Source organism: Mesocricetus auratus, unplaced genomic scaffold (genome assembly GCF_017639785.1).
Source record: "Mesocricetus auratus isolate SY011 unplaced genomic scaffold, BCM_Maur_2.0 Super-Scaffold_100003, whole genome shotgun sequence".
Lineage (NCBI taxonomy): Eukaryota > Metazoa > Chordata > Mammalia > Rodentia > Cricetidae > Mesocricetus > Mesocricetus auratus.
In genome coordinates, this window is record NW_024429188.1 from 82,621,427 (window position 1) to 82,693,515 (window position 72,089).

The 72,089-nt window shown below is 36.4% G+C and overlaps 2 pseudogenes; one reads left to right on the top strand and one right to left on the bottom strand.

Moving 5' to 3' along the window:
* Positions 1–12,677: 12,677 nt before the first annotated feature.
* Positions 12,678–22,465, bottom strand: LOC101828051 (annotated as a pseudogene).
* A 36,117-nt stretch (positions 22,466–58,582) lies between these two features.
* LOC101824993 lies at positions 58,583–59,990 on the top strand (annotated as a pseudogene).
* Positions 59,991–72,089: the final 12,099 nt, after the last annotated feature.

A 72,089-nucleotide genomic window follows, 5' to 3' on the forward strand; every position in this document is an offset into this window, starting at 1 on the left:
GCATATAAACATTGTGAACCTCTAAGATCATAATAAAAAGCACCAAGTTTATAATTTAATAATAATAACAAAAGGAATTTTAATCAATTAAAAAACTTTAGAGAAAGAAATCAGGTCTGAGCATGAGCAGAAATGACTCCACACAAACATAACTTGCTTTTACATATATTCTGTTTGTCATAATTTAAGTCTATTAATGTTTTGTGCTCAAAATTTCATTGCACTGCAGTGGGAAAATGAAGAAAATACTTAACACTACATTTTACTCTGTGTCATGGTTATTTTCTTCCCTAGCTACTGAAAATCTTATTGCTTCTTGAATTGTCCATGTAGCAAGCTGTTTCCTTCAGGGGAACAGAAGTAAGACACTGACTTACAGATGCAATAGAAATGCCTTAAATTCTCATCACATTCAGTTGTTAAACTGTTTTATCATTGCAGTCACTACCACATAAAGTTATTTTTCCAGTTAGTAGCGTCTATGCTCTTTAATCTTCAGCTTTCATGTAAAAGAATTAAGTGGGGGAATAAATTAACTTTGATAACTCAGTATTTGCTATTCCAATTTATAAGATGAATTATTTCTATTTCTTCCATAAGCTTTCTCTAAAAATAATGTCTTATGATCTTTTAAAGGTTCCCATAACATTCTGTTTTATTTTTATAGCACCTATCATAATGCATTTTGGTACTTGTTTGTTTAACACCAGTTTCCTTATCAGGCTATAAGAATTCAAATTGTATAGTTTTTATCCTTCTAGAAACTATGGGAAATATTTATTAAAATATGTTTGTATCTTAAGATGTTTGAAGTAATCTTGAAACATTTTTTGGAAAGTAAAAGCATATGAGATCTTGAGGATAATATCTAAAATGGAATGCAATATGTTTCCATATAATAACAAAGTGGTACTCATACTATGTATATTTAAATTTACATTAAATACACTAGTGTCAGTATGTGGTATATAAATGTGTAAAAACTTTATTCTGTATCTTAATAGTATCCTAATTAGGAAGCAACATGAAAAATGGTTGTTATTTCAAATATCATAATTGAAGTGTACATGATCTTATTAATTAAGCTTCGATGATATTAAAATATTTTCCCACCAAAATGTCAGTGTTTCTAATATGCAACTTGTAAGCTGACCTATAGATATATATCATAAGAAGGCTGTGTTAGGCCACTTTTGCAATGCTCAAGGTCTATAACCCTGTTCTTGATCAGACCACAGCTATACCTACCCTTTAGTGACTCTATAATACAAGGCATTAGTCAGAAAGTCTATAGCAGTAAATGGTGCTTCTGAAAAATTGTAGGGAAGGGATGTAGAGTTCATTTTCTTGTAACTAAAAGGTATAATATACTCAAAAGTAACTTGTCATTCACTGAATATCGAAACTATCTTAAGTTCAAGAGTTGAACCATAACTATTCAAATAAAACTTTTAAAAAATTTCCATATGGACCTACAGAGTTAGAGCACATATGACAACCCTATAATCACTGAAAAGCATTAGTAACAATGGGATTTGAGATGATAATTGAAAGAGTAGATGCTATTTTATACTGTTTTTTCTTTCACAGTATTTAAGCATTTGTTTTCTGCTTTTAGACAACAAACTTAGAAAATAAATACAACACTTTCTTATTCTCATTTTTTAATAGTTAAGTGAGGTGATATCATTATTTAGCAACTAAAATTCACATAGGATTCCTAATCTAATGCAGTGGGGGGTTTTGTTTTGTTTTGTTTTTCTGCGAAAAGTGGTCTTCGCATAAACTTGTCCAAACAGCCTGAAGACCTCAGACAGTCTCAGATATATACTATACTCCTGTAGGAATCAGGAGAACTGAAAAAGGTCAAACTATATGTTCCTGAAAATATTTGAATTAGAACCACTAGTGACATTCAGAGATTCCAGGTGGTTTCTGGGAAACTAAATAAGACTTCTAGTTCCATCGAATGCTTTATCTATTCTTCCTATATATGGTTCAAAACATTTTCCAGTGACTGGAAATACTAAAGCACAAGATAAAAACTAAAGTAGAAAATAAGAGGACATCATCAGTCTAGGTGGGAGATGGGTGGGAATACATATGAGTTTAAAAATGACTGCTAGGTTCTTTTAATAAAATGCACTATTTGTATAGCTATTCATTACAAAAGATTCAGTAAAACTTTCCCATAAGCTAATTTTATTGTAAAACGGTATCATAGATTTCATGAAATATTAATCAAGTCCATGTATCTGAATTTCTTTGCAAATCTCCCAGTAAGCAGCTGAAACACTTCCAATGGGTTTATGCAGAGCATAAATATGCCACTCATTTTGTGAATGAAGTACACATTAATGTAGGTTATGATAGTTTTCCTGAGATTGTTAGTAGTAAACTTTAATTATGCACTTCTCTTTACCTTAATTGTAATTCTGGCAGGTCTATTATTTAAAGTTCAGAATTTCCTCAACAGAAATATACCCGTAGGAATCATTTTAAATGTCATTTCCTTCCGTTAAAAGCTAAAAAGGCTTTGACTCAATTTAGCTATGGAGTAAGCATAGTGTAACCTATCAGGGAAAAATATGTTGTGTTCAACTCGGTTGTTTAAAAAGATTTAGTTAGGAAAAGGAAAGAATGAAAGTATAGAACTTTAAACCAAAATCAGTTGAGCCCAGACATCTGAGATGTTCTATCAGAACTGCTTAGAACAGAGCTTCTACAGGAAACACATGTAAAGATTCTTAAGTGAATAGGTGAAATTTTGGGGAATGAGAAAGTAATTTCTGAGGTATGGGAAAAATGTAAACGAATAGACCAAAGAAACATCTTCCTAAATAATGCTGCAAACTTAAGGGAATCCAGCTACTGCATATAGGCAAATAGCCAGACAGACTCTTTCTATTTGTTTCCAAGGGAAGGAGAAAGATGATGAGAACTTGGAGGTTGAGGGCTAGAATGGTTAATCCCCAGAACACGTGCTTTGTAATGTACTACTAGAAGAAACTCTGTTACCAAGGAGTTGGCCACCATGTCATTCTTTCTTCTATAAAGGGTACCAGCTGAGGACCAGGCTCTTTAGTTGGGAAACTGCTAAAAATGTAAAGTAAGGGCAAGATGAAGCAATAATGAAACAAATTAAACAATGATGTAAGTGGAGCCGCAATTAGAGAATTCAGACAGACCTTAGAGGCTTACAGTAAAATACGAAACACTCTAATTAATGATCATATTATGAACAGAAGGTGCTAAAAGACACACCTATGTTGAAGATTTTATGAGACTGATTAATTAGAATATTATGAGTATAAAGAGTTGAAATGTGGTAGATTCAGAACAAATTAATCTTGTATAGCTTTATTTCCCTAAGAGCTATTGCCCACCCGTGTGTCTGGCTTAATTACTTTCTTTGAATTGTCAACTAAAAATTTGGGAATGTATTAACAGATCACTTCTAACACGTCAAAAAGGTGAGAATGTTATCCAATAATCTCTAACACCTATAACACACTTTACAATGCTTCGCTGAAATTGTCTATCTGATGTGCTCACCAATATAAATAAAAAAGTATCTTCTTTTATTTTTTCAAATTTATTTATTTATTTATATATTTTACATACTAGTCACATGTTCCCCATTCACCCTTCCACCGTTTCTGTTCAAGAAAGGGCGTGTCTTCCATGAATATCAACAAAATATGATATATCAAGTTGCCATAAGGATAAGCACTTCGCCAGGTATTTCCAACTTCCCTTTGTTCTGTAACTGTAAATGAAGTAAGATTGGATTACAGAAGGTAAAGAACTGGAATGCCTAAGGTGGAAACAAGAAAAAAGAATAACAATTTAAGGCAATGGTGCATACAGGACCAGGCTGGTATGAGCCACAGAAGTCAATTCCACAAATGTTGTTGAACACTGCCCAAAGACAAAGGGAAAAAACTGTGAGATTTTGAGGAGGGGGGCTAGTTGTGAAGAACTTTGATCCAAAAAGTAAAGAACCAAGATGGGAAAGCAACCCAGGTGATGAAGAATAGGGTTTTTTTTTGTTTTTTGTTTTGTTTTGTTTTGTTTTTTTGTTTGGTTTTTCGAGACAAGGTTCTTCTGTATTGTTTTGGAGGCTGTCCTGAAACTCACTCTGTAGAGAAATAGTTTTATACATAGCAGAAACAAAACAAAAGTGGTCACAGGATGTCTGCTTTCTCTAAAAAGTTTCCACTGAGATGAATTTAAAGTATGCTTTTTCTTTGTAAGAATGAACACAAATTCATAAAGAGAAAAGATAGCTGTTAACCAGCTACTGGAAACAGGTCTCATGAGCATTTTAGTTCCCTGAAAGTATCACTTTTATATGATGAGTTTAAAAATAATTTATGTTGCTCTTTGAAAGAAAATATCTGGAGAAAGATAAACAGCTTGCCAGTATAAGCAATATTTTGGAGTAAAGAAACCTTTAAGCATACTGAGGTAAAACTCACTCCTCCACCTTCTCCTGGAAGGCAACTTGAAGCCTAAGTGTCAGACTAGAAGCAGTGATATTTTGCTAATTTTGAACATCAAAACTAACCATTGATGGCAAAGTGATGTGGAGACAGAAGCTCCATTTTTTGATCCATTTATGTCGAAGTAGTTTCTAGAAAGCTATGCATTTTTAAGCTAATTATCTACTTCTCAAAATTAGACTAATCTTTGACCAAAAATCCAGTTACCAGAACATATATGTCCTCTTAGTCTTGCATCATATCAAATCATGCTCCCCCCTTGTCAGTTGTGCTTTCCTCATCCCTGTCATGGTATCCTAGGATTGTGATGCAAGCTACCTGGGCTTTCAATTCAATTAAGCATGTAGGAAAATTTCTTATCAACTATTCTACAGGGAAAAATTTAGAAGCTGACAATAGACATGCAAATAACTCTTTTTTCTCTTTTTGCAAGTAGTTATAGTCTATTAGGGATATTAGAGGCAAAAATAAAACAATTACAGCAGTAATGTTTTTAGAAGACAACTTTAGAAGTAACATGAGTATTTGTTCTCTGAAGTCACAGGAGTAAAATGAGATCAGGACCCACATAATGCAAATCTTCATTTCTCTTCTATTTCCCCTCAAAACTATCAGAACATATATTCCATTCTGACAGATTCTTTCTCATGGAGGGTTAACTTGATCAATTGTTTGAAAGGATATTCTAATACTTGCAATACTTCATTCCTCTCTGATATGAGCACACTGTACCAGAAACAAAAATAAACTCATATTCCTTCCACAACTTAACAAATTATTGAATAACAATAAATTCACAAGATCCAGTGGTTTTAGCACCAATAATTTGTCATATAATTACATCCACCTCAGTACAATGTCTGTTGTAGACCCTGTGTCTTTCATTCTAATCTTAATTACAATTATTAACACATATAAAACAGCACAGTACAGCTTTCTATATATCTGCACGCATATATGTGAATGTTAATGAGGCCTCTGAAATGTTCCAAAGCTTTCAGAAACCTATATGTTCATCTGGTAACTTGTAAGAACTATATGGAATCTCTTTCCTAGAAAGAAGCTACCCCTCAGGCTGGAGACTCTGTATAAGAACCAGTTTGAAGCAGACCAGTGCCAGGAGGGGAGCTGAAGTTGGAGCTGCTGGATCAGGATTTAATATTGGGGGGTGAACTAGGAGGGGAGGGAGAGGGAACTGAAAGTGACATGGGTAAAAATTTAAATTAAAAAATATGGAAAATAATAGTAATGCTGCAGAGTCCAGCAAGGAGGTGAAAAGCAAACTATGCTCTGAGGTCATGGATACAGGTACAGGTCTGGTTTCAGGTGAGTAATTAGGTAAACAGGGAAGCAATTGAATAGACTGAATCAACAATTAGCAACTGAGTGGAGCTGAAGCTTCAGGGACAGTTGAGCTGGCTTCTGCTTTTTAGTCCTTGAGATACATACTACAAATCAGATGTATAGGGTCATGCAACTGTAGTGTTGGGAATCCATCAATTTATGAGGATCAGGGGGAGGAGTTACATCCTTTCCTTGGTGTGTTAAGTTTGATAAGCTCTTGGGAGTAGTTTCTATGGTTTTAACGTAACCATATGCCAATACAATCTCAATTAGCCCCCATAAATTTATAAGGTGGCTTCTTTTCTCATTTTAAGAATAAGTAATTTATTGCCGGGCAGGGGTGGTGCACGCCTTTAATCCCAGCACTCGGGAGGCAGAGGCAGGCAGGTCTCTGTGAGTTCGAGGCCGGGCTGGACTGATAGCCTCAAAAACAATACAGAGAAACCCTGTCTCGTAAAAACCAAAAAAGTAAAAAATAAAAATAAAAAGAATAAGTAACTTATTAATCTGTGCCTGATGGGTGTTGCCTGATGGACTGGTACATTATGTGGGGCCACTCATAAGATACAGCCATCAAAAGGAGTCAAAGTCTGTTTGCAAAATGTAGTCTCTGAAGGCAAGGCACAACCTAAAAGAAAATCACTGTTTTCTGCATTATGGAGTAGCATGAATAGGGCATTAGCCTGATCTCAGTAATCTCATCATCTTCATTTTGATTCATAAGAAGCCATGATAATGACTGATTAGTCATAAGAGTTACACAGCTAAAATGACAGTCTCTTATTTTCATTGCTCTCAAAGGCTGACCTCAATAGATAAACATGTTCAAGAAGAACTTACATCTCAGCTATTGGGAACCAACCCAATTCTTGTCTGCCCAATTTAAATTCTGATTTAGAATAAGAATTTGTATGTGGAAAGAATAAATCAGAGATCATTAGTTATTAATTTTATAATGTATATGAAGTTGGCTTATAGATGACAATTAAAGTGATTTAAGTGGAGTATAGAAAGCTTGATAAGGGAATGGGAGGAAGAGAGAGTCAAAGAGAAAAAATTATCAAGAAATTAGGTTTCACTTTTGGGTTCTTGGTCTCATTGATGAAATAATTTACAAACAGACTTAGAATAACTCACGAAAGCAACTAGACTAGAATTTGATAAACAAGAAGGCAGGCCTAGAGTTATAGTTCTTGAAGAAGACAAAAATTCAATTCCTAGCACCCAATTTGAAAAACTCACAAGTATCTGTGACTCTGGTTCCAGAGAATCTAACATTCTCCTAGACTACACACGCACTGACACACACATACATACAAACACACACACACACACACACACACACACACACACACACGTATATATAAAACAAACCATGGTAGATGAACCGAAAGTCTGGGCTTGGAGGAAGGTGATGGAAAGTAAAGGAAAAGAGCCATATCTTTTGCAACAGAGGTCATCAAGTATCCATAAACCAGAGTTGAAAGAAGACTATAACCAAATAAAAGCATATAAATACTACTAAAGAGCCTATTATATGTTCGTCAACTACTCCTAAACCATGGGGTATGTCCTGGAAGAAGAAGTATGAAGGGAATAACTACTATTTCTTCAAGTGCATGGAATCATGTGGTAGCTCCTACTTAGAAATTAGACTATATTCATCTATGCTTAAATTTAGGGGCATAACGAAATGAATTCTTAAAACATATGATAAATGAGATTACCTTAATATCCCATGGGCCACCTTTGAACAGATACAAAAATGGAGATCAGCAGATTTAGAGAAGTTATGCAAAGGATAAACAATTGGAAAAAGTAAATGAATATTTTAAACTATTCTCTTTTCTAACAATACACCCACTCTTTTATATATACACATAATTAAAATTTATATAAAGTCCACACAGAGCCCCCTCAAAGGAAACCTATTCAATATTGTGTGTATCTATGGATAACACAACTAAATCTATCATTCTGAAGTTCCATACTATGCTTGCTATCAAATTCAGAAATACCTCATAATGTGGGTGATACCTAATAATGGTCAGTTAATCCATTTCTATTGATCATTGTGTATAATGGTAGGGAATGACTAAGACAACTAAAAACTTCCCACTTAGAAAAAAAAGGAGTTAAGTGAACAATATATTGCTGTGGGGAGTTTATCTTTTGCCAGTGGATAGAATACTGCAGGCTTAATAGTCTGAAAATGTAATGAATCCATTCACTAGACGAGATTGTGCTTCTTCCTTTAGATTTCCACATGTTTGTTGACCTTTATGTCTCTTATACTAGCTATGTGTCAAAAGCTCCTTTGCTCATTTTCCTGAACAGAAATGTCTACAATAACCATTGGAAAGAATTCCAATTATCAGGGAAAGGAGAGAGGAATGTGTGTTTATCCTGTTGTATTACAGTTACTCTCTGTTTCAGGAGTAGAAGAGATAAAGATTTTATTAGTGGATAGAAGACTGATAATTAGAGTCCAAGCTTTTCATTTCAATTTGAAATTTAGTTGTGTTTCTTAAAATTCTGTACCCTTCTTGTCCTCCAGTCAACTTACAGACTTAGATTTGAGTTAGATTTAATGTTTGTTTCCATTGAACCCTCTCATCTCAATTATATTAGGCTCCAACAACTGGAAAAATTCCTCCTAGTATTTACAGAAGTTTTATTGCTATTAGTAGATTTTCATATCCTGTCTCAAAAATAGGAAGAATAACCACATGAAACTCTGCAAATATATACATGATAAATAACATTACCGACCACGTCAGTTCAACTGACTTTTGTGTATTACAACACACACTAATTGCATAATGTACATCATATTAAGGGCACATAATATATACAATAAGATAGACCATATTCTGATCCACAGGACAACTCTCAATACAATTAAAGATGTTAAAACCCCTTGAATGTGTTCTCTAATAACAAAGGAATTAAATAGAGTATAATAGTAATACAATATCGGGAGAGATTTTGATATTAAGTACCACTAATGTGTAGGTTGAAGAAAAATAGATACAAATATTTTGAACTGAACAATTCATATTGAGAGTACCATTACAGTGAAATTCAAACACAATGAAGCTATTATCAAATAAAATTACATGCCAATATTTCTCATGATTATGGATATAAGTATTGATAAATTGAATGTAGTAATTTATAAAAAGGATGGTATACTGTAGCTGAATATTTCATTCAGAAATTGATCACTACTTAAATATTTTCAAATAAAACAGCATGGGATATTATGGGATAAAATGAGAAAAAATTCTTCCACAAGATGAAAAAATTGACAAAATTCAACATGCATATTAGGATAATGTCTTTCAGAAAATTATAATGTATTTTATAAAGAACATCTATAAATCTAATGATCACACTTAATGGCGAGTTTATAACTATTACACCAGAAGATTGAGAAGAAAAGAATGTCACCTTCAATGACCACTGTGTAGTGATTTCCTAAAGAATCTGATCTTTGTTGTAAAGTGAGATAAAATAAGTAAATAGAAAATGGAAAGGAAAAGGTATGATGGTCTCCAATGATAAATTGTATGTCATAAAATATAAATTATGTCAATATTATTCAGTCTCTATGCATAGATAATCCTAAGGTACTTATCATCATGATAAGAATGTTGTGAGGATATAAGGCCAAAGTGAATATAAAATAAAATATGAAAATTCATACCATCTAAAATTAAGAGGAAGATATCTAAGAATTTATTTTAAGATTTTCTGTAATTGTTTAATCTCAAAACTGACAAAATATTAATAATATGTATCATAGATTATCTTAATAAGTGGAATTATATACCATACATACCAGTGACAAGACAAGACTATTGGCAAGTTCTTACTGTGTAATCTGTAACCACTATTCCATCCCAAATATTAATTTTAGAAGACATGTTTGAAGAAATAATTGTTCTATTTTAAAGACACAGAACATCCAGATGAACTTTGAAAAGTTCCCTATTATATTTTTATACATAAATCTGTGCATAATAAGCAAGTACAAGCTTTATACAAAGACATTTAACTACTGTGATTGATTCAGTAGACACAGAAAATTCTGAACCCACGGTATACAAAATTATAATTACACCCTTGGTATTTTACTTTCTCTTCTCTTTTGTATCCACTTTTATCCTAAGAAACAGAATGTAGCAAACTCAGCACTATAGTTAATAAAGACTTTTATTGTTTTTTAAATGAAGAGTATTGTGTCTCAGTGATGCATTGTGGAAGAGAGAATAATGCAAGGATTGGGCATTGCAGCACAAAAGGCAAAGAAGGCACTGAATGACTACACAACAGAGATGGGGAAAATGCAGAAAAGTACTACTGATAATGCTGAAGATAATATTCCCTACTCCAAAATTTTATTTAAGTCAAACGTCTGACATCCAGGAAGAGAAATTTTGAATCTCTCTATCCAAAGAGAAATTTTTCCAGAAAATCTTCCTTAAACATCAGTCTTCCTAAAATCCAACATAGATCAGTGTTTATCATGGTTTATGAATGAGCTTTGGGAGCTCATTCCAAATAGAGGGATGCTCTCTCAGCCTGGACACGGGGAAGGGCCTAGGTCCTGCTCTGGATGAAATGACAGACTTTAGAGATCCCCCCAAGGAGGGCCTCACCCTCCCTGGGGAATGATGTGGGGATTGGGTGGGGGGCTGGGGGACTGGTGTACAGACAAGGGAGGAGGGGTGGGAGAGGGAGCTGGGATTGACATGTGAAACATTCATGTTTCTAAGTTAAATAAAAACATTACAAAAAAGAAAGCAGCGTTAGGAGAAAAGCTACCTCTATTTATACATTTATTTTTCTCCATTATTATTGAATCTTTCCAAAGACCAGAAAAATGCACACAGGTAGCAAAGTAAAAGGCTATCTAATGATCCTTTTCTATTTATAAATGTGATCTTAAGAAACAATTAATTTTGAATGAGCACATTGTTATCTTCTGACATTTACGTAATGACTTTTAGGTGTCAAGTTTTAGAAGACAAAACCCACTCTGTTATCCTACTACCTAAATCTGACAGAGATGAATGCATACTGTGAAATAAAACACAAGAAAATAAATATTTAATAGCATTGCATTTATATTAACCTTTCCAAATCTTTCATTTAGGATGGGCTGAAACTTCACTGTTTTAATGTACCAAATGCACTCTTCGTTTCATTTTAATTGTATTGATATGACTAGGTGTTACATAAAGCATATTATAATAATATAAACAGTTAAGTTAATGGGTTTCAAAATTTCAGGAATAGAGATGATCGTCTGTAAGAATTTTCTGATGCTTTACTATAACAGTCTCTGGTCAATAATAGTTTCCCAGGTTTTAATAAAGAAAAAAAATCCTATGATGCAAGATTTTGTTGTTATATATAACCATAGCACAGTATATATATATATATGTATATATGTATGTATGCATGTATGTATATATATTGTTATTGCTTTCTAGAAAAACTCTCTTTATATATTTATATGTCAAATTCCAATTTATTTATGTAAGGTTAGTGTTTGTAATACAAACATGTGTGCACCATATATATTGCCCTAGTGGGCCAAAATTAATGTTCCAAAGAAATTTTAACAATAAATTTTAAATTAGTCAGCAGTAGTGGCCCATATGTATAGTCCTAGATATAGTAGAGGTTGACACAGGACAATGACACAATCTTGTCATTGAACCCAAGATTTTCCACCTTACCTGAATGATATACTGAGAAGGAAGTGAGAACAGTGAGAGAGAGAAATTTAAGGGGTTAAGAAGGGGGAGGGAGATAAAAGAGAGACAGTCAAAGTGAGATAGAACATGGCTTTGTCTCTAGCACACAGAGACATTTATTTTTTCTTTTCAGAAAAAATAATATAGATTTTTTATTTTTATATCAAGATAAATGCAAGCTCAATGAAAAAGATGGAAAAGAGAAGTAGGCACAAAGTCCCACACTTAGCCAAGGAGATATGAGCAATTGATAGCTACTGGCAGTGGGGCAGTCCATTTTCTTTAAGAGAGGATCCCTGGAAACTCTACTAAGTTTTGATAGAAGGTCACACAGCCAAAGATATGCAAGCATCACACTTTAAACTAGAGAGATTGAAAAAAGAAAATACAAAGTTCTATGTTCAGTTGGTAGGAAGTGTGTATGGATCTGACAGGAGTTTGGGGAGAGGGTGAATGTGATCAAAACACATTGTGTAAAGTTTTCAGTGAACTAATAAAAGAGGATGGAGAGTTTGCTCAGTGGTTAAACACACATATGCTTCTTGCAGAAGAAATAGGTTCAGCTCCCAGAACCCACATGGCTTTCCAAAAGCATCTGAAACTCTGTTTCCAGGGAGATTCAGTGACTTCTCCCAGCCTTGGCAAGCATCATGCAAGTAGGTAGTGCACTGTCATACATGCAGGTAAAGTGTGTGTGTGTGTGTGTGTGTGTGTGTTTAAAATTTTTACTTTAAACTGATAAGAACAGATACTAAACTTGAACTGACTTGTGAAGCAACATTGTTTCTAACTTAAATTTAAATTTAAAAATAAATAATAAAAAAAGAAAAAAAAGAATGCTTAGAAACAACTTCTCAAAGCTACAAATGTAAAATGAACTAAGTTCTGTCACACACTGATGGCCGGTGGTGAAATGAGAATAATCATTCTGAAATAAATGTCATTATACATAAAAAACTTTTGCTTTAAAAGAATAACAAACCTTTGAAAGACAAAGAAAATATGATATTCAGTACCAGGTCTGACTGCTCTTCACTCAGGAAGACAGAAGTGATCCTGATTAAAAGGTTTCACCATGGAAGATGATACATGAAATTTTATATTTACTGTCATACGAGAAAATAAGCTTTACCAACTTGTCATTGAGAGAATTGCCAGTTCCAGCATCAAAGGTGGAAAAGAGGGAGTCACCATTAAAGTCACAGGAGACAAGCTGGTGATTAGTGTAGCCTATGATGCCCTTTATTTGTCCCATGGATACCTGCTCCACCACCTTCTTGATGTCATTATATTGGCATCTTTTTCCAGGTGGTATGTCAGATTCACAGTGGATACACTGTGGGTAGGAACATGCACAGCTACACCAGAGCTTTCTCTTCTGCTCTAAGATGACCTTGCCCACAGCTTTGAAAGCACCAGTGGATGCAGGTTTGATGTTCTGGACAGCCTCATAGCCATCACACCACAGCTTTCCAGAGGAGCCATCCACAGTCTTCTGGATGGAAGTAAAGGCTTGGACTATGGTCATGAGTCCTTTCGCAATGGCAAAGTTGTCATCGATGACCTTAGCCTGGAGGCAAAGCAACTGGTGGTGTAGAAAGCATTGTTGACAATCTTGAGTGAATTGTCATACTTTTCTTTGTTCACACCCATAATAAATATTGGGGGCATCGGCAGAAGAGGTGTAGATGATGACCTTTTTGACCTCACTCTTCAAGTAGGTCCCAGCCTTCTTCATTTTAGTGCTGACACCAGTAGATACCACAACATACTTGGCATCACCGCACTTCATGTTGGCAGGTTCTCGTTCCTAGTACATAGTGATGGCCTTCCAGTTGTTGACAAGCTCCACATTCTCAGCCTTGACTATGCCTTTGAACTTGCCTTGGGAATAGTCATATTGGTACATGTAGTTGAGGCCAATGAAGGGGTCATTGATGGCAACAATGCTCACTTTGCCAACACACTTGAAGGAAATCCTGGTAACCAAGTGCCCAACATGGCCAAATCAGTTCACTCTGACATTCACCATCATGTCTCAATAATGAGGCTGGTGCTTCATGAAAATATGTGGCTGTTTCTGGAAAAGGGAGGAGCACAGAGCTTAAAATGTGTAGCCCAGGCTGGCCTCAAACTCATGATCCTCCTGCCTCTGCCTCCTCCTATCAGCATGTGCCACTACAACAGGCAGTAATTTTTATATGTTTTGGTATTTCTCTTTTTTGAATTGTAGTGTCTTTTGACTTTTCTGGTGTGCTATCTTTTCTTCATTGATATTAAAGATATTCTGTGTAGTATTAGACATTTAATATTAGTATTATAAGCCAATGTTCTTTTTTAGAATAGCACATAATATCAACCCATAATTTCTGTTAAATAAATAAATCTGATCAAAACTACTTTGTAAATTTGGATTAAAAGTATGCAAATTTTGATAAAACGCAGCTAGCCATGAAACTAGATACTGTCATCAGCTGGAAATAAAGCTGATAGTCAGTGAATATCTGTTTAGTATGAAAACAGATACATTTCCTGTATCAGTCCTTGCAGAAATAAAATGAGGTGATTATTTTTTTGTCATTTCATTTTTCTTTTTACACTTTTTATTATATATTTAAACTAGAAACAAGCTTGCTTCCCATGTCAGTCCCAGTGCCCTCTCCCTCCCCTCCACGTCCACTCCCTCCCTCAGTCCTCCCAGCCCCCCACCCAATCCCCACTTCATTCCCCAGGGAGGGTAAAGCCTCCCATGGGGGATCTCTAGAGTCTGTCATTTCCTTTCAGGGAGGGCCCAGGCCCTCTCCAAAGTGTCCAGAATGAGAAAGTATCCCTCATTGTGGGATGGGTCCCCAAAGTCCATTTGTGTGCCAGGGATAAATACTGATCTACGACCCAAAAACCCCATAGACTGTCTGAGTCTCCACACTGATACCCACAGTCAGGGGGTCTGGATCAGTCCCATGTTTGCCTCTCAGCCATCAGTCTGGAGTCTAAGATCTCCCCCTTGTTCAGATCAGCCATTTGTCTGGGTTTCACCAGCCCAGTCTTGACCCCTTTGCTCATAACTCCTCCCTCTCTGTCACTGGGTTCTAGGAGTTCAGTTCAGTGTTTAGCTGTGGGTGTCTGCCTCTGCTTCCATCTGTCACTGGATGGAGGTTCTAGGGTGGTATGTAAGATAGTCATCAAGATCATTATTGGGGAAGGGCATTTAAAGTAGTCTCTCCACTATTGCTTAGTTTGCCAATTGGTGTCATCCTTGTATATCTCTGGAGTTCTCCCTAGTGCCAAATATCCCCTCAAACCTAGAATGGCTCCCTCTATTATGGTATCTCTCCTCTATTCTTCCCCCAACTCAACTTTCCTGTTCCCCCAATATCCTACTCTCCCTTCCTCTTTTCTCCCTCTCTTTTTCCTGGCTCTCTTTCCCCTTCCCCCACCCTGTGCTCTCAATCTGCTGAAGAGATGTTGCCTCATTCCACCTTCTCTGGGGTACCATGTGTATCTCTCTTAGGGTCCTTCCTGTTTCCCTGCCTCTCTGGCAGTGGCATTATAGACTGGTACTCCCCTGATTCATGTCTAAAATCCATATATGAGTAAGTACATACCATGTTTGTCTTTTTGTGACTTGGTTACCTCACTCAGGAGGTGTTCATTTTTATTCACCAATTTTATAGATGATAAAACAGCCCAATAATTAGAGCAATTTTCTTAGTAAGCAAATAGCAGAAAAGTTGAGAATTTATCCCATCTTTTTTGTTGTTGTTATTCAAAACTCCATACATTTACACATCACCTGTGATTTATTACCTCAACTTTGTCTTGCTCATACAATGCAATCAATATACATTGATGAAAACTTGACACATAGAGGGGTTTGGCTGAAAGGGTCCAAATACTTGGAAGGGAGTCAGGGCCAATTAAAAGAACTATTTTATGATAGAATAGAACTGTTCCACTGTTAAGAATCTCCATGCAACGAGAAATGCTCTTTCAGCCTGGACTCTTGAGGGAGGGCCTAGGCCATGCCCTGGATGAAATGACATACTATGGATACCCCTGGGGAAAGGAGTGGGGATTGGGGGAGGGGGGGACTGGGTGAGGGGGGATGGAGGATTGGTGGAGAGAGTGGGAGGATGGGAGGGAGCTGGGATTAACATGTGAAGCAACCTTGTTTCTAATTTAAATTTAAAATAAAAAATTTAAAAAAAAAGAATCTTCACATACTTCATTTAGTATTATGAGAGGACAGTAAAGACAACTAGTAAATATCAAGGGGAAAAGAATCACCACTGAGGTTGCCTAATGATGCTTGCTTGATTTACATACTCATGGTGAAATGATGTCCAAATAGCTCATTTATCCACCAGTTAGTAGATAAGAAAATTTGAGATCTACTCTCAGTAAATTTCAAGCATAGTAATCATGCTATTCATTAATTTTCCAGAACTTAAAAATACTGTTATCTTAAGCATTATATCACCTGATAAACATTGTTCCATTTCCCCCAATCATGAGACCTAGTAACTGCCATTCCACTATCTCATTCTATGGGTAAGTGTTTAAAGTTCTACCTACAAGTTGGTTCATGCATTATTCACCTTTCTGTGTCTTATTTTAGTTATAACAGGATTTTCTTTTATTACCTAAATAATACTTCAATGAATTCTTTGCCCATTTATCTACTTACTAACACTTCAGCTGACTCTATATCTTAACTAATGTAACTAATGCTGCAGTCAACATGGCAATCCTACTTGTCTCCAAGATAATGATTTCATCTGGGCCTGGTGGTACATACCGGTAATCTCAGCACTTGGGAGGTTATGGCAGGAGTATTTGACATTCTAGGATAACATGGGTGATATGGGAGACCTAGTCTCATAAAAGATACAAGTTTTTTTCTTCCTAAGTATGTAGAAATTAGATGATATCCTACTTTCATTTCTGTTGCTGTAATAAAGTATCTGATTTAAAATAACTTAGGGGTAATGGGGTTTATTTTAGTTTGTAGTTCCAGGCCATAACACCAGAGAAGTCACAGAGGCTAGACCTTGAAGCATTTAGTCAGATCTATATGTACATCCACAGGCAATAACAGAGATAAATGAATGCAAACATGTTTACTTTCTTAATCTCAGTTTGATCTCTCCAGTACTGAACAATTTAGGACCTGCTATCTAGGGAATATTGCTACCCACATTGAACTAAGTACTTTCATATCAATTAACTTAATAAAGATAATCTTATACACACATACTCATGAAACAAACCAATACAGGTAATCACTCATTGAGATTCCCATCACAGATGATACTCAGTTTCATCTAGGTGACAATTAAAGATAAACATCACAGATGGATAACAAATATGATCATTCTATCATAATTTAGAAGACATTAGAGACAGTTCAATTTTGCAATTCCACAAAATTTAAGAGTTCCCTTTACTCTATGTAGTCATCGACACTCCTTCTATTTGTTCGTCTGATAATAACCATTCAAACGAATATAAGAAAATAACTCACTATGATTCAGATTTGAATTTTCCTAAATGTTGTCATGTTTAAAATTTTTCATATATCTGTGAGTTACTTGTGTATCTTTTTAAATAAACAGTCTATTCAACTCTCCTATCTGATTTTAACTAGATTGTTTTCTCATTATTGAGTTATTCAAAGTCCATACTTTCTTGTTAATACAGGTGGGTTGGGTGATATCTTCTCCATGCTTATGCTTGCTTTATCTTCATTAAAATATTTACTTGGCTATTCAGGGTTTTTCTTTTACTTAATATTTGGTACATTTGAAATCAGACATAAGCAAACACATTACCACCAAGACACCCCCTAATCACTAGAAAGTTTTAAATTTGATATAATCATTTTACTTTGCCTTTGTCACTTATGCTTTGAACATCATGTTCAAAAACATCATTTCCCAGACCAATGCTGAGAAGCCTGGTATCTGTTTTATTTAAGTGTCTTAAGAATGCCATTGATTTTCTTCACTCATTCTCACTTATTTTCTTTCTATTTATCCTACTGGGTAACTTCAAATCACTTGTCTCAGTGCTCATTGATTCCTTCTGCTTGACCAAGTCTTGTTCAGACTCTCTTTTGATTCCTTTTAAAAAGCTCAGTAATTCATTGTTCACTACTGTTTTAGAATTTTCCTGATTCTCAATGTTTGATCTCTCTACATTGAATTTCTATCTTTGTTCATGCATTATTTCCCGATGCTGTTTAAATATCTCTACTGTCTTGTACTTCACTGAGCTTTAAAGAATTCTTGATGGCAATGAGGTTGTCTGTTGGTAAAGTTATTAGCATGCAAGTCTAATCATCTTGATTTTGATTCCTGGTGGTAGGAGGGAACCAACTCCTAAAAATTGTCCTCTTATTATCACTTGTGTTCACCTGTGTCCACACACACACACACACACACACACACACACACACACACACACACACACTATATATACACAATAATAATAAATTTTAAATTTAAAAAAGAGTCATTCTCTTCAGTATTAGTGTAGTGGTATATATCCTGTCCTGTCATATAGAAAACCAGAATTTGATTTCCTGACCCAGAGCCATGGCATCCTTAAATGAAGCCCATGCTGTCCACCATGGATTTGCCTGCTACCACATGGATGACTTCATGTAGTTAAATCAAACGGGATGACATTTTGCCTCTCTATTTCACTCACTTCCTCAGAGAAGCTGCTGAGGTTTACAGCCTGCTTGCCCTGCAGTATTTTTCTTTTCAAAACTCAAATACAATTGTCATTGAGCTTCGCACGGAAATACACATTCACACACACACAAAACACACACATACACACACACACATGAGAAAGGAAATTGTTATGAATTGTTTGTTAGACATACCTCTTTACTTATAAAGAATCCATTAATGATATACTGTTTTACTCCATTGGTTGTGTTTCCCCCCCACATCTGATCATACATGATCCTTGTCCCTATAGGCATATAAATGGGTTAGAAGATTCCATTTATAACCTTTATAGACTTTCCTTGATCAGAAAAGTCCTTCACTTGTCAGGTTTTAACTAGGGGCATTATTGCTGGATTTTCTTTTATTCTAGTCCCACGTTGAAATGCCAAAACATTGTTGCCAACTGTTTTGTGACTCTTTACACTTTTGGCTTTTTTACTCTTTTGGGGGTCCATCAACCAGCTTCCAAGTAAATCATAGACAGGTAACTTACTCTTTTTTATAAATACCATGTCTTAGCTTAGCTTGTTTCCATCCAGTTTTACTCAAATTAAATTATCCCATCTATCTTTTGCCTCTGATCGTTTGCCTTTCTCTATTTCTGTATACATTTCATTATTTCTTACTCCATGGCTAGCTGTGTAACTGGGTGACTGGCCCCTAGTGTCCTTCTCTCCCTGTTTTCTCCCTCTTCCCAGATTTCTCATCCTACCTATTTTCTATGCCTACCAGTCTCACCTATCCTTTCAGCTTCACAGAGTTAAACAAATGCAACATAAACAAAAGCAACACATCTATACATCATTAAACAATGTTCCACTGCATAAACAAATGCAATACACCTTAAAATAATATTCTACAAGAGGGCATTAAGAAAAGTCTTTTTGCTAGAATCCTTAGATAGTCCGAGTGTTTATTGCTGGAGAAATCTGATACAAAGAGTCACAGAAATATCCTTGGAATATGAGTCTGTGGTTGTCAGCATGAATCTAAATTTATCAAGACTCTACCATAGCTAATAGATACCAAGATCTATCGAGTTGCATTTGTCAACTGGATCTATTGGGAAAATTATAGACCTTGGATCTTCAGTTAGATATCAGAAGCATGTTTTCATAGGTTCCAAATTGTGCCTGGGTCTACTGGTGACATATGGTCATAGCAATGACGCAAACTGTTTGAAGGTGGCCACATGTATTGGGCAGCCAGAGGAAAAACTTTAGTGGACAATCTAATATAGGGTTTGGCCTAGAGTCTTGGGCTACTAGACCAGCAGAGCTTGGGGCTGTAGGGGATGTCCTAGTGCTGATCTGCAGCAGTGTTAGGCATGCACTTTGCTCCCTATCCCTTGACAAATGATAGAAGATAAACCAAAGTGGTTGTAAGAGTTGGCACTCCCACCAGCAGTGGAGGAGTGTTCCCCTTTCTCTACATCCTCTCCAGCATAACTTATCATTGGAGTTTTTGATTTTAGCCTTTCTGACAGGAGGGTAATGACAATTCCCTAATGGCTAAGGTGGTTGAACACTTTCTCAAGTGTCTCTCAGGCATTTTAGACTCCTCTATTGAGAATTAACTATTTAGTTCTGTATACCACTTTTTAATGGGATCCTTTGGTGTTTTGGAGACTTTCTTCTTAAGTTCTTTGTAAATTTTTGGATATCAGTCCTCTGTCAGATATGGGGTTTGTGAATATCTTTTCCCATTCTCTGGGCTGCCTTTTTGTCGTGGTGACTGTGTCCTTTGCCTTACAGAAGCTTCTCAATTTCAGGAGGTCCCATTTGTTAAGTGTTTTCTCAGTGTCTGTGCTACTGGAATTTTGTTCAGGAATCCGTTTCCTGTACAAATTCATTCAAGGGTACCTCCCTTTTTCTCTTCTAAGAGGTTCAGTGTGACTGGATTTATGTTGAGGTCTCTGATCCATTTGGACCTAAGTTTTGTACATGGTGATAGACATGGATTTATCTGCAGTCTTCAACATGTCAATATCCAGTTACTCGAGCACCATTTGTTGAAGATACTTTCTTTTTCCATTGTATAATTTTAGCTTCTTTGTCAAAAATCAAGTGTTCATAGGTGTACGGGTTGATATCAGGTTCTTCATTTCAATCCCATTTGTCTACCTGTCTAAATTTGTGCCAATACCAAGGTGTTTTCAGGACTATACTCTATAGTAGAGCTTGAAGTCAGGGAAGTCAGTATGGAGATTCCTCAGGAGAATGGGAATCAATGTACCACAAGACCCAGTGATTCCACTCTTAGGCATATAACCAAAAAATACATTCATACAACAAGGACATCTGTCCCACTATGTTCATAGCAGCATTATTTGTAATAGTCAGAGCCTGGAAGCAACCTAGATGCCCCTCAACTGAAGAGTGGATAGAGAAAATGTGGTACATTTACACAATGGAGTATTACTCAGCAGAAAAAAAAACAATGGAATCATGAAATTTGCTGGCAAATTGATGGCACTAGAAGAAACCATCATGAATGAGATAACCCAGTCACAAAAAGACAAACATGGTGTGTACTCACTCATACATGGATGTTATATATGGATCAGGGGAGTACAAGTCTACAATGCTGCCTTCAGAGAATCTGGGAATCACATAGGACCATAAGAAAGATATGCATGGTACCCCAGACAAGGGGAATGAGCCAAGATCTCCTGAGCAGACTGGGATTATGGGGGAAGGAGGAGCCAGGAAGAGGAGTGGGGGAGAGGAGGATATGGGGGAGCAGGAAGATTAAGGAGGGGGAAGAATAGATAAGAACAAGATGAAAGGTACCATAATAGAGGGAGTTATTATAGGTTTGGGAAGAGACCTGGCACTAGTGAGATTTCCAGAGACCTACAAGGAAGACACCAACTGGCAAACAAAGCAATATTGGAGAGACTACCTTAAATATCCATCCCTGATAATGAGTTTGACGACTTCCTTATATGCCATTCTAGAACTTTCATCCAGTGACTGATGGAAGCAGAGGCAGACACCCACAGTTAAACATTGAACTGAACTCCTGGAACCCAGTGAGAGAGAGGAAGGAATGATGAGCAAAGAGGTCAAGACCAGACTGGTGAAACCCACTGAAACAGCTGACCTGAACAAAGGTAGTTCTTGGACCACTGTATGATGGCTGGGAGACCAGCATGGGATTGAACCAGACCCCTGAATGTTGGTGTCAATGAAGAGGCCTGGACAATTTGTGGGGCCTTGGGCAGTGGATTGGTGTTTGTCCCAGGCATACAGATGGACTTTGGTTGCCCCTCCCACAGTGAGGAATGCTCTCTCAGCCTGATCTCTTGGTGCAGGAGCTGGGCCCTGCCCTGGAAGAAATGGTAGACTCTGGAGATCCCACACGGATGATCTCACCCTCCCTGGGGAATGGAATGGGATCGGGTGGGGGCCTGGGAGAGTTGGTGGGGGTGCAGGAGAGGTGAGGCGGGAGAGGGAGCTAGATTTGACATGAAGCAAGTTTTAAATAAAACAAAACTAAAATAATCCACATATAATATTAAAAACCACTAACTAGATTTTGCAATCATCTAACTAAAAATATCCACATATAATTGTCTATAAGTGATTTCTATTTTGTGGCTACATTTAAATATCTCTAAATTCATGGAAAAAGTTCTGAAAAACAAGCATATCAAGCTAATAAAAAGATTTGTAGAAGAAAAAAAACAACATTTTTAAAATTTTTCTATGCTCTACTCATACACAGTTATCTCTCATCTGGAATTTGGCTCTTAATGAAGGTATGTTTCAATGTACATAAGTGTTTGAATTGAAATTTAATCTACTGTCTTCCTGAATTCTCCTTAAAGCCCTCTGTTTAAAAGAACCATATCTGCAGTGTATATATCACATTTTGGAGGACCTGTGGAGTAATGCAAAGCCTAAAATCATTTATGTAGTATACCCACTACTAATAGGCAATTGAGTATTGGTGACATCAACAGCATTTGTATCAATACTATGGGGAAAATATGTCTACTAATCTTGCCGTAGAAAGGTAACATTATGTCAAATGAAAAAGAAGGCTAATAGTCTCACATTAAGTTCTCATCATGTTGTAAGGCCATTGTACTCTTAGCCTCCATGTTGTAAGGCCATTGTACTCTTAGCCTCATAACAAAAACGGTTATTCTGCTTTTCTGTTCTTGCTGCTATTTATTCTAGACTTGTAAAAATTATATAAATATGAGTCATGTATATTTTTGTCACGTTTCACTTCTAAATAATAAACTATTGAAAAATGGATGGGTTAGTACTCCATGTGCTATTTATCCCTCTCTTCTGTGTTCAGTATTTCATATTTAGATGCTATTTATCTTTCCTTCTGGAAGTCTAAACAGCTTTAGCATATATTTCTGAGTAGTCCAGATAGAATGATGCTAAAACAAAAAACAAAGTAGGTTGCCTTCAATGATCCAGATGATGAAAGGTTATGTGTGTTGCCCTTGACACCACAGGTACATGTGAGTAAACATAAACTATCACAGACGTGGCATTTTTCCAAGGTAACATCAGTTATGAAATTTTGCAGAAAACCCATCTGGATCCATCTTTTCTGAACAGTGAGTGCCCTGTAAAACTGGCATATTTTATAATGAGTGGGCACAATGCCTTACAAGCATATGGACAAGAAAGTAGATAAGCCAAGCATGTGTAACAAGCAATTTGTTTAATAAGCCTGGACTTGTGCCAGAATTTCTAATACAATTGCCTTCTACTAGTTCATACATCCAAATCAAATGAATGGTATAAAGCTTCAAAATAAAAGTTTAAATTCAAAAGACATTTACATTTATGGAATGGTACCCTCCTGTGTGTGTGTGTGTGTGTGTGTGTGTGTGTGTGTATTTTAAAGTGACAATATAGATACATTTCTCTGTAAGTGCAAACTGAAATAATAGGAACATCTTGGGAAAATTTTGTAGATTTACATATTGAACAAGTTTTCTTCAATTTTGTATATAGTCAAAGTCTCATTTGTGATTGAATTTCTAATTTCAAAGTAAATCATTTAAGTAAATTTTAGTGTCTTCTCGCTAAGTACTTAGAAGTAAAGAATATTTTCTTTTGTAAAATTATTCAGCATGAAAACCTGAGATATATACAATAAAATTTGGGATGTATAGGCATCTGCAAAAATGAGACCCCTAAGTTTATAGTGCCTTATTTTCAAATCCCTTGTAATCTCTCTCTTTCTCTCTCTCTATGCCTGTGTCTTTTTCTCTGTGTTACCCTCTCCCTTTATATCTCTCTTTCTCTGCTTCTGTATCTCCCCCCTCTCTGTCTCTCTGTCCGTCTCTCTCTCTCTCTCTCTCTCTCTCTCTCTCTCTTTCTCTCTCTCTCTCTCACACACACACACACACACTCCAATTTAACCAATTTACTACTTGAAGAAATCGTTATTTTTCTTTTCTTGTTCATGTGAACCCAAATAAATGGTTTATGCTAGACTGTGTACTCTACAATTTGTTATTTTGTTATGGATGTAAATTAGGTTTAATGGGGAAGAAGAGTAACAGAGATCATGTGCATGGTGTATATTAAGATAACAGGGTTAACATCTCATCCTAGGCTCTCCAAAGCATTCAAACTGAAGGAAGAGACTGTAAAATCCTTCATTAACATGCCATTAGCATAAAGTACAAACCCATAAAAAATTGAACTGGTAGCACAAGGATTTTTAAGGCATTTATTTAGACTATATTTTTGTGTAATTTTTAAGAGAATAATATATTAGGTGATATATTCCAAGATCTATTCCAGCTTTTTTACCACAATACCAGGAATTTAAATTATAAAAATATATTAACTCATTGCTCCCAGTAGAACTATACTGTAATTTCTCCTAATCATTTAGCTAGAAAAGATTATTATATCACTTATTTTGATTGATTTTATTTTCTTCTAAGATTTTCTGTAGTTTTGTTTATATTTCAATTATTAAATCAACACTTGCATTTAAGAGTTCTAATTTTATTGAAGCAAAGTTTTTGAGAGATTAAACATTGGGCAAAATATAACAAAACTTCTGCACTTCTGACGATATGTGAATTACACATCTGCAAATTAAAGACATAAAAGTTAGGGGTCAAAATAGATTTTCTCATTTATGTAGATATAGTAGGTCAAAAGCATAATGCTAAAACCTATAATAAGCCTGTTTGGGTCCAAAGTCTCCTCTTTGAAAGCAGGATATTCAATGCCTAATTTTCATCAGGAATTTCAAGTACTGTTGCTGATGTAAAATCTACATCTTATACCAAAGGCCATGAGCACCTCATACCTTTAATTCCAGCACTCAGGACACAGAGGGAAGCCAAACTCTGGAGACTTCAAGACAAACCTTGTTTATGCAGAGAGGTTCAGGCCAAGAAAGAAAAGCAAAAATAATATTAAGAAAAAAATAAGAAACAGACCTCACCTGAAAGAGGAAAAGAATTAGTTTATTCTTGGACCAATAAGAGTAACCACGGTCTAAGAGCATTGATTCTGGGTGACTATATACCATGTTCCAACAAGAAAAGAATTTCATAAAGTTTCTTATAGTGAGAGGATAAAGAAACTCATAAGCTAGTATACTCTTCAAATATTGTTGGATACATCAGTTAGGCAAGCTCTACCAAAAGAAAAAAATATAATAAAAACTGGTATAAGCCTCAGGTTCTATCAAATTGCATTCTTAGCCTTTGGGTCTGTGGAAACTAGTGGTTTATTGAGTTAATACTTCCTAAAATATTTGACATGACAAGCACAAGGATGGGATTCACCCCAACAAAGGACATTTGATTTTTTTAATTTAAATTAGAAACAAAATTGCTTCACATGTCAATCCCAGCTCCCTCTCTCTCCCCTCTTCCCCCGCCCCCCAAAAGCCTCCCCAGCAACACCCTGACCAATTCCCACTCTGTTCCCCAGGGAGGGTGAGGCTCTCCATGGGGGATCTACAAGAGTCTGTCATTTCCTTCTGGGCAGTGCCTAGGCCCTCCCCCAAGAGCCCAGGCTGAGAGAGTATCCCTCATTGTGGAACGGGCACCCAAAGTTCATTTGTATGCCAGGAATAGATACTGATCTACTACCCAAGGCCCCATAGATTGCCTAGGCCTCCTCACTGACACCCAAAATCAGGAGGTATAGATCAGTGCCATGCTGGCCTTCCAGCCATCAGTCTGGGGTACAAGTATACCCCCATGTTCAGGTCAGCTGTTTCTGTGGGTTTCACCCACCAAGTCTTAACCTCTTTATGATGGGGGAAGCCTTGTGTATATGTCAATAAAGCACTACTGGCCAATAGGGAAGCAAGATAGGTGGGACTAGGAGTCCAGGAGAACTCTGGGTAGGAGAAACACAGGGAGTCACGATGTAGCCTGCCAGAGAAGTAAGATATCCAGAACATTTCTCCGGTAAGAGAAATTCTTAGATTAACAGTTATGGGATAAATACTTAAGCCAGAGCTAGCCAGTAAGAAACAAGCAAGGCCAACAGCTTCATAATTAATACAGCATCTTGTGTGTTATTTGGGGACTACAACACGGCAGAGCCCAGGCGACTGGCGGAGAAAAATCAAAGCAGATGACAAGGAAAAGGCTTCTCTCTACATCTTTACTCATCACTCCTCCCTGTCTGCAACTGTGTTCCAGGACTTCAGTTCAGTGTGCGTCTCTGCTTCCATCAGTCACTGGATGAAGGTTCTAGGATGGCATATAAGGTAGTCGTCAAACTCATTATGAGGGAGAGGCATTTAAGATAGACTCTCCACTATTGCATGGTTTACCAGTTGGTATCATCCTTGTAGAACTCTGGAAATCTCACTAGTGCCAGCACTCTCCTCTAAACTATAATTACTCCATCTACTATGTTATCTCTCATCCTGCTCTCTATTCATGCCCTGGCTCAACCTTCCTGCTCCCCCATGTCCTCCTCTCCTCTCCTTTTCTCCCCCCTCATTTCCTGACTCCCTCTACCCTCCTTCCCCATGCTTCCAATCTCTCAGGAGATCTTGCCTCATTCCACATCTCTGGGGTACAAAGCTTATCTCTCTTAGGGACCTTCCCATTTCACAGACTATCTGGCAGTGGGATTGCAGACTGACACTCCCTGATCCATGTCTAAAATCAATATATGAGTAAATACATACCATGTTTGTACGGTTTCTTGTAGTGCCATTCATTTACCTGCAAGTTTCAAGATTCCATTGTTTGGGTTTTTTACACTGAGTAGTACTGCATTGTGTAAATGTACCACATTTTCTCAATCTACTCTTAAGTTGAGGGGCATCTAGGTTGCTCCAGGATCTGACTATTACAAATAATGCTACTATGAACATAGTGGAACAAATGTCCTTGTTGAACGGATGTGCATCTTTTAGTTATATGCCTAAGAGTGGAATTGCAGGTAGACGGATTCCCATTTTCCTGAGGAATTTCCATGAAGATTTCCAAAGTGGCTTATGACCTGCCACTCACACCACCACTGGAGGTGTGTTCCCCTTACTCCACATCCTCTCCAGCATAAACTGTCATTGATGTTTTTTATTTTAGCCTTTATGACAGGAGTAAGATGGTATCTCAAGTTATTTGATTTGCATTTACCTGATGCCTAGGGATGTTGAGAACTTTCTTAGGTGTCTCTCAGCCATTTTGACTCCTCTATTGAGAATTCTCTATTTAGTTTTGTACACCACATTTTAATTGGATCCATTGGTGTTTTGGAGACTTAGTTCTTGAGTACTTTGCAAATTTTGGAGATCAGCCCTCTCTCAGATGTGGGGTTAGTGAACATCTTTTCCCATTCTCTGGGCTGCCTTTCTGACTTGCTGACTGTGTCATTTGCCTTACAGAAGCTCTGCAGTTTCAGGAGGTCTCATTTATTAATTGTCGAACTCAGTGTCTGTGCTACTGGTGTTACGTTCATGAAGCAGTCTCATGTACCAATTCGTTCAAGGATACCTCCCACTTTCTCTGCTAAGAGGTTCAGTGTGGCTGTATTTATGTTTAGGTGTTTGATACATTTGGACTAAAGTTTTGTGCATGGCTATAGATATAATCTATCTGCAGTCTTCTACATGCCAGCATCCAGTTATGCCAGTACCATTTGTTGAAGTTGCTTTCTTCTTTCCATTGTATAATTTTAGCTTCTTTGTCAAGGATCAGGTGTTTATACGTGTATGGGTTAATATCAGGGTGTTCAATTCGATTCCCTTGGTCTACCTGTCTATTTTTGTGCCAATACCAAGCTGGTTTCAAGACTGTACCTCTATAATAGAGCTTGAAGTCATGGATGGTAATGCCGCTGGACATTGCTTTGTTGAACAGGGTTGTTTTGGCTATCCTGGATCTTTTGTTTTTCCATATAATGTTGTTATTTGTTCTTTCAAGGTCTGTGAGGAATTGTGCTGTGATTTTAATGGGGATTGCATTGAATGTGTCGATTACTTTTGGCAAGATTGTCATTTTTACTACGTTGCTCCTCCTATTCAAGAGCATGGTAGATCTTTCCATTTTCTGGTATCTTCTTAATTTCTTTCTTTAAAGACTCAAAGTTATTACTTTACAGGTTTTTCACTTGTTTGGTTAGCGTTATGCCAAAGTATTTTATGTTGTTTGTGGTAATTGTAAAGGGTGATGTTTCTCTGATTTCTTTTTCAGCCCTTTTATCATCTTTTAGGGCTACTGATTTTTTTCAGTTAATCTTGTATCCTGCCACTTTGCTGAAGGTATTTATCAGCTGTAGGAGTTACCTGACAGAGTTTTTCAGGTCACTTATATAAACTATCATATCATCTGCAAATATTGAAAACTTGGCTTTTTTCTTTCCAGTTTGTATCCCATTTTGTTTTTTTATTGCTCTTGCTATAACTTCAAGTACAATATTGAAGAGGTATGGAGAGAGTGAAAAGTCTTGTCTTGTTCCTGATTTTAGAGGAATGGCATTGAGTTTCTCTCCATTTATTTTGATGTTAGCTGTTGATTTGCTGCATATATCTCTTATTATGGTTAAGTGTCTTCCTGTTATCCTGGATATCTCCAAGACCTTTATCATGAAGGGGTGTTGGATTTTGTCAAAGGCTTTTTCTGCATCTAGTGAGATGATTGCATGATTTTTGTTTCTCAGCTTGTTTATATGGTGGATCACATTGATGGATTTTTGTATGTTGAATTATCCTGCGTCCCTGGGATGAAACCTACTTGATCATGGTGGATGAGTTTTCTAATGTGTTCTTGCATCCGATTTTCCAATATTTTATTGAGTACTTTTACCTCAATTCAGGAGGAATATTTGTCTGAAGTTCTCTTTCTTAGTTGAGTGTTTGTGTGGCTTGGATATCAGTGTCACTGAAGCCTCGTAAAAAGAGTTTGTCAAATACCCTTCTGCTTCTATTGCATAGAATACTTTAAGGAGAATTGGTATAAACTGTTCTTTGAATATCTGGTAGAATTCTGCACTGAGGCCATCTGGACCTGGGATTTTTGTTGGTTGGAATACTTTGATGACCGCTTCCATTTCCTTAGTGTTTATAGATCTATTTAAATTGCGCTTATCTGTTCTTAATTTAATTTTGACAAGTGATATCTATCCAGAAAATTGTTCATTCCCTTTATATTTTTGAATATTGTGGAGTACAGTTTTTGAAGGTATGTCCTGCAGATTCTCTGGATTTCCTCGGTGTTCATTGTTATGTCTCCCTTTCTGATTTTGTTAATTTGTATGTTCACTCTCTGTCATTTGATTAGTTTGGATAAAGGTTTGTCTACCTTGTTTTTCTCAAAGAACCAACTCTTCATTACATTGATTCTTTGTATTGTTGTCCTAGTTTCTACTTTATTGATTTCAGCCCTCAATTTGATTTCCTAGTGTCTAATACGTGGGGGTGAGTTTGCTTTCTTTTGCTCTAGAGCTTTCAGTTGTGTTGTTAATTCACTAGTGTGACTATTCTCCTGTTTCTTCATGTGGGCACTTGGTGCTATGAAATTTCCTCTTAGTACTGCGTTCAACGAGTCCCATAAGTTTGGGCATGTTGTGTTTTCATTTTCATTGATTCCTAGGAAGTCTTTAATTTCATTTTTTTATTTATCCCTTGACCCAGGGATGGTGCAGTTGCGTGTTGTTTAAGTTCCATGAGTTTGCAAAGTTTCTGTAATTCATGTTGCTGTTGAATTCTAACTTAAAAGCATGATTGTCTGATAAGATACATGGAGTTATTTCAATTTTTTTGTACCTGTTGAGTTTTGCTATGTTGCCAAGTTATGTGGTCAATTTTTGAGAGGTTCCATGTGGTGATAAGAAGAAGGTATATTCTTTTGTGTCTGGATGAAATGTTCTATAGATGTCTGTTAAACCCAATTGGGTAATGACGTCTATTAGATCCTTTGCTTCTTTGCTAAGTTTCAGTTTGGTAGGCCTGTTTAGTGGTGAGAGTGGAGTTTGGAAGTCTCCCACTGTAAGTGTGTGAGGTTTTATATATGATTTGAGTTTTAGTAATGTTTCTTTTACATAGGTTTTCATAATTGAGACTTCAAATGGTGACTTTATCCTGTGATGAGTATGAAAGGATCTCCTTCATCTCTTCTGTTTGATTTTAGATTGCAATCCCTGCTTGTTTCTTGAGTACATTTGATTGAAAAATCTTTTCACAACCCTTAATTCTGTCTTTGAAGAGGTAACATCTGTCTTTGAAGCTGAGGGATGTTTCTTGTATGAAGGAGAAGGATGGGTTCTGTCTTTGAATGCATTCTTTTAGCCTGTGTCTTTATATGGGAGTGTTAAGACCATTAATATTGAGGGATATTAATGACCATTCATTGCTCATTCTTGTTTGTTTTGGAATGGTTGTCGTTTGTGGAATTGTATGTGGATTTCCACCACTTTTCTCCTTTGGCTGTTAGTAAAGTGGGATTATCTATTGTATATGTTTTCCTGGTTGTACTTAACTTCCTTGGGTTGGTGTTTTCCTTCCAGAACTTTCTGTAGGGCTGGGTGAGTGGGTATATAACATTTAAATCTGATTTTGCCATGGAGGATCTTGTTTTCTCCATCTACAGTGATTGAAATATTTGCTGGTTATAGTAGTCTAGCCTGGTATCCGTGATCTCTTAGTGTTGCTAGAATATCCTTCCAGGACCTTTTGACTTTCATATATTCCATGGAGAAGTCAGGTGTAATTCTGATAGGTTTGCCTGTATATTTTACTTGACCTTTTTCCTTATCTGCTCTTAATATTCTTTCTTTTCCTGTGTGTTTGGGGTCTTGATTTTTATGTGGCAAGGGGAATTTCCTTGGTCCACTCTATTTGGTGTTCTGTAAGCTTCTTGCACCTTCATTGGCATGTCTTTCTTTAGGTTGGGAAAGTTTTCTTCTATGATTTTGTTAAATATGTTTTCTGCCCCTTTCAGTTCGTTTTCTTCACCTTCTTCTACTCCTATTATTCCTAGGTTTGGCCTTTTCACAGTGTCCCATATTTCCTGGATATTTTGTGTTAGGGATTTGTTGGACTTAAGATTTTCTTTGGTCGATGAATCTATTTCTCCTTGTGTATCTTCAACACCCGAGTTTCTCTCTTACATCTTTTGTATTCTGTTGATTATGCTTACATCTGTATTACCTGACCATTTACCCAGCTTTTCTATTTCAAGCATTTCTTCAGACTGTGTTTTTTATTGTCTCTTTAATCTCTTTACCTTCTTCTTTTCCCTGTCCATGTTGTTCAGTAGTCTGCAAATATACCATTATCTTCCCAATATTCTTAACTTCTTTATTTAGCTTTTCACTGCATCCACCAGTCAAAAAGCCTGTCTTACTCGGTCCACCACTTCTAATTACTTGGGTTGTTTAGAAGTTTTCTGAGGTACACTGCAGCTAATTATTTCAGTGAATAATCAATAGTCACTTGCTGTTGCCATACATGCTCTAACATAGTATTCAACATATTATTTTCTGTCTGCTGTGCATAACAGAAAATTCATATTATTATATCATGTTCTGCTAAATGAACATATTTACAATCTCAAACATAAATGAAGTAATAATACACCAAACGTGTTTCCCTCATCAACTTTCACACTCTCCATTTTGTTCAAATTCCTCGTTATAAATCTAGTTTTGTTCTTTTTGATCAGAGAAAACTAATTTTTTTCAGTGATAAAATACAAGAAAGACACACCCTTAGGGGCCACCATTGCTTCCTTTCTTTATCACATTTTAGATTCAAAGCAGCATTTTATTGCCACCCCCACATTCAACAATCTAGCTCTATTATCCTCATTCCTTAGCCTTAAGTCCCTTCTAGACTGCATTTTCCATATTATCATTTTTATATTACCAAAACTCATCACATGTTAAAAAGGAAACAAGCAAATACCTCTACACACGCCATGTGGCTCACGGGTGCTAGAACAAAGCTTCACATATAGGTTATCTAGTCTCACAGTCTTCACTACATAACCAACTATGTTACTTGGTCTCATTAGCCAGTTTTCAGTCCAGTTTCTCTCTCTCCCTCTCTCTCCTCTTTCTCTCTCTCTGTGCAGATCAGAAAGAAAATCCCTCAGCTACTTCTCTAACTCCATGCTTTTCTACCTGCTACCAAGCTCCCTACCATGATGATAATGGACTAAACCTCTGAAACTGTAAGCAAGCCCCCAGTTAAATGCTTTCTTTTCTAAGAGTTGCCTTGATCATGGTGTCATAGCAACAGAACAATGAATAAAATGCATAAGTTCTCTGTAGTGACAATAACACTAATATGCTTCAGATTAAATTCTTTAACTTTTAAACTCCTTAATCATCATTACAAAATAAATAGCATTTTAAGCCACCTGGGAAACACTGTGTGACTTCATTGATTCCCTTATTTTTTTCCACCAATTCACCAAGTAGTCACTTTCCTAATTAATGTCTATATAATCAGTCCCTTTATATTTTGGTATCATTGATATTATGTTTCTTTATCATTTTTCAGCCTGAATTATCCCTTTGTCCAACAATGGGTACCACTGTTCAACCCAATCTCTCCTGCCACACCCCACCCCCACTCTCAGGTAAGATCTGTATTTTATACTAGCATTTTAATACACCATTCTAAATTTCTTTAACCTGCTGTGGCTGCTCTCTTTTCTAAGCTTCTGTTGTTCCTTCAGCAATAATGTAAATAACCACTACTTCACTTCTTTTTCTAGTTAATGCTTTGTCACCCAAGGGTCATATTTTCTAAGATGGCCTTTATGAATCTTGCAATATGCTTTAGATGTATCTCTTAAATTCTGCCATGGTATTTATTATAGGGAGGAGCAAAAGAAGTCCTGAGCAAGTGAAGTTATGAGTGAGTTAGTATTGTTTGACATGAGTCAGCCATGCATGAACAAATGGTCTCCGACCTGTGGGAAATTGGCATAGCCTTTCTTCTGGGTGAGGTTCAGAAATACAAAGCCTTCCTGTGGTCAGAGTACAAATATTGACAGTATGTTCAAGTACAAGTGTTTAAAAATGATTGATCAGTGTGTGAAAAAACTAACAATCACAGCTTCTTTCCTCCAGATGTTTACAGTCTGAGACTGCTTCCCTACAGAGACCTACTACCTAGACCACCCAACTCTTCTTCCTGTGCTACATGTTATAAACTTGATGAGGCTTCTGGTTGCTGAGTAGCTGTGCAGCTCAGTCAGAGTATGAAAAGCCCTCTTGAATCAGGCTTTTCTGTATGTTGTCTGTGTGTCTGTCCTTCATTCCTTTGTAGTTCCTAGGCAGGATTGCAGAACCAAGCCGTTCAGGATTTGGCAGTTTATTTCATTTATGCCACTAAAAACTGGGACTGCTATTCATCTACCCAACTGCTTGTCTGTTTCCTTCTCTCAGGTAAGATTACATAAGCATTTGACCTCAAATGGACTCTCAAGCATTTTCTCTCACCATCCATTTGCTCAGTTCTCTGTATTTGATTATTCATGATTTCTTTCCTTGCCTCTCATTCATGCCTGGATCTTCACTTCTGTTTACTGTTTATATAAGGAAATAAAACCTCACATCATAAGACAATCCTAAACTTCCACAATTGCACTGATTATGATGCTTGTTTCATTTGTTAGAATATAATGTACAGATTCTTTGATTAATGTGTATGGGTTCCACAAAACTTTACATTTCAAGAAATCTTCAGTGCCCATAATTGAAATTGTTTACTTATTGCATGACTTAATATGTAATGCTACACCTGTAGGAAACAGCTGTTAAAATAGATATTCTAAAATAAGTATGAAATATTAGCCTCTAAACAAGCATAAATACCTTCATGCTGATTAAAACATATCACCTTAGGGAAATGTCTATATTTCTGTGGGAATCATGCATGAAAAAGTAAAATTCTTTTGAAGACATACTTTTATATGTATGAGTGTTTTGTCCACATGTATGTTTATACAACATATGTGTGCCTGGTGACCAAGGAGACTAGAAAGTACATTGTGACTCCTGGAACTTAAGTTACATGCAGTTGTAAGTTACAATGTGGATGCTGGATGACAAACCCATATCCCCTACAAGAAAAGTAGGTGCCCTTAAACCTTCAGACATGTCTCCAGCCCGCACAATGGAAATGTTTAAATAAATGTACAAAAGAATACAAGAGCATCCAAGTTACAGAAGTTAGAACTAACTAGGTAAGGCATCAGAGTGTGCTTTCTTATTTTTAAAGTGACAATCATGCTAGTACCTTGTAGAATTGTGGAGATAAATGAACACTTTAGTATAAGACATGTAATTAGGTAAGCAGTCAGTTAGTGTTACACACTCAATTTCCTTCAGTGAATAGTAATTGTACTGAATTGAGCAACATAATATAACACTCAAGGTAAGTGAAGACGAAGCTCAAATTTATAAGACAGTGCAGATTGTAAACTCCAACACTGGAATTTGGATTTCATTTTACGTGGTACCGAGGCAGGTAAACACAGGCATAGTCCAGTTATCTGGGGAATCACTTCTTGAAAAACCATAATTTTCTGCTCCTTCCCAGTAGTAGCAGTCAGTACTCACTCTCCTATGTACATGATCATTTTCAGTCAGGCACATCTTGGTAGGAGAGATTTTTTAAGGCCAGCTTTTAACAGAATAGGGTTCAAGGGTAGTCATAGCCAGTCAGATTTTGAAGTGACATTTCAGGGAAAAAATCCTACTTATACTTTCATGTGTACACATGATGGAGTTAATATATGCTTAAATTATGGGTTATATAGCCCACAAATGCACAAATCATTCAAAATAGTGTAATTACATCCCTATCAACCAGTGTAAGGACCCATCCCATTCCTGCCCATGGGAACAATTCTTTCCATCATGCCTAGACTCTTTAAAAGTACTCCGTAACAGAATGTGGAGATTCTGACTCACATGCTTACTGGAAGCAGCTCACATTCTAAGGATTGTACTCTGTGGTTTTATTCTTCTTTTGATAGATCTATGCTTACAGTATTCAAGAAAGAAAGATCTAGGACATCACATCCCATAGGAACTCTGAGATCCCCCTCAGATAATGGTATAAACAGGTGGCAGATCTTAGACTTGAGTGTAACCAATCCAGCTGGAAGGAAAATATTCTTAAGATATACCTGTGCATCTCTTGTCAGCTGTCAGATTACTGAAAGAATGTATTCCATGAAATTGGAACTTTCCAAGGAATTTTATGCTTGCAGAAGGGAAAAGTCAAAGACTGGTGTCGATAAGAGGCAGAAATTTCCTCCCAGAAAGAGATTCACACCATTTTGGCCATTAGTCAAGCTACCGTCCAGGAGAGACTGGAACAAAGACAACCACACTTGACCAAAGATATTTAATTATACATACGACTTACACTCCATTTAAATATAAACCTCATGTCTGTATCAAATGAAGGACTGAGAGCACACTGAACCTCCCTATTTGCTCCATTTTCAATGTAACACACATTGAACAAATCTCTTTTCTGTGTTTTTCACTGTCACTTGTCTATGTAATTGGTTTATTGTGGGAAGAGGGCTACACCCAGATTGCTAGTGCTGTCATGGTCCAGGCTTTGATACTAACAGCTCTCACAAGACTGGAACTTCCCATCAAAATACTGCTGTGCTTGAAATATGCTCTGAAATTAAAAAATCAGAATAAACACTTGTTATTTTATGTGATTCTTCTATCACCTCTCAGCTTCCTCTGCTTTCTATCTGTGACCTCCATGAAATATCACTGAATGACATAACTGTTCTATCTTCCAGTCAGCTGTAGATTTTTTTTCCCAACAGGCTGAAGCATTTGCTGGGATTTTCAAGAACTGATTAGTACAGTGTTCAAACTACTGAAAGAATTTAGCCTGAACCCAGACCCCAAATTTTGGAATTCTTGTCATGGAGAATAACTAGGCAGGGCATCCCTGTCTGTCATGGTTCATCATGAGGTTAAGCTGTGAAGCATGCCCAGGTCCCCTAAAAGATGCTTCTCGCTGTCACCCTGACATTTAGTGACTCTTTTATGAGAATTTCTGTGCCACAGCTTTTAGGGCCACAACAGCCACATGTTGTGAAATACTCCTCCATTTTCAGCTGAGTATAGATGGAAGAAACATCAAGCGTCAAGTTTCATCATTAGAACAGCCTTGGAAGGCTTTACAAAAGAAGTGCATATTGACACTCACAGAAGTTTTGTTCTGGTAGTTATTGAATTTTCACATAATCACTCAGAGTAGAAATTATCTTAATGAATGCCTGATACCACATAGCTGGTGTGTTATACACTCTATGTATATAAAGATATCATTGTAGTATTATCTCAATTTGAACTCATTATAACAGAGAGCTTTCTATATGGAATAAAAAATTCCACTTTCTTGTTTTAAAAATGTACATACTACTCAATTCTGGTGAAGATGCTTAATTTAAGTTAGTTTTAACTACCTTAACTTCTTTTATTTCACTAGATATTTATGCAAAATTTTATTGTCATGGTTTGGATACATAATTCAATTGAATGGCACATCAAAACAAAGAATAGAGTAAACTAATATAACTTGTGTAAGGGATCCAAACAAGCTGCTAGAGCAAGTCATTTCCCTGTTGAGTCAGAGAGGTAGTAAGACCTTGCCTACCATTAGGTACCTTAACTAGGACTATCAAATTCCCAAATAAAAGAGGTAGGATGATCCGTCCTGATGCCAAATAACAGTATGCCTTTCACACTCAAGACAGATATGAGCTATAGCCAATAAGACTACCATTTAACATTATTTCTGTTTTCTGTGGTTCTGGTTAACTTTCTCTTTTCTGGCTATAAATATAACCTACCCTTGTAGGCGTCAAGACACTCTTAATCATTTTTTGGTTCAGTTTTCTGCCACTACCTTGACTTATCAAGCTCAATATATCACTTGAGCACTTTTTGCTATTTAAAAATAATATTACAGAGTATACCGACATTCATAACAAGTCATATTTTTAAGGCAACGAATTTACTACATCCAAAGTTATGTATTTCTTGTTTTCACTTTGAATAGCTGTTAGTATCTTCTGGTTAAATGAATGTCTAGCAATGAATGATTTGGGGATACAAATTTCAATTCCTTTGAGGTGAAAGTAGGAGAAAATCTGTATTTATGAAACATTTCATTTTAATAGTTTATAAATGTATAGAAACAGCATGTTTCTAGATACTCAGAAATGATTTGAACTCAGTATTGCTTGATCAATCTGCTGTTACCAAAATCGCTTCACTGTCTTCCAAGTCAGGTGTCTTAATATAATTGCATTAAGGGATGGATGACCTTGAAGAAGTAATAAGGTCATGGATGTTGTACCCTTGAGACAGGGATTAAAGTTCTTTGAAAGAAAGAGCTCTGTACCATTTGGCTACCCTGCTCTTCCACCTTCTGCCATGTGAAGATATAATCTTCCTCTCTTTCAGATTTTCTTTCAAGAATAAAGCACATTCAATAGGCTATGGAACCTCTTCGGTCCTCTGAACTGAAAAAAATTTACTGCAGCTCTATATAAATCACCTTGTTTCAAGTTTTCTGTTATTGTAGGCCACGTGAACCAAGAAACCCTCACACTTTGTACATATAATATCAGAGTATCATTAATTCTTTGTTTTACATGCCAGTGCTCATCTTAACTTCCTATTAAGAGCAAGTGTGTTTGGGTATAATATTGGGCAAAAAAGTTGGAAGAGATTTGTGTATTCCTTCCTCTATTTTTGGAAGACTCATCTCTTTACTTAATGTGAATACATATTGTAAAGCTATCTTTCTTAACCCTAATGAGCAGCATGGGTAGTTTGTGCTTTCCATGAATGTGACTTGTGAAAAATAGGCTCCAAGTGTCTTGCCCCAAGGGGGAGGTGCAAGCTTGCAATTTCTACTTGCTCCACTAGATGGCAAATGTGCAACAGTAGCCAAAATGTGGCTCGGTTTCCAGAACCCCCAGAAGGAATTATAAATAAGCTTATGACTATGGCAACAAGAACTAAAACATGGGTGTTTTTAAGACAAAGTGCAATGACTGTGTCGGGGAACTAAACTGAATATAACCTGGTGCAAACATAAAGAGTTCAATTCCTTGACAATTTGTTGACACATTCTTAAGGATAAACATGCAGATACCTCCATCACTTGACAAAATCTGCTTTAATCAAATAATTTAGTAGTTTAAAACCAAAATAAACCATACATTTCACATAGATAACAAAGATAATTTTGACTGTGTTTCCAAGTTCATACTATGAAATATTGTGGGGATCTAAAATAATTTCACTGTGGTAGTCATCCTTAGATATCTAGATTTGATTGCCTAACAATGTTTGATTTGACTGTACATTTTACTGCATTTCACCCAACAGTTTTACACAAGAGGAACAGAAACAATCCTGCATAAACAATGCTAAATGCAAAACAAATAGAAAAATATTGTCATGAAAGTCATATATCTAACATCACAAACAAGTAAAATGTCTACTAATAATGAAACAAATGTTTTGCTATGTCGATGTTTCCACTTCAAAAGATATCACACTTTTGTTAAATCTAATAATCATCAAAATTTCATAATCGCACAAAATCTTTTGGGAAATTGTGGTCAGAATGAAAATATGAGAGCTGTAAATTTGATGTGATCCACTGCTATGGATAGTAATTTCCAATGAAACCAGGAATAGCAATGGGTGTGACTAATTTGCACCTATTCAGGTCAGGCAGATGACTTCTCTGCAAAAAGAGCCACCATATACAGATCCATGTGCAAGGATTTCTAAAGGAATCTGATCTGGGCTACAGAAATGAGGAAGTATCATGAAACCTGCATTTTACTGCAGACAGATAAATAGTTGTATTTGTCTTCTGCATTACATTGTATCTTCCTTTTGCCTTATTCTTGCATATATTAGTCTACTAAAAATGTTCAAGCACCTACAACAACTAAGATATTGTTCTAGGTACTGAGATGCAGCATTAAGACAAACAGTATTAGATGGATTACAATCACAACCAGCTAAATAATTGGAGAAGAGAGGGACAAAAGTTGATAATGTATGTTTTTAATACAAATTCAATGTATCCCAAAGAAGGAAAAATGAAATATGCAATTCCAGAAACTTAAGAAATCACTCAATCTAATTCCCTATTCATTGAGATTAGATTGAGTTTGGGAATTTTATTCAACATAGTCAAGCAAGAACAAACATTTTAAGCTTATAATTTTTGAGTGGGCATTTTACTTGAATCTTTTATGATTCTCTTAACACTTTTATTGAATAATGCACAGCTTTTCTGAATAAAAAAAATGCCCACCAAAGTGACTGATTTAATAAATTTCAGGCCTACAATCTGTTATTTGTCATTTTAAAATAAGAAACTCTGGAAATTGACTTTTTTCATAAAGCATTTACTGATAAAACTTGATACAAACTAAAGCAATCATATTGCAAAGGCTGTAAGTTTGTTGCAAGTTTGATGTGGCCCATGTAGCATACTAATAAGCTTGCACCTAAAATTTCATGCATTTTATTATGTGGTGCTCATAAAGAGTTAGTGGGCAAGATTACATAGCATAGTCTGCACCTCTCTAAAATGCAAACTAGTATAAACCATGAGAAACATTTGTCCTTAAAGATTCAGATATACACTTGAAGACATGGGTTAGACATGGTGGTGCACGTTTAATTCCAGTGCACAAAAGGCAGAAGCAAGCAGATCTTTGTGAGTTTGAAGCCAGCCTGGTATGCATAGTGAGTTCTGAGACAACCAGGGCTACATAATGAGACCCTTTCATGAAAAACAACAACAACAAACAAACAAAAATTCAAGCAAAGAAAGCTGCTGTACATTCAGTCTCAGAAATATTATAACACATATTCTTATTTTGTTAATTTGGACAACAAAAAGAAGGCAAGACTAAAAATAATAGAGCTCATCACCATGCAAAATCAGGGAAGTCATCAAAATACCAATCATTAAAACAGGACAAAGAGTATTAATTTATTTAAAAAGATGGTAAAATGCCTAAATACACAAAATAGTAACTGAACTCTACCTATAATAGGTGAAAAGCAAATCCAAGAACTATTGAATAAAATGACTCATCTCCAGTTTGGCAGAAATTCAAAAGTTTGGTAGACTGATCCAGACCTCCTGAATGTGGTTGTCAGTGAAGAGGCCTAGGCAATCTATGGGGCTTTGGATATTAGATCAGTATTTATCCATGGCATACAAATGAACTTTGGGTGCCCATTCCACAATGATGGATGCTATCTCAGCCTGGACTCTTGGGGGAGGGCCTAAGCCCTTCCATGAACTAAATGGAAAGACTCTGGACATCCCCCAATGGAGTGCCTCACCTTTCCTGGAGAACAGAGTAGGAATTGGGGGGGGACTGAGGGGCCTGGGCAGGAGAAGGCAGGGGAAGAGGGGAGGTTGAGGGAGCTGGGATTGACATGTAAAGCAAGCTTGTTTCTAATTTAAATAAAAAATACTGGCAAAAATAGTTTGACAGTACTTGTCAGGAAGAAGCAAACATTTGCCCTTCTACAATGCCAATGGGAATTTAAAGTGATGCCAACTGGATATTGGAGACGGCATAAGTTAGGCACACTTTAAATATGCCTTTGCCCTTGAAATTAACAATCTTTCATCTAAGTATGTTTTGAGTAACTTGAGAACGAGTTCTATGCACAATTTTAATTTTGTTATTAAGTTTACAATCACACCATGCTAGAAGAAAATCTAAATTCTTGACCTTTGACAGACTGTTTTAGTAAAATGTAGGATAGGTAAGATACAATGAATGAGGAAAATAAAAAGTAATATTGGTAATTTTCAGAATACTAATTAAATGAAACTAGATAATATATTGTGTGATATGATTTTTTGTAAAAAAAAAAAGGACAACTTAAGTTGTAAATGTATTTCCATATGATTTGTTATTTTGAGAAAAGGGTTCAGAAGAAACATAAACTAAAAGTTAATTAAATTGACAACTACAACACATCAGTATATGATGGTAAACTAAGAAGAAAGTGACAATTCTTTGAGAATCTTGTTTGTATGTAGCTTTGGTTTTCAAAACATATTAATGTCTCACATACTTAAAATGTGACATTTAATTAGCAAGAATAAATGGACTAATATTGAATACTGGAATAAGCAAATGGATTTAATTACTAATCACATTTATTAAAAAATACAAAGAGAGTAACATTTGGACACGCTGTCATAGATATCAGGACATGTGCTAAGAACACAAATAATCACAAAGAAGCCATGAATAATCATTGTGGGGTTGTTTTGTACTATGCAACAGTAATTAGAAGCAAGTGTTCAAGTACTGAACTATACCCCAGCCGGGCAGTAGTAATTACAAAACTATTTTGTGCAGAATGTGGAATTGAGTGATTTAATAGATATATTAATATTCAGATAGAAATAGAATTCTACAGGTAAAAGAAAACAGACATATAACCAGAAAAGAACTGTCTAATATGTGATAAAATTACAGTAATCACTATAAATACATGAGTCAAACACTTTGGCCAATGAAATGTAATAGGCTCAAAGACATCTCATGTGCAACAAGAATATTTAGTGCCTAGATTTTGATCTCTACATACTCTCTACAGTACATTTAAAAGGCAAAAAATTTATACGATCTGAAGAGAAAGCAGACTTCAGTAAATTTAAAATGCACCAAGAATCGTTGGAGAAATGGTTGATTCCAAAGCCAGGAAGGGAAAATATAAGGGAAACTAGGAATATCTTGTAAAACTAAAATGCAAGAAAGCATTTAAATACTTGAGGAGACATGCCAAAATGATGTGAGAATCAGCCTGGGGAAGAATCCATTTGATCATTTTTTAAAAAAACAATATTGGCCATATGAAAGAATGGTTACAGCAGTGGCTTGATGCATACTGGATTAAAAAAATCCCATGAGTGCACTACAATTCTAAAAAGCTATGGGGAATTCTTTGTTTTAGAAAATTGTCAATTATGAGAATAATAATATTTAAAAGCAATATTTTATAAATACCAGTCAAGAAGTATCAATAGACAAAGGCTGCATGGGCAAATAATGCACAAAATCAAGATACACCATTTGGGATACTATTTTCTAATGACAATGTGTTAGATAACACATTAACAAAGTAAGCTGAAGTGAAATTACAAATAAGGTAACAAAATTACTTCATTCTGTGTTGTAATAAGAAGGATTAAAATATCAGCATGTGGAATTTCTGTCACAAATGCTTAATTTAAATCCAATCATGAAGAAATAATCAAATTGACATTATGTAAGAGAATAAATCTAGACTCCTCAAAAATGTCAGTTCTACAAAAAAAGGAAATCACAAGAGAGTTATTTTAGATTTAAGAAGCTGAATAGTTTAATGTCTTTGATTGGATCCTGGATCAGAAATAATGATCTAAAAATGACATTGTTTAACTGAAGGATTATTGCTATGGATCATAAATTATATAAAAGAATGATAGCAATATTGTTAAGTGTAATAACTGTGCTACAGTTGAATGTAAAAATCTTGTTCTTAAAGATTTACAGTAAAGCATTTAGAAGAAAATTAACTCTAATGAACTTTAAAAAGTTGAAGAGAGCATTAAATACATGTAAATGCGTATTTTCTGCACGAGCCTTTTAACACTAATAATTAGTAGATCGAAGTAAATGGCACATGTGTCAGCAGAAATTTGTGGAGTCCTTTTGTGGCCATCAAATGGAGCCTGAAAAACCGAGGTCTCCTCTTGGGGTTCTTGGTCTCATTAATAAAATAATCTAAGAGAGTACTAAAATAGAAGCTGTGAACAACTTCAATAGAGTGTAAAAGAAAACCTCCTTGGACAACAAGTTGTAATACTTAGCAGCTGTCCAGAGAAAGAGAACAGAGGGGAGAAAGGAATAAAGATTTACTGTTTAAAATGGGATACAGGTCAAACTTATGGCGCATAAGCAGTCACACGATGTTTGGCCTTTATGCTATTGATTAGAGAAATTCCACAGAAATCCATCTGAAAGAAGATGGCAGATAAAGGAAAGAAGAAAATCATCACTTGTATGAGCTGGGACTCAGACAGGTGGACAGACCCAGTGAAACCTCAGGCTTCTCAACTTGTAAGGTCTGAGCGAGGGTGGGAATTCTGGGAAGGAAAATGAGATTACCTCATTAATGAAAACTTAATTTCAGTCATTTCTTTAGCATGGATTAAGGTGAGCTCACTCTCCCAGGCATGGTCTCTTAATTTAGTGATTAATTTGTCCCAAATAGAATGTTAAGTCCCCACATAGGCCTGAGAGTCTATTCTCTTGACCAGAAGGTTTCCCTTAATGAGTATTTATTACTACTGTAACACATGGTACTTCATTATATCACCCATATAACTTGGGTGTAGATGAAAACTTTTTAAACGAAAAAGTTGTAGAGCAAAGAATATAGGTAGGAACATAACAGATGGTATATTACAACGAAGGCAAGTCTCAGACGACACTCTGTAACACTTAAAAACATTAACGATCAGAAAAAAATGTCACACAACCTGTTCTTGTATATTCTTTGAAGTTTTATCATCTATCCTTAGACACTTGGCAATTCGCAAGCAAATTTCTTCCGGAAATTGGGTGCACTGGCATTCCAGTGATAGGATGGATTCACAGTATTACAATCACATAGAACACCAGATTCCCATATTAAGAATAAGGGTTGGGAATGCAAGGTTGGAAGCAATTTTAACAGTGTCTTAAATCTGAGAATATTTCTTTGGAGCTATTAGTTGTTTGAGCTTGTTTCCTCGTATATAAGGTGGAAGGCTTGCTTTCAAATTTTTTATCATAACTTTTATTACTGTGTATTTATTACAGAAAATAATGTGTTTTGTCATGGCATTTTCCATGAAAGCTTATTATAGCCACTTCTCCCACATCTTTTCTTTTCCCCATCCCTCTGGTCCCCTTTCTGCTTTCATGTGTATAATTCTCTTTTTAAAATTTTTTTAATTTTAAGTATGTTGCTTCACATGTCAATCCCAGTTCCCTCTCCCTCCCCTCCTCCCACAGCCCCCCACCATTCTCCCCAGCCCCCCATCCTATCCCCACTTCCTTCCACATAGGGGATATCTAGAGTCTCTCATTTCACTCAGGGCAGGATCCAGGCACTCCCCTAAGAGTCCAGGCTGAGAGATCATCCCTCTTTGTGTTATGGACACGATGCCAGGGATAAACACTGATCCATTGCCCGGGGCCACATAGGTTGCCCAGGCCTCTTCACTGACTCTCACACTCAAGGGGTCAGAATCAGCCCTATGCTGGCCTCCCAGCTGTCGGTCTGGGGTCCAAGAGCTCCCCCTTGTTCAGATCAGCTGTCTCTGCTGGTTTTGCCAGCCCATTCTTTGCCAATTTTCTCATCGCTCCTCTCTCTCTGTCACTGGTTTCTATGGGTTCAGTTCAGTGTTTAACTGTGTGTGTTTTCCTCTGCTTCTATCAGTCACTGGATGAAGGTTCAAGGATGGATATAGACATGAAGTTCATTGTCAGGAATGGGCATTTAAGGTGGTATCTTCACTATTTCTTAGCTTCCCAGTTGGTGTCATCCCTATAGATCACTAGAGGTCTCACTGGTCCCAGATCTGTCTTCTAACCTATGACTCCCTCTATTATGGTATTTCTCATCCTGTTCTCCCCCTATTCAACCCCCCACTCAACCTTCCTGTTCCCCCATGACCTACTCTCTCTTCCTCCTCTCTCTCTCTTCTTCCCAGCTCCCACTACCCCCCATCCCTGGCCGTGTTTCCAATATGTTCAGAAGATCTTGGTTCATTCCTCTTCTCTGGGGTACCAAGCATATCTATCTTAGGTTCTTTCCTGTTTGCCAGACTCTCTGTCAGTGGAAGTGCAGACCAGCACTATCCTCATCCATGTCAAAAATCCATATATGAATGAGTACATACCATGTTTGTCCTTTTGTGACTGGAATACCTCACTCAGGATGGTTTCTTCTGGTGCCATCCATTTACCTACTAATTTCAAGATTCCATTGCTTTTTTTTCTGCTGAGTACTCCATTGTGTAAATGCACCACATTTTCTCTATCCACTCTTCCTTTGAGGGGCATCTAGGTTGCTTCCAGGTTCTGGCTATTACAAATAATGCTGCTATAAACATACTGAAGCAAATGTCCTTATTGTATGAATTTTCATCTTTTGGATATATGCCTAAGAACGGAATTGCTGGGTCTTGTGGTAGATTGATTCCCATTTTACTGAGGAATCTCCATACTGATTTCCAGAGTGGGTGTACGAGTTGGCACTCCCACCAGCAGTGGAGGGGTGTTCCCCTCTCTCCACATCCAGCATGAATTGTCTTTGGAGTTTTTTATTTTAGCCATTCTGACAGGAGTGAGAGGGTATTTCAGAGATGATTTAATCTGCATTTCCCTGATGGCTAAGGATGTTGAGTACTTTCTCAAGTGTCTCTCAGCCATTTTAGACTCCCCTATTGTGATTTCTCTATTTAGTTCTGTACCCCACTTTTTAATTGGATCCTTTGGTGTTTTGGAGACTTGCTTCTTGAGTTCTTTGTAAATTTTGGAGATCAGCCCTCTGTCAGATGTAGGGTTAGTAAATATCTTTTCACATTCTGTGGACTGCCTTTTCGTCTTGTTGACTATGTCCTTTGCCTTACAGAAGCTTCTAAGTTTCAGGAGGTCCCATTTGTTAAGTGTTGATCTCAGTGTCTGTGCTACTGGTGTTATGTACAGGAAGCAGTCTCCTGTACCAGATCGTTCAAGGGTACCTCCCACTTTGTCTTCTAAGAGATTCAGTGTGGCTGTATTTATGTTGAGGTCTTTGATCCATTTGGACTTTAAGTTTTGTGGAAGGCAATAGACATGAATCTATCTGCAGTCCTCTGTATGTCAATACCCAGTTATGCCAGCACCATTTGTTGAAGATGCTTTCTTTTTTCCATTGTATAATTTTAGCTTCTTTGTCAAAAATCAAGTGTTCATAGGTGTGTGGGTTAAAATCAGTGTTTTCAATTCAGTTCCATTGGTCTACCTGTCTATTTTTGTGCCAATACCAAGCTGTTTTCAGGACTATAGCTCTCTAATAGAGTTTGAAGTAAGGGATGGTGATGCCTCCTAAAGGTCCTTTATTGTATAGGGTTGTTTTTGGCTATCCTGGTTCTTTTGTTTTTCCATATAAAGTTGATTATTGTTCTTTCAAGGTCTATGAAGAATTGTGCCGGAATTTTAATGGGGATTACATTGAAACTGTAGACTGCTTTTGGCAAGATTGCCATTTTTATTATGTTGATCCTACCAATCCAAGAGCATGGGAAACCTTTCCAATTTCTGGTATCCTTTTTGATTTCTTTATTTAGAGACTCAAAGTTCTTGATATACAGGTCTTTCAGTTATTTGGTTAACATTATCCCCAGATACTTGATGCTGTTTATGGCTATTGTAAAGGGTGATGTTTCTCTGATTTCTTTTTCAGTCACTTTATCATCTATATATAATAGGGATACTGATTTTTTTGAGTTAACCTTGTATCCTGCCACTTTGCTGAAGGTGTTTATCAGCTCTAGGAGTTCCCTTGCGGAGTTTTTTAGGTCACTTAAGTAAGCTATCATATCAACTGCAAAAAGTGAAAGCTTGACTTCCTCTTTTCCTATTTGTATCCCCTTGATCTCTTTTTGTTGTCTTATTGTGCTATCTAGAACTTCAAGTAGAATATTGAAGAGATATGGAGATAGTGGACAGCCTTGTCTTGTTCCTGATTTTAGAGGAATTGCGTTGAGTTTCTCTCCATTTAGTTTGATGTTAGCTGTTGGTTTACTGTATATTGCTCTTATTATGTTCAGGTATGTTCCTGTTATCCCTGATCTCTCTAGGACCTTCATCATAAAGCTGTGTTGGATTTTCTCAAAGGCTTTTTCAGCATCTAGTGAGATGATCATGTGGTTTTTCTTTCGCAGTTTGTTTATATGGTGGATTACATTGATAGATTTTCAAATGTTGAACCATGCCTGCATTCCTGGGATGAAGCCTACTTGATCATGGTGGATGATGTTTCTGATGTGTTCTTGAATCCGATTTGCTAGTATTTTATTGAGTATTTTTGCATCGATGTTCATGATGGAAGTTAGTCTATAGTTCTCTTTCCTAGTTGTGTTTTGTGTGGTAATTGTAGCCTCGTAAAAACAGGTTGGCAGTGAGTCTCCAGCTTATATTTGTGGAATACTTTGAGGAGTATTGGAATTAGCTCTTCTTTGAATTTCCGGTAGAATTCTGCACTGAAGCCTTCTGGGCCTGGGCCTTCTTTGGTTGGGAGACTTTTGATGACTGCTTCTATTTCATTAAGGGATATATGTCTGTTTAGATTATTTATCTGTTCTTGATTTTGTTTTGGCAAGTGGTATCTATCCAGGAAATTGTCCATTTCCTTTAAATTTTTTAATTTTGTGGAGTACAGATTATCAAAGTATGCCCTGATGATTCTTTGGATTTCCTATGTGTCCGTTGTTATGTCCCCCTTTTCATTTCTGATTTTGTTAATTAGCGTGTTCTCTCTCTGTCTTTTGGTTAGTTTGGACAGAGGTTTGTCTATTTTGTTGATTTTCTCAAAGAACCAACTCTTTGTTTCATTTTTTCTTCACAATGTTTTCCACCCTCAATTTGATTATTTCCTGGTGTCTGCTCATCCTGGGTGAATTTACTTCTTTTTGTTCTAGAGCATTCAGCTATGCTATTAATTCTCTAGTGTGACTGTTCTCCAGTTTCTTCATGTGGGCACTTAGTGCTATGAACTTTCCTCTCAGCACTGCTTTCAGAGTGCCCCATAAGTTTGGGTGTTGTGTCTTCATTCTCATTGAATTCCAGGAAGTCTTAAATTTCTTTTTTTATTTCTTCCTTTACCCAGGGATGGTGCAATTTTGCATTGTTCAATTTCCATGAGTTTATAGGTTTTCTGCAATTTCTGTTATTGTTGAATTTTAATTTTAATGTATGGTGGTCTGAAAAGATACAGGGAGTCATTCCAATTTTTTTGTATCTGTGGAGGTTTGCTATGTTTCCTAATATGTGGTCAATTTTAGAGAAGGTTCCATGTGTTACCGAGAAGAAGGTATATCCCTTTGTGTTTGGGTGAAATGTTTTATAGATGTCTGTTAAACCCAGTTGGGTCATAACTTCTATTAGTTCTTTTGTTTCTTTGTTAAGTTTCTGTCAGCAGGTCCTGTCTAGCAGTGAGAGTGGATTGTTGAATTCTCCTACTGCTAGTTTGTGAGATTTTATGTGTGATTTGAGCTTTAGTAATGTTTCCTTCACGAATGTGGGTGTCTTTGTATTTGGGGCATAGATGTTTAGAATCGAGACTTCATCTTGATGGACTTTTCCTTTGATGAATATTAAATGTCCTTCTTCATCTCCTTTGATTTATTTTAATTTGAAGTCTAGTTTGTTAGCTATTGCTACACCCACTTGATTTTTGGGTCTGTTTGATTGGAAAATCTCTCCCAACCCTTTATTCTGAGGAAACAATTGTCTTTGACGTTGAGTTGTGTTTCTTGTATGCACCAGAAGGATGGGTTCTGTCTTCGTATCCATTCTGCTAGTCTGTGTCTTTTTATAGTCAAGTTGATACCGTTGACATTGAGGAGTATTAATGACCATTGATTGATGATTCTTGTTTGTGCTTGATTTATTGGTAGTGGACTTATTTTGTGTAGGGTTTCCTCTCTTTTTCTTTTGGTGTTTGGTAAAGTGGGATTATCTATTGCCTGAGTCTTTGTGAGTGCATTTATCTTTGTTGGGTCTAGGTTTTCCTTCCAGCACTTTCTGTAGAGCTGGATTCATGAATATGTATTATGTAAATCTGGCTTTGATGTGAAATATTTTGTTTTCTCCATCTATGGTAATTGAAAGCTTTCCTGGATATAGTAGTCTGGGCTGGCATCCTTGTTCCCTTAGCATTTGTAGGACATCTGTCCAGGCCCTTCTGCCTTTCATAGTTTCCACTGAGAAGTCAGGTGTAATTTGGATAGGTTTGCCTTTATATGTTACTTGGCCTTTTTCTTTAGCTTCTCTTAATATTTTTTCTTTACTCTGTAGGTTTGATATGTGGCGAGGTGACTTCTTTTTCTGGTCCAACCTATTTGGTGTTCTGTAAGATTCTTGTATTTTCATAGGTATATCCTTCTTTAGGTTAGGGAAGTTTTCTTCTATGATTTTGTTGAATATGTTTTCCATACCATTGAGCTGTATTTCCTTGCCTTCTTCTATACCTATTATTCTCAGGTTTGGCTTCTTCATGGTGTCCCATATTTCCTGGATATTTTGTGTTAGGGATTTGTTGGGTTTGAGATTTTCTTTGGTTGACGACTGTATATCCTCTAATGAGTCTTCAACACCTGAGATTCTCTCTTCTATCTCTTGAATTTTATTGGTGATACTTGCATCTGTATTTCCTGATCGTTTACCCAGCTTTTCTATTTCCAGCATCCCCTCATTATGTGTTCTTTATTGTTTCTATTTCAGCTTTCAATCCTTCAGCAGTTTGAGTTGTTTCATTCATTTGTTTGGTTGCTTTTTCCTACTATGATAACATTGCCAATGAAAAGTTCTTTCTTACGATAATTCAAGACACTTCTTTGTAAAATCAGAGACAACCTAAATAATTCAGACTATTGCCTTGGATCAATGACTACTGAACACAAGGAATACTTAAAATGTGAACTCAAAGTATCTGGGCTATACGTTAGTATTTATTCTTACAGGTATTTTCATCACATTATATATAACCAAGATGTTTTAAAATAAACTACACACAAATTAATGTAAGCTCAATTTCTTGCATTCTACAGTTACATTATTTTAAAACAATGATACCTGCTGAACTTGTTTGCATGTTAATTCATTAATTATTTTCACTTATTCACTAATTCATTCACTCTGTATAGAAAATATTAATTGAGTGATTATTTTGTGTTATATATTGGGTTCTGTGTTGAGTAAAGCATAGAGACTGATTAGGAACAGCATTTTTTATAAACTAAATGGCAGAGACTGAGACATACAGGCACTCAGTTCTGGATAGAAAGAATAGGAAAACATTTAACAGAAAAGCGAGGATTAATAGGCAATGAGTAGAAAAGGGTCAGCAGAGCATTCTAATAAAAGGAAACATGATATATAAAAGCATATTGAAAACAGTAATGTGAGTCAAAATTAATAAAGAGATTGATGTGACTTCAGCACAAACTACATGAAAAATAAAGATAAACTAAAAACACTGCAAAAATTATTTCATTAGTTGTTGTTTAACAATAAAGCAACAAATTGAAAATTAGCACATGTAGAGTCTGTCAAAGAGAAAATTGCCTATAAAATTTGGTTTGAACATGTGTAACTGAATAGTATGTGAATTGAGAAACAATTCATATGTAGGTAGAATGGATGGTATCATGAGTTGAAAAGAGATTAGGACCCTAATGAGTTCTTTTCTTTTTTCTCTCTTCTGGAAAACTTGCTTGTTTCATGGTTCAGTTTGAATGCATGGCACTAAAGATAAGTCATTCCATTTTTGTTGGATCAATAATTCTGGAGCCTAGTGCAAGAGGTTTGTCCAGAGCTATAGTTTCTCATATCCTTGGTCTGACAGTTTTTGTCTTGACACTATGCCAGCTATGTAACATCAGTTCAGTCACATATTTTTATCAGCCCTTAGTTTCTATGTATCTTCATATTGGAATAACTTTTCATGTCTGCCTCATGTCTAAAACACTGATTCTTTTATTTATGTTAGATAAAGTTAAATTTTCCCTTAAAACTATCATTTGAACCTGTCTAAAAAACAAACATTCAAAACAAAACTCCAAAACAAATCAAACAAAAAAACCTTTCATTTGCAATATCACTGCGAAACTATGAGCAAAGCAGTTACTTAGGAAATTCGTCTTTGTAAATCCTCACAAATGATCGTCATTCGTCAAAAATAGCCAAAGGGAAATAAGAATTGAAGTGCTATGAATCTTATAAAACCACATAAATCTTTGTGTACAAATTTATATAAAAATCCCATTTCCCTCATCTCATAAAACATACTTGTTGGCCCTAACAAATCTTTTTAAGAATCAACCAAGTGAGAAATAACACTATCAGTATCATTGTGCCCATGGCTATGCCATTTGTTAATTGTCTGTACAATAAATGACAAAAATTTTTCTGTTGTCAGCAAAATGCTTACTCAATCATTGGGTTTAGGAGCTGGGGTTGGAGCTATCAATTATTCCCCTGCAGGAAAGGATTTAGATCTTGAAGCTCTGTTAGATGACTCCCTGAAGATATTATCCCCAAATGATACAGTTTCTAAGGCAAGAAAAATGCTGGTTATTATCAGGAAATGAACTGCAAAATAAACATTTTTTAATTTGAAAAATAATGTTTATAATTATTTGTCATCATTTTAATGACAGAGTGAGGGAAGACATTATGAAGACCCTCTAAAAGGCAAGCTAGTAGTGAAGACTTCTGTTACAGTAAAACAAATTTCACTCTTTTATGAGGACAGTGTATAGACGAGGAAGACGTTTTTAAAATGTGTAAAATAAAAAGAGTGGCACATAATACATGGCATATAAAGAAAGAAAATATAATAAGTAATATTTATTGAGTGCTTGCTATGTGCCTGGCACTTTTCTAATGAAGGTATAAGTATTTCTCTATTTAGTGGAAAAGAAATCTCTGCGAATCAAACACATTACTTGAGCTACTTTAAAGATTAGGAACCTGAAACACAGAAACGTTTTTTTTGTTTTTTGTTTTTTGTTTTAATTGTAAATAGCTTGATTCACATGTCAATCCCAGTTCCCTCTCCCTCCCTTCCTCCCGCACCCCCTCACCATCCACCCAGCCTCCCACCCTATCCCCACTTCCTTCCACATAGGGGATATCTAGAGTCTGTCATTTCACTCAGGGCAGGGTCCAGGCACTCCCCTAAGAGTCCAGGCTGAGAGATCATCCCTCTTTGTGTTATGGACATGATGCCAGGGATAAACACTGATCCATTGCCCAGAGCCCCATAGGTTGCCTAGGCCTTCTCACTGACTCTCACACTCAGGGGGTCAGGATCAGTCCTGTACTGGCCTCCCAACTGTCGGTATGGAGTCCAAGAGCTCCCCCTTGTTCAGATCAGCTGTCTCTGCTGGTTTTGCCAGCCCATTCTTTGCCAATTTGCTCATTGCTCTTCTCTCTCTGTCACTGGGTTCCATTGGTTCAGTTCAGTGTTTAATTGTGGGTGTTTGCCTCTGCTTCCATAAGTCTCGGGATGAAGGTTCTAGGATGGTTATAGACATCAAGTTCATTATCAGGAATGGGCATTTAAGGTGGTCTCTCCATTATTGCTTAATTTGCAGGTTGGTGTCATCCTTTTAGATCACTAGAGGTCTCACTGGTGCCTGATCTGTCTTCTAACCTATGATTCCCTCTTCCCCTATTCTACTCCCCCACTAAACCTTCCTATTCCCCTATGACCTACTCTCTCTTCCTCTTCTCCCCCTCTCTTCTTCCCAGCTCCCACTCCCCCACACCCCTTCCCGTGTTCCCAATATGTTCAGAAGATGTTGCCTCATTCCTCTTCTCTGGGGTACCAAGCATATCTCTCTTAGGTTCTTTTATGTTTCCCAGACTCTCTGTTAGTGGAAGTGCAGACTGGCACTATCCTGATCCATGTCTAAAATCCATATATGAGTTTAATTCAAGTCATGTTGTATATACCAAAGCCAAACTGTAGCCCATAGATTGTTTACATAGCTTGTTTAAATGGCATTTTATTGCATTGTAAAAACACTTTCCATGCAAACATGATAACATGAGTTCATAACCTGTCCTGTACCCTAAATACACACACACACACACACACACACACACACACACAGTGCATAACTGCACTCAAACACATGTACACAAGTAAAACTAAGTGATCATTTTTAAGGTGACTTAGTATAAACCATGTAGGAAAGACAGTATAGTGTACTGTTATAACTGGAAAATTTTAATTCTATGAGGCTGGAACAAAATGAGTATGCTTCAATAGAGAAGAAATGTGAATGGCAGAAGCAATTATTAATGTCATAAAATCCAGTATCAGAGTTTAATAAAAGTGGGCTTATATCTTTATGGTTGTTAAAAAAGTTAGGGGAGTTTGAAGTAAGAAAGTAATGTAACCAATTTGTCTTTTAGAGTGATGAGTATATTTCTTGCAGAAAAAATTTATTGGGAACCAAAAGCCAATGAATAAGGAAGATGTTGGAATGCCCTATAAGAGGCAACAGTGGCTCTTTGGAATCTCTTGGCCTGGGGACTGTGGGCAGGTCGACTTGCCACCAGTGGAACTATCCAGAGTCTGATGACATCACAGTGATACTCCCACCCCTATTCTTGGGTGAGGTGATTATGGGCCCCTGTCTCAGACCCAAATTCTACTTGCCCTCTTTGGAATCTCCTGGCCTGGAGACAGTGGACAGGTCTACTCTCCCCAGGTAGATCAAGCCATCTAGAGTCTGCTGACATCACAGTGCATGTCCTGCTCCACCCAATGGGAGTGGGAGTGTCTCAGACCCTCCTGTACCCACCGTGAGACCCAATGGAATATTGTACCTGCTAGTACCCACTGGAGGAGAACCTTGGTGATGTATCCACCAGCAGAGAAAGAGACCCCACCTGCACCCACTGAAAGAAAGGATGGGAAAACAACAATATAAGAACACATTCAACAACAGAAAAAGCAATATGATGCCACCAGAGTCTAGGGACTCTATGCCAGCAAGACCTGAACATCTTAACAGAGATTAAACAGAAGAGAATTACCTTAAAAACAACTTCACGAAGATGATAGAGATCCTAAAAGAGGAAATGAGAAAGTAATTTAAAGAAATGGAAGAAAAATAAACAAAAAATTCAAGAAATGAAAGAAAAGACAAAACAAAAATTACAAGAAACAATTCAAACAGTGCAAGGTTTGAAAGCTAAAATAGACACAATAAATAATGAGGGAATACTAGAATTAGAAAAACTGAGTAAATGATCAGGAACTACAGATGCAAGCATAATCAACAGAATACAAGAAATGGAAGACAGAATCTCAGGCACTGAAGGTACACTAGAAGAAATGGATTCATCAACCAAAGAAAATCTTAACTACAACAAATCCCTAACACAAAAATCCAGTAAATACGGAACACCATGAAAAGGCAAAACCTAAAAATAACAGGTATAGAATAAAGTGAAGAAACCCAAATCAAAGGTACTGAAAATATAATCAACAAAATCATAGAAGAACACTTTCCAACCTAAAGAAAGACAAGAAGCTTACAGAACACCAAATAGAGTGGACTGCAAAAAGTCACCTCACCACATAATAATCAAAACACCAAATATAAAGAACAAAGAAAGAAATGGAGGAAAAGACAAACCAAAAAAAAAACAAAAAATAAACAAATCCCTTAAAAATGCAAAGCTGAATTTGAAACAATAAAGAAAACACAGAATGAGGGGATGCTGGAAATAGAAAAACTGGGTAAACAATCAGGAACTACAGATGTAAGTATAACCAATAGAATACAAGAGACAGAAGAGGGAATCTAAGCTGTTGAAGACTCACTAGAAGAAACACAGTCATCGACCAAAGAAAATCTCAAGTCCAACAAATCCTTAACACAAAATAATCAGGAAATATGGGACACTGTGAAAGGTGAAACCTAACAATTATTGGTACATTTACAGAACACCAAATAGACTGTACCACAAAAAGAATTCCCCTAACCACATAATAATCAAAACACTAAATTAAAGAATTAAGAAAAATATTAAGAGCACCAAAGGAAAAAGGGAAAGTAACATATAATGGTAACCCTACCAGAATTACACCTGACTTCTCCAGGGAAACTCTGAAAGCCAGAATGTCCTAGAAAGATATTCTACAAACACTAAGAGACCACGGATGCCAGTCTAGAATACTATATTCAGCAAAACTTTCAAGAACTACAGATTGAGAAAACAAGATATGCCACTACAAAACCAAATTTAAACAATGCATATCCTCTAATCCAGCCCTTCAGAAAACACTGGAAGGAAAATTCCAACCTAAGCAAGTTAACTACACTCACAAAAACATAGGCAATAGATAATCCCCCTTTACCAAAAGTCAAAAGGAAAAGCCAGGTAAATCCACACTCAATACCACCACCATTAACTAATCCAAAACACACAAGAATTAACACTCAATGGTCATTAATTCCCCTCAACATTAAAATTATAATAGCTATTACTAACTATTAGACTTAAAATACTTTATCATACATTCAAATATTCAAATATTTATAGATTGCTAATTATGATTATACCTACTTGCTCAAATATTATCTCTCCTTCATTAAGACTTTCAGTATCTAGAGATTTTCTTTCAAACTACTAACATACCATACATGTTTATCATTAAAATTCAACTATTTAGAAATGAATGTTGTACACTCATTTGCAGTGGATTATTATAAGTTAACAAAAATCATTCAATGACAGACCAGTACAAATGTGAAAAACTTGTTGCCATCATGTAAAAGAATGATATTGGATTCTTACCTCACAAAAGATACACAATGAGTTCAAATGGAACAATTGCCTGAATAAGTCAAATTATGTAACTTTAAGAACTTTCCACAGTGAAAACACTGAGTTCAATTCCTGGAATCCAGTTGCAGAGAAGGAGGAATGATTGAGCAAAGGGGTAAAGACCAGGCTGGAGAAACCTACAGAAACAACTGACCTGAACAAGGGGGAGCAGCTCATGAACCCCAGACTGATAGCTGGGAAACCAGCATAGGACTGACCCAGACCCTAAACATGGGTGTCAGTTAGGAGTCCTGGGCAATCTATGGGACCTCTGGTAGTAGATCAGTATTTATCCCTAGTATATGAATGGATACTCTCTCAGCCTAGACACATGGAGGAGGGACTAAACCCTGCTGCAAATGATGTTGACAGACTTTGAAGATTCCCCATGGAAGTACTCACCCTCCCTGGGGAGTAGAAAGAGCATGAGATAGGGCTTTGTTGGGGAGAAAGGGAGGAGGGGAGATAGAGGGAACTGGGATTGACATGTAAAACAAGCTTACTTCTAATTTAAATTTAAAAGGCTAAAAAAGAGGCAACAATGGCTGTTAATAACATAGGCAATAAGAATAAAGAGAGTAGTGGCAGTATGAAAATACATAAAAGAAAAATGTAAGAATAACTTCCCAGTAATGATATGTGCTTGACACAATCCAGTTTGATTTGGATGCCATTAAGCTTTAAAATATGGACTATATTTTAAGGAGGAAGTGGTTGTGTGAGTATCCCTGTGTTGTGAGTCAAGTGGCAAAGGGATAAGATTATTTCATGACATTACGTCTCAACTCTATGAGATAAACAGGTCTATATATAGGTCTTAATCTCAGGAAGGAATTTAACTATGAACACAGCTTTCAGAATCATCAGAATATAAATGAGCAAGGTCAAGTTTTCTCAAGAAGGGTGTAGAGATGATAGTGTCAGAATCTTTACTTTTAAGACAGTACTTCCTAAACTTTATGGAAAAAAATCATACTCACCCTGACATTTGAAAAATTGAGGTTTTTACATTTAGAGATTCTAATATAGTCTTTCTTTGTCAGAACACAAGGATCTTCATTTTATTTTATATTATAATGTGTATATTTATTTGATATACTATTTGAATATACATATACAATGCATAAATGAATTGGAATACGTATATTCCCCCTCCATCTGTCTCTCTGTGCATGTATGTTCTTGCATGTGAGTGAGGGTAGCACACATGAAATAGTGCAGGTATGCAGGTGACAAATTGCAAGAAAAATCTCGAGTGTTGGTCCTTCCCTCCTACCTTGCTTGATACAGTGTCTCATTTGCTTTTACCACTTTGTATGCCAGTTTGTCTGGGATATGAGCTTCTGAGAATTCTCTTGTCTCCACCACCCATTTGACTCTATGATACTTCAACCCTAGACTCAAGCCAATATGGCCAATTTTGTATCAGTTCTGGGGATTCAAACAGAGACCCATGCTTCAAGTCATGGATTTCTATCTCTTCAACCAATAATTATTACTATATGTTGGAGATTTTAAAATGTTTTAAATACATCATTGATTGTCTTAGCAATACATACAATACTTTGCTACCACCACCAGAATATATTTTTCCCACTCTGGGTATATAGTGAGTGCTTTTTATTAACTTCTTTCTATATCTCATATTTCCTCTATTTCTAGTCTCCAGTGAACACTGCTAACTTCATTTTTTTCTGCAAGAGTGTCTAATTTGTTTTCACATTGACAGATAACTTGAAGCACTTATCTTTGTGTCTCATTTACATCTCTAACCTAATGATCTCCAGTTACATAAATGTTGCAACTAGTAAGATGTCATTCATTTTCATGGCTGGATAGATAAAGACTTGAAAATTCAATGATCCTTTGCAGGTGAACCACAAATATCACACTTTGAGAAACATAAAATACAAGGCTGCATGTCTGCTAGCACAGTGATATTATTGGGAGATGTTATAGACATTAACAATGAAAGTCTCCTTGGGAGGCTCTGCATCTTTGTGGGCATGTCCTTGAGGAAAACTGTGAGCTCATGATAAGGTCTCTTTTTGTTCCTGTGCCATGAAGTAAGAAATTTACTCTGTCATATATTCCCTGTCATTGCTATCCTGCCCCCACAATGAAACCCGGAAGAAGTATACGAAATCTTGGAATGCAACCTTTAAATTGTGAACCCAATTAAACAGTTTCTCTTTAGAAGTTGCTTATGTCAAGCCTTTTGAAATAGGGTAGAAAACAGGCTAATATACACAGAAAGAGAGAGTTATTGACTACTGTAAGAAACACTTGGATTATATTCATATTTTATCTATGCTTATTATTTGGAAAAATAATAAAAATGTTATTATAAATGACTTACATTTAGAATTATAGTGAACCCATTAAATTAAAAAGTAGTTCATATTGATATTGTAAAATTAATTCTTGTGATCATACTTTGATACCTCATAATTAAATTCATCAAGGCAAATACACTGTAGATGAGTATCCCTGAATTTAAATTATAGATTTCTTCGATTGCAACATTGCAAAAGTAATAAAGCTATTCCCCCTTTCACTGATAAATGTACTTTATAGATTTCAATGTGAATTAAAATTCAGACAGTTGCTTTACAAGAATATTTTTAACGTTGATGGACATTGCATTAGCCAGAACCTATTAAATTATTAATTTTATTTTATTAATGGAATTCATTATATAATAGCCAGATGTTAAAATAGTTATCTTTCCATTTACTGTGGTATCACTTGACAGGTATGGAAAATGTGAGGAATAAGTACCATTGACTGCAGCCTAAGCAGAGTGACTTACTCTTTCTTTGCACTTGAAATTCAAGTCTGTTTGATTTCATATAGACGTAGTACCATAGAGGTAGTTTTAAGAGCCCATAAGAGAAGTGTCTTTAAAGTATTCATTTGCTTCATTTTTAAGGTTGGTCATAACAAACATGTAAAACTTATCTATCTTATGCTTCTTGGATTCAGTTCAAAGGCATATTTTGTGACTAATAGTTTATGGTGTTGTCTCTGAGCAAGATGACTGGGGGTGAATTTGGAGTGACTCTCGGGCAGCCACATCTTTCCTGACAGGATCTCGCCACATTGGATGTTCACCAAGTTGACACCACTTTCACAGGAAGTTATCAGCAGAAAAGCTACAATTAATATTGTTACAATTGGTCATGTAGCTCATGGGAAGTCAACTGTGGTAAAAGCTATTTCTGGAGTTCACATCATCATATTAAAAAATAAACTAGAAAGAAACATTACCATTGTGATTGCATATGCTAATGCTAAGATTTATAAGCTTGATGACCCAAGTTGTCCTAGACCAGAATGTTACAGGTCATGTGGAAATAGTACACCAGACGAGTTTCCTACAGATATTTCAGGGACCAAAGGGAACTTCAAATTAGTCAGGCATGTTTCCTTTTTTAACGGTCTTGACCATGATACTTTGATGGCTATGATGCTGACTGGTGCAGCAATGATGAAGGCAGCTCTTCTCTTGATAGCTGGCATTGAATCATGCCCTCAACCTCAGACTTCTGAATGTATGGCTGCCATAGAAATCATGAAACTCAAGCATATTTTGATCTTACAGAATAAAATGGATCTGGTAAAAAAAAAGTCAGGCTCAGGAGAAATACGAGCAGATTCTCCCATTTGTATGAGGAACAGTAGCAGAAGGAGCACTAATTATTCCAATTTTTGCTCAGCTAAAATACAATAATGAAGTCATCTGTGAGTACATAGTTAAGAAAATACCAGTGCCACCAAGAGACTTTACTTCTGAACCCTGTCTCATTGTTATCAGGTCATTTGATGTCAACAAACCTGGATGTGAAGTTGATTACCTTAAGGGAAAGGGAGGTGTAGTTGGTGGTATTATTCTAAAAGAAGTGTGAAGGGTAGACCAGGAGATATAAGTGAGACCTGGAATTGTTTCCAAAGATAGTGAAGGAAAACTCATGTGTAAACCAATCTTTTCCAAAATTGTATCACTTTATATGGAACATAATGATCTTCAGTATGCCACCCCAAGTGGTCTCATTGGAGTTGGAACAAGGAACGACCCCACTTCCTGCAGAGCTGACAGAATGGTGGAACAGGTGCTTGGTGCATTGGCGCTTTACCTGAAATATGCATGGAACTGGAAATTTCCTGTTTCCTGCTTAGATGTCTTCTGGGCCTCTTAACTGAAGGAGACAAGAAAGCAAAAGGTCTAAAGTGCTTATGGTCAACATAGGATCCTTGTCAACAGGAGGATGAGTTAGTGCTGTTAAGGCTGATTTGGGTAAGATTATTTTGACTAATACTATGTACATAGAAGTAGGAGAAAAAATAGCCCTTAGCTTAAAAGTTGAGAAACACTGGCATTTAATTGGTTGGGGTTCAGATAAGAAGAGGAATAACCATTAAGCCAACTGTAGATGATGACTGACAAATCCAAGTTAAACAATTTCTTGGGTTGGAGTTGGACTTTCTTTTAATAGACTAGGAGTATATTTTCAAAACAATATTAGGAAATTAAGTTCATATTGCATTGTGTTAGTAGTAGCTACAAGAATATTCTCATATCTTGGTGATGAAAATTTAACCTATGTTTAATATAGGGCCTACAAGTAAATGTGAAAAGTGGTATACTACATACTATATTGGATTAAATCTACATTTTAGCACAAGTTAAGCATTCCAGAATCATGCCTAATTTATCAATAAGTGCAAGTGTGAAGTGAAACTTTACTACAACCAACCTTTACTATAGCATATATATCATGAACCTTTCTAAAATGAAAATGGTATCTATTCTCACGATCCATCTGTGAGTAACTCCATCCATGGAAAAGGAAAGTTGACCCATAAAAACTAAAGACCCACACTTTCCTTGATGATCCACTCTCTTTATTTGTCCTCCTATTTGTTCTGTTATCTGACATTCAAAGGGAAAAGACCAGTGAGCTCAAATGAGCAAGGCTCTTAGATATTGAGTGCTCATTCCCTTGCTGCAGGTGGACTTTCCTCTTAATCTTTTCCTGGGTGGGACCACAGAAATCCAGCCCCAGAAGTTCTCACCCTCTTCCAGTGCCCTGAGACTATGTCTTTATTATTTATGCCTAAAATCTCAGTCTTCTCTCACTGGAAATAGTATTATAAGAATGGATGATTGATGATAATTGACAAAGTTTTGTGTGGGTTGTGTTTTCTGGAGTCTTTGTAAACTGTGGATAGAACAGAGTCTCCTGCATGATGAAAAAGCACTCTACCGCTGTCTCTACTGCTCCTAGCTGTAGTAGTTTTCTTTAGTTAGTAAAATTATGGTGTAAATTGTGCTTTTAGAAATGTTTGAGCCTTGGAAGAGATAAAAAGTCTTCAAAAGCAGAGTGTGTTGGTTCCTAAGTCTATCACCCACATGCCTGCAATTTCCCTGTGCTGTACTTTTCAATTAATCATGTTTTTGCATAATTAGATACTCTGCTAAAGCAGTAATTTCCAACTCTTCATGGCATGAGAATTGCTGGGGAGATCTTTTTTTTTTAAGGTCAGGTGATGGATGGTGGTGCAAACTTTAATCTCATACTAGGGAGACAGAAGCAGGAGGATCTCTGTGACTTCAAAGACACACTGGTCTACAGAGTTAGGTCTACACAGGGACCCCCTGTCTCAAAAACGGGGGAGTGTTGAGAAAGTTTAGGGAGTTGAGAAATATACATACTAAATAATAATGTCACTGGTTTTTCATAGTTTGATAATCATTCATTTGCTTTTCCTTTGGTTTGCATTAAAATGGCATTAATGCCACAGGTACTGTGTGGTGATCTTTTGGATACTGAAGCTGCCTTATAGGGGTTTAGAACTGTGGCTGTGAGTCTTTAAGAATTTTGAGGAAACCATTGATGTTATTATGTATTTGATTGACTCTGAAAGGTTGTGTTGCAGCATGAAGAACACATTCAAATAAAACAAGGTTCTGAATCAAGCATTAATTTAAAATATAGTTTATGGTGTTAGCAAAAAGCACTATTTTGAATTAAGTACATAGATGATTATAAAGATACAACATTGAAATGGTTTGCTGGATGTGACTTGCCACACCAGTAATATAATCATTTGTTTTTTGTGTGTTTCCTACTTTTTAAAAACAAACAGAAGAACTCTTAACAAAAATTTGTTATTTGAGCAAACTAAAAATGTATGTGCTTGTGGTATTCAGGCAAAATGAAGAGGTCAGTTGACTTAGCTAATTATTTTATTTCAATTAATTCATTACAAAGAATAAGTGAACTTGGGAGTTGGCATATTATTGACAGAACAAAAGTGGCCGGAACTGAAAAGTGTTGATGACAAGAGACAGAGTCCTGTTTTTCCAGAGAAACCTTCATTGTGTTCAGTGTAGCAGTGTTTCTTGGTTTTCAGGTACTGGTTTTGTTTCAGAAATAGGAAAAGTGAATGAAAACAGTCATTCAATAAGATAAATAGGCATGTAACCAAGGAAACTCTAAAAGGTTCCTTTGGGGCTTGGAGTTAGTTGGACAGCAACACTGATAGACAGGATGGGAGAGAAAACTTTACATTCTAAGTAATGAGACCTAGTTTACAAAGCATAACACACTGGGTGTTGACAGGTGTGAAATATGCATGCATAGCAAAAATAGTACTTAGGAAACAGCACATAAATGGGCGCAAATATTTAAACAAAGCCTTTCTTTAGAGGGAAGGAAATGAACACAATAGGGGGCGGCAGAATAATAAGGATATCTGCTGTGAGATAGTTTCTTTAAAAGAAAAAAAAAGAGAGGAGGAATCCATGAGGAACTGGAGAGAAGAGAGGTGAATATGATCAAGAAGATGCATGTGTGTATATGTGAGGGGTGCAACCTCTTCCACCATGTTTGAGATAGTCTCTTGATGTTCACTATGGTTTTATGCCAGGCTAGGGCACCAGGAATCTTCTGGTAATTCTCCTGTCTCTACCTCCCAGTTTGCTATAGGAGTCTTAGGATTATAGATATTCATATAGATATGTCATCAAATAGGTAATTTAACCAAGAACTGCTCCCATTCCCATCAGGTCAAAAGAGCAAAAAGTGTGAAATAAAAGAAACTAGATTACTATATGTTAAAACATAATATCTTAGATATTCTTCTCAATACAGTAAGGTTAAATAAAGAAGTCACATTGAGGCAAAGTATCAGGTATTGTTACTTATGGGTTATATGAATACATATTTGAAAAAGGTAAAAAAGAAAGGAACATTTAAATTAAAATATGTAACTTAGACATTTAAATTAAGAATAAACATTTATAAAGTATAACAAGCCAAATGAAACAATTTTACCAAAAATTAAAATAAGCTTGCTGAAAATTAAACTTTCTAAAAAGTGAGTATTTTTTATGAAATATAAGTTAATGACTGATAAAAATACAATAAACTACTTAAGATAGGCAGAAGCAAGGCCTGCCTGGGATACAGAGTGAATTCAAGGCCAGGCTGACAGCATATGGAATAAGACCTTGTCTCAAAACAGAAAGTGAAAAAGAGGGCTAGCTATAGTCTAGTTGTAGACCTATTATTGTCTAGAACACAAGGCTTGAGGTTCAGCACACACTACAGCAAACAGTTACGGCACTATATTATCACAAGAACAAGTATTCAAAAAATAGTACCAAAACCCCAGACAGACTCTACTACACATGCTTATAAATACTTTAAAAGTATATTAAAAGCAATGAGGAAATGAAGGAGCATTTTAACATGCATTGTGGGGAAAACCAATTAATTACTTAACAAAAAATTACATGTGTTCTTATAATTTTTGTCTAGTGAAGTCAATTCTAGAACAAAACAAAATGATACTGGTTTAAAGATAAAATATTGTACAAAAAGTATATATTGGTTATATTCATAAACAAGGAGAAGAGCAATGGTGTGCTGGCTAGTTTTAAGTCAACTTGATACAAGATAGAGTCATTTTAGAAGAGGGAACCTCAATTGATAAAATGTTCCTACCAGATTGGATTTGGAACAAGAATGTGGTGGGCTTTCTTGTTGATCATTAATGTGATTGGGCCCAACTCACTGGGGACGGTGCCATATCTGGGATGGTGGTCCTGGGTACCATAAGAAAGCTGGTCGTGTAAGCCATAAGGAACATGCTAGTAAGTAGCACTCCACATGGCCTCCATTCCCATTCATGCCTCTGGATTCCTGCCTTAATTAAATTCCTGTTCTGACTTCCCTGGATGATGGACTACAACTCTAAGATGAAATAATCCCTTTCCTCCCCAAATTGCTCTTCGGCATGATGATGTGCTGTGGTTGTTTATCCTTGGGTTTTATTGGACTCCTAGTAGTAGGAGCAGGGTTGCCTGTGACTCTTTGCCTGATCACATACTTTCCTTCCAGCCTTGAGGGTTTGTGTCTCTTCTTATTGTAACTTGTTATACTGTGTTCTGTTGATATTCCTGTGAGGCATCCTCTTTTCTCAAGGGAAACAGAGGAGGAGTAGATCTGGGGAAAGAGGAGTTGTTGGGGACTAGAAAGGATGTGAAGGAAGGGGAATTTCAGTAGGAATGCATTGTGGGAAAGAAGAATAAAGAAAAGCAAAAATAAAAAAATAAGCCTTAATTAAGACAAATGTTCTTTCTAAACATTGCTTTAAGGCAGACACTCAAAAAACCCTGATATTTTACATTATATGAATATGCTAAGCAGCCACTTGTTTCATGTCCAAAGAGGAAAAAAACACGATACAAATGCAAATGACTACTGGGAAACTGTGTATGATACAGAAATCATATTTATACATGTAAAAAATATATTTATAAATGAAAGAAAGAAAACTACTCTGGGAATGTATGTAAATGGCATACACATAATTTTTTTAAAAGTGGAAGAGGTAACAGAAATGGTATCAAGTTTCTTGGGTTCATTGACAGTACCACAAATACAAGTTGAACCAGAGTGAATTGTCTTTCGCCTGCAATATTGTTAAAAGTGTGAAGAAGCAGTGACCTTCTGTACTGCTTGTTGGAATGTAAATTGTAGTGACATTATTGAGTAAAGTTTTTGCAATATTCATAAAAAATTAAATATCTTTGACTAACTGACTAGCAATTTACTTTCACTAGATAAATCCCATAAATGGGCAATTACAGTAGTGTGCAAAGATTCATATGCATTAATATTCAGATGGATGTCCAATACTTAGCAGGGAAATGTAACTACAATAACCACTCATCAGTAGACTTCAACTGTAAGTTCCCCAATAACTGCAAAAATATTTTAGACATGCATCCCTTTCATTATGTTTTCTAAGCCAATTTTGTAGAAATGTAATTTACATAAATCAACTGCACACATCTTCAATGAACTGTAACAAACAGCAATAGTCATGGAATGATTATCACAATTTATGATCTGGAGTATTTCCCTCGTGGAAGAAAATATCTTTCTGTCATTTTTAATTTCCATCTTATGTTTCTAGTCCCTGGCAATATTTGTTACTGCTGAATAGCATACCATTTTATGAAAGTGTCACAATTTATCTTTGCACTCATCCAGAAGTACTGCTTTGTGGGAATAGTGCCTTAGAAGAAGGGGCCACTGATGCTTTTTCACTGACTGACAAAATTAAAGACATTCTTTGAAAATAATACTGATGTTAAAATGGGATGTAGTATCACTAGCTTTTCATTAGCTATTACCTGACAAAAGCAACTTAAGAGATGTTTTGTTAGCTTGGCTCACAGTTCAGGGGGTATATAGTCTACTATTTCAGGAACTACACAGCAGTTAAAAAGGGAAGGAATTCCCATGCATATCTGGCTTTTGCCTTCTTTCATTAGTCAGTCTGTGACACCAGCCTTTTGTATAGTGTCATCCATATTTAAGGTGGGTCATGCTTCTTCATTTAAACCTGTGCAAAGTTCTTCATTGCTCTGCCAGTGTAGTAACTATATGTGGTGGGTAGGGGAGGCAATATGTCTGGTTCAGCTAACTTGTCTGGTCCGTACCTGAGAGGGCAAGTGTGGATTCATTTTAAATAATCAAAAGTAGAAAATAAAGAAATCTCTGGTGCTGTAAATTTTATAAAAGTATGGTTTTATTATCAATGTTCTTAAAAGTTTTTTCAAATGGAAACTATAATTAGCTGATAATCACCAATAATATACAATTCCATAGATAGCATTACATAGAACATCTGATATCTACAAATACATATGCTGACTTTTTATAACCAATTTCCCAAAACATGTTGGAAAAGATCATGTTTTTATCTGTCTCACCCATTTATCAATGATACTGCATAAAAAATTTCTTGTTAAAAATGTTTTTAATAAGTAAGATTCTGTTAGGCACTGAATATAAATTACACATTGAATTAAACACCTAAAAAGTAAAAGATCTGTCTGATTCAATACTAATTGTCTGTCTTTTTCTCACTCCCCATAGCACAATTAATATTTGCTTGAGCTATCATGAAGTCTCATTAATTATTTTATCCACTTTCTCTTTGTTCATCAAGCAGTTTTCCTCAATCCAAATTTTCACTCAAAAATTGCAAGCATACAGACTAGAGATAGCTCAGGAGTTAAGAGTACCTGATGGTTTTGCAGAGGACCCTGGTTTGATTCCCAGTACTGGCATGGTTGTTCACAATCATCAGTAACTTCAAATCCAGGGGATTCAGTATCTTCTTCTGTCTGCAGGCATCAAGTACTCTGGTGGTGCATATACATACACATATGCAAACACATCAAATGAATACTTTTTTTCTTTTATCAAATCTTTTTTCTCAATATATGTTTTTATTTAAATTAGAAACGTGAATGTTTCACATGTCAGTCCCAGCTCCCTCTCCAACCCCTCCTCCCTTGTCCCTCCATCAGCCCCCCCCAGCCCCCCACCCAATCCCTACATCATTCCCCAGGGAAGGTGAGGCCCTCCTTGGGAGGGATCTCTAAAGTCTGTCATTTCATCAATGTTATCTTTTTTATTTCAAACTTTTCAGTCATTTTACATTCCAACCACAGTTCCCCCTCCCTCCCCTCCTCCTGTTTTCCCCAAGTACCTCCCACCCCATCCCCCATCCACTCCTCAGAAATGGTAAGACTTCCCCATTGGGAGTCAAAAATCCTGGCATATCAACTTGAGATAGGTACACGTCTATCCTCCCTGTATCAAGTTTGAGCAAGTTATCCCACCATAGGGCATGGGCTTCTTTTTCTGGTTTGTTCTCCATTTCTTTTCATATTTAAATTACAAATAAGCTTGTTTTACATGTCAATCACAGTTCCCTCTCCCTCTTCTCCTCCCCTGTGCCCCACTGACCCCCAAAGGCATCCCTTTTCTGCTTCCCAGAGAGGGTGAGGCCTTCCATGGGGAAATCTTCAAAGTCTGTCATATCATTTGGAGCAGGGTCTGGACCCTCTCCCATGTGTCTAGGTTGAGAAAGTATCCCTCTATGTGGAGTGAGCTCCCAAATCCATTCATATACTAGGGATAAATACTGATCTACTGCCGGAGGCCCCATAGATTTTCCAGGCCTCCTAACTGACACCCACATTCAGGGGGTCTGGATCAATCCTGTGCTGGTTTCCCAGCTATCAGTCTGGGCTTCATGAGCTTTCCCTTGTTCAGGTCAGCTGGGTTTCTCCAGCCTGGTCTTGACCCCTTTGCTCATTACTCCTCCCTCTCTGCAACTGGATTGAAGTTCAGCTCAGGGTTTAGCTGTGGAATGGGCTTCTTTAAATTACATAATTTGACTCATTCAGGCAATTCTTCAATATGAGCTCGTTATGTATCTTTTGTGAGGTAAGAGTCCAACGCCATTTCTTTACATGACCGCAACAAGTTTTTCAATTTTCTACTGCTCTGTCATTGAAAGATTTTTGCCAACTTATAATAATTCATTACAAATCAAAGCTCAGTGTACAACATTCCCTTCTATATTTTAGTGATAAAAATATATATGGTATGATAGTTGAGAGTTTGAAAGAAAAGTTCTAGATATTGAAAATCTTGATGAAGGAGAGAGAATATTTGGGCAATTAGGTATAATGATAATTAACAATCTATAAATATTTGAATGTATAATAAAATATTTTAAATCTAATAGTTAGTAATAGTCATTATAATTTTAATTTTCAAAAATCAATTAGGGTTTAGTTATGTAAATTTTACCTGCATGCATGAACTCTGAAATGCTCCATAATACTTAATTATTTCAATTTCCATATTTTAATTTTGTGTGTATATGTGTGTGACCTTGTGTATGCATGACTGTATGTTTGCATTATGTACACATGTGTGTGAGATGCTTTTGTGGTGTGTGTGTGTGTGAGTGTGTGTGTGTGGGTGTTTGTGTGTGTGTGTGTATGTGTACAGTGTGCGTGCACTTGTGTGTGTACACACTTGTGAATGCAGACAAGCTGGAAGGAAGTTTTGGGTAAGCCCCATCTACCATTCTCTCTTTTCTTTTGATGCAAGGTATCTGGCTGAAGCTGGAGCCTGTGTGTTTTTCTGCTTGGCCAGCAACTACAGTGCTTCAGCAATCCTCCTTTCTCTGCCCATTTCCCTCAGTGCTGAACTTGCTGGGGTGCAATGGACCAAGTTCTGCTTTTAAGTAGGAACTGGGATATGAATTACCATCTTTCACCTTGGGAATCAAACACTTTTTAACACTGAGCAATCACTCTACCATCGAACTAATTATCTTTTTAAAAGAGCAACTTTTTTGATAGAGAACATTTGGGCTTACAAAAAATTGAGTGAGACATATATTGCAAAGTCAGCACATGTATAGACTTTCTTTCAAAATTGTTCCAATTAATAAACTCATACACAGTTATCATTCATAATCCATCATTTCTACTAGAGTTAATGTTTAATATCCATTCTATGGGCCTTTGTATTAATTCATAGACCTCTCTCGGCAATTATTAAATAAAATGGTTTTCCTACCACAGATGTCATCTGTGATCTGTCTATTTAACCTATCTGTACCCCTTTCTTCTGATAATGACAGGATTTTATACTATCACTATGGTTTTGTTTTTCTAGACTGCATATTATTGAACTCATTCAATTTGTAGCTTCTCAAATTTACTTCTTTCATTTAATATTAATCCTTTAACTTTCTTCCATTTTTTTCATTGCCTGAAAGGTTTTTTATTTTTAGTGTTGAACAATAACAATAATGATACTACTACTACTACTACTACTACTACTACTACTACTAATAATAATAATAATAATAATAATAATAATAAAGTTTGCTCATTCTTTCAACTCCAAGACATATCTGCTTTGGCAGTTGTCCATGTCACATGCAGGTTGTTATATGGATAAGAAGTTTTCAAGGTTTGGGGGTTGGATACCAAGAGATGCGATTGCTGGATAATAAAGTGCCAGTGTTTACTTTTGTAAACACACCACATTATCTTCTTCAGTGGTTGTGCCATGCTTTACTCCCCACAGTAAAGAGTCAAAGTTTTCCTATTTCCCTAAAAATCTCAGGACGTGGCCATTCTAATGCCTCTGATTTACTTTTCTTTGGATAAATATGATGAGGAACATATTCTCAAAAGATTATTTTCAGTCTTTGTGTAGTCTCTGGTGAGGTTTCTGCTAGTATCTTTGAGGTTTTATCTAAAAATGATCACAAGATAAAAAATTTTATCTAGGTTTTCACCCATGTTGTTCTAGAAGGATGATAAACCTTGATCTCTGATAAACTTTGAGTAAATTACTTCTTTAATATTTGGGTGTGTACATGCACTGAGATGACAGATGCGCCATACCTATCATTAAATGTGGGTGCTGGGATCTTGCTGTGTTGTTTGAAAGCCTAGCTTTAACAGTTGAACCATATTTGCAGCCTGAGATCTTGATTAAGATCTTTATGATTGTAAAAGCAGCCTTATACAATGAGTCGTTTTCCAGCTCAAATTTGAGTAAATATTTTTCTCAGTAAGTCATTTCTTTATTTATTTTTTTATATTAATTTTTCATTTTGCATACCAATTCAAGTTCCTTCACCCTCCAATATGCAGGGTGCAAGCAGGTACAATACTCTGATGGGTCTCATTGTGGGTGCAGGTAGATCTGAGGCACTCTCTCTCCCAGTGGGTAGAGAAGGACTAGCACAGCAATGTCAGCAGCCCCATGGTTTTTTGATCCGCTGGGGGGTGAATGGACCTGCCTGATGTCCATATGCCAGGAGATACTAGAGTGAGCAATCACAAGTTAGGCCTGAGACAGGAGGCAAAGCTCACATCTCCCCTGAGTGGTGGCAGAAGTAGACCAGTGATATCAGCAGCCTCGAGGTTTCTTGGTCTGCCAGGGGCTAGTCAACCTGCCTTCAGTCCTCAGACCAGGAGATCTCAAAGTATCGAGATACCATCTTACATCTGTCAGAATGGCAAAGATAAAAACACTGAAGACAGTTTATGTTGGAGAGGATGTGGAATAAGAGGAACATTCTTCTGTTGGTGGGTGTGTCCACATGTACAGTCACTTTGGAAATCAGTATGGCAGTTTCTCAGAAATCTGAGGATCAATCTACCTCAAGACTCAGCAATACCACACTTGGGCATGAACCCAAAAGATGCACAATCATACCACAAGGACATTTTCTCAACTATGTTCATAGCAACATTATTTGTAATGGCCAGAACTTGAGTGAATATTTAAGGAGTTCTAGGTGGTCTGCATTCAGGTTGACTGTTTAGTATGAAAATGCCCAGTTATGTAACACTATTTGTTTTAAATTATGGGCTGTAGCTGGTAATCTAGTGACTGTCTTGTAGCATACACTTTAGGGTACCAGTAAGATGGTTCAATAGGTCAAGGCTCTGGCCATGCAGAACTAGAGACCTGAGCTGGAGCCCTGGGACCCATCTAGATTAAGGGATAAGGAGAGAATACACTTCACAAATTTGTTTTCTGACTTTCACATACTCATGACCATTCTCAAGAATATTTTGAATTTTTCAAGTAACGGAAAATGTATTTTCAGTTGTTCTAATTTGTCTCCCTTTTGTTTCCAGATACAATAGATTGTGTTTTGTGAGTTAGCTGGTATTTTTCACTTCTCTCTCTCTCTCTCTCTCTCTCTCTCTCTCTCTCTCTCTCTCTCTCTCTCTCTCTCTTTCCCAATAATTGTTATTTTATTTTAGCATTCCCCATACTGACTGAAATACTTAACTTTACAGTAAGTTTCAAAAGTAGGTGATGTTATTTCAATGACACTTGTTATGTTCTCTCCTTTCAATATTATATTAGTGCTTGTGAAAACTCATATAAACTTTAAAGTCTGTTATTACTAAATGTCTTGCAGCAGTATTTATTGAATTGCACTGAATCTGTGTATATTTGAAAAAACGTACATCTTATCAACATTGAGTATTCCTATCTCTGAATTTAAACTATCCCTCCTTAAATAAGTACCCTGTAATTTTTTCAGTATTTTGTAACTTTTCTTATAGAAATGTGGTCCATATTCTGTTAGAATTTACACATTGGAATTTTATTTTAGATAGTGTTAATATTCTTGCTATTATTTTATAACAAAATAATTTTATAAAAAGAATTTTGTAATTGTTTAAAAGTCAAGACAACACCAGAATATAGCATCACCTCCCATACAGTATAGCTGTCATCAAGAAACAAACTACAAGTGCTGCCAAGGATGTAGAGAGCATCAAGGAATCATTATACACTAATGAATTGAATTTAAATTGGTAGAATCACTACGGATAACAGTGTAAACATTTCTAAAAATGTATTAAACTGTCTACCATAAGACAGTGTTGGGGAAGTCCTGTTATTTGCCTGTTATTTGTCAATAAAGTACTGTTGAGCCTATAGGAATCTAGATAGGTGGGGCTAGGAGTCCAGGAGGATTCTGGGAAGGAGAAACACAAGAGAGACGAGATGTAACGCCATTGGGGTAGGAAGCCCGGAAAACTCTCCGGTAAGAGACATATTTAGATTAACAATTATGGGGTAATTACTTAAGTCAGAGCTAGCCAGTAAGAAACAAGCAAAGGCCAACAGCTTCATAATTAATATAGCCTCCTGTGTGTTTATTTGGGACTGATGCGGATCTAGAACCAGGTGGGCCGGAAGGCTTTCCTTTCAAGGAAAGCTTCTTTTAACAAAATGGTGTCAGGAGTGGGATTGAATTTCCACGTAGAATGACAAAAGCTTTAAAGGAATTTTAGAAACAGAAGAACGGAGAGAAGCACAGATTTTTGGTAGCAGCATTTTCTCAGGTGTGCTCTGTTTTGCTAGCAACAAGCCGAGATTCACATGGCGCGCTTACCGGAGTCTTCCTGACTGGGCATAAAAAGAAAAAAAAAACAACAAGGTTGTTTTAAGAGACTTTGCTAATGATTTAAAGGGGTATACGTACAGCTGGAAGTGGCAGCTTTTGCTGGATGTCAGCATGGACTGAGGCGGTAAGCTGGAATCACACTTATGCCTGCCATCTTGAAATGGCAGTTTAAAACAGCCGCGGTTTTACAGATAAGACA